Raw genomic sequence first — 53,830 nt, 5'->3', positions numbered from 1 at the left:
GCCCGAGAGCCTGAGGCCAAATGATGTATGGCTGACGTCATGATGTTAGCCATGTTTAAAAAAAATTTGCGACAGGCGCGTGGGGGCACGTCATCGATAACTTTTCAGTCGGCGGGGCCCGCGGTGCAGACGGCTGAAATGTTACTTTTGGTGGGCCACGTGGCACATTCTCGTCTGTTGGATTTCAACAGATACTTTTTTTGGATCGTTGGATTTCCATTGGTAAAAAAAATTTTCAAACCTTCCGCAATATTAGTCGTTGGATTTGAGATCAACGGTCCACATTATTCGCCTTTAAAAATTAAAAAGAAAAAATTTAGATATGTTACCGTTGTGCCATGTGGCACAATCTGGAGGGTTGGATTTCAAATTTTTTTTAATCCAACAACATAAATTAATTAAGTTAATAAAAAATTAATAAAAAATCCAAAAAAAATTTAAAAATTAAAAAAAAAAGGTTTTACTTTTCTATAAATATCTTCTACCTTACACCACAATTTCATATTTTCTCAAATACTTTCAACCACATTCCAATCTTCTCTTAAAGTTTCAATCTAATTGGTTTTCAACAAAATGACTAATAATGCATTTAATACCTTGAAAATTTAAATATATGAATATGTGGAGAAAATCGAAAATAAATCGATTTATGGTTATGAAAATTTAATTGAGGAATTTTAAAATGTTGTTACCGGAAATTATTATAATTTAGGTATTTGTATTATTGAGATTTTATATTATTTTTCAAGAATTTATATTAATTTATTTGAATTTAGTTTTAAATTAAACTAGTTACAAAGTTTGAAGTTTGGATATTTATTTCCTGAAATCCGTAGACCTTTCGAGGTCACAATTTATATATTTGAATAGAACTCGATCTCACGAACGCGTAGAAACAAACCGTTCGTGAAACGGAGTTATAACGAAGAAGTTATTAACGTTTAAAGTCAAAGAAATTTTTATAATTTTAACCTTCTTTAGAAGACTCAAGATTTTCTGGAGCCATGTGATATGCCACGTGTATGGCTGGGATGAGAATGAGAGAAGAGAAAGGAGAGAAAGGGGAATGGGACCGGCCAATGAGGAAGAGAGGAAATGAGGGGAAAGGAGGGAGAAGAAAAAGAGGGAACCGAACCCATTTTCTAACCCCACAACCCAACCCGGTGGGTTCTATGGCCTTCGACGCCATTTCCGGTGATTTTTCGGCGAATTGAAGCCACTCACCACCTAGAAAAACACTCCACAATCCTCCCCCTTCCAATTTCAACCAAAAATCAAAAGTATTGGCCTCGGTTTCGTGGGAAAAAGCAATGGTGGGTGCGGTGGTAACCCGGCGGTGATTCGCCGTTTTCTGCAACCCTCTCATCAATCATCACCATCAAAATACCTCTCTTGAGCTTAGGAACAATGCCCAATCATTGGTTGGAGTGTTGGAGTCGATTTGAGGACGAATCAAGGAACACCATTTTCTAGGGTTCAGACTGGTTTGTAGCGAATTGAGGCGTTTTCAGGCCAAATTGGCCTTGGTCATAAGTATGAAAGTTGCTCCACTCATTGAGATCTACATTTCTGTAAAATTTGGTAATTTTTTAAAATAGTTGAATTTTCCGGCAAGTCGAGGCGGCCGACCGCCATGCACGGCAGTGCGTTGCTAGTGGGCCGACGCTGCCTTTTTATGCGAATTTTTTTAATTCATAATTGGTAACCATTTGATGTGATTCGATTGTGCAAGCTAATGTTGGATATTTCTGATTCTAGAATATTTTCGAAAATGGCTATAGGAATGGATTTAAAAGGAATTATGAACTACATAAGGCTTGATCCCGCTAAAGGGTACGTAGGCAGTCTAACAAGAGTTAGATGCAGCCTTAATAATCAAGATTTAAATCTTTAGTTGGGAATTTGATTTAAGAGAAGAAATTGGTGATAAATTATAAAAGTTTAATCATAGTTTTGGTAAGTTTAATTTTGGTTATATTTTTGTGAGGGATTATGAAAATTAAATAAATAATCGTGATTATTGGTAGTAATGTAAACAAGAGTTTAATTTGGGCCTATCATCAGAATTATTTCTCGGAAATATATATTTCGGGGTCGGGGCGTTACAATGCAGGTACGAATTGGACGCTTATTGAAGATGTTACGTTGTGTTCTTGTTGGGTCGAAGTTACTCATGATCTGATTACGAGTAATGAGATGCAATTGCGAGAAATGTGGAGTCTTATTCATACCCTTTTTCTTGAGAAAATTGATGGGAAAAGAACGAAAGAATCGATGTCCAGTCATTGGAGAATACTCAGCCAATCGTTTAGTCTTTGGAGAAATGCCTTGGCACAAACTAGTAGCAATCTTCGAAGTGGGAAAAATTTAGCCGATCAGGTAACAATATATTATTTATTTGTTTGTACTATACCCAAATTTACATTAGACACTTCAAGCACAAGCTTGGTATAATGCCAAAACAAAAAACAAAAACAAATCATTCACCCCATGGGAATATTGGAATATTGTCAAAGATTGTCCTAAATTCAGAGTTGTGCTTGTCGGTCCAGAAGTTGAGAAGAAGTGCCGGAAACGCCCTCTGAACAAGGGTCGGGGTCGACCAGTTATCCAATTGGGCCTCAACGTAAGAAGGCTTCAAAGAGAAAATGGAGTGCTTCCAAGAATGATTATGCAAAATATATGGAAGAACTTGCTCGCCAAGGTGAATTGACTTTGGCACGGGAAATGGCTAAATTTAAGGCTAATAAGGCTAGAGATGAGGCAAAAGCTACAGCTGCTGAGAGATTATTTCAAGCTAATGAGAGAGAAGGAGAGCTACTTAGGCAAGAAATGGAAGAGCTTAAAGAAGAAAGAAGGGTTAACAAGATCGTGACATTATGAAGGAGCCTGTAGAGGCAATGTCTTCGAATTCTAAATATTTTTTGAATTCGGAGAAAGCGGATGTGGTGCGAAGGAGGCATGCAAGAGTAAGAGGAGATGGTCCTAGCACCACAAGGGGAGATGATCCTAGCACCACAAATTGGTTAGGTGATGATTTTCCTTTCACGAGGGACTAGGGAATTTGTTTTTAATCGGAGCCCATAATTTTCCAATCACTTTGGGTTGTAATTTCTTATTTATTGAATAGAGTACTTTATGTTGTTTCCAATTTATTGAATTTAGTACTTTATTTAAACTAAGAGTATATTTATTTAATTTGGTAATTTATTTAAACTAAGAGAATCTTTATTCAAAGGACATAAAAACACCAAATAAAATTATATAAACATACCAAATAAAATTACAAACACACCAAATATAAAAAAAACTCACTAAATGAACTTAAAAAACACACCAAATAAAATTAAATAAACTTAAGTTTCTTGAGCTTATTTCAATTCCCACTGGTCCTCTATCAAGTCAATTTGCCAGGCATCGTTGCCAGCTTCTATCAATGTTTGCGGAACAGCTGGGCCTGGAGATCTGAGCCACAACTTGGATGACTTGACGGGAATGTGAGGCTCTTTGGCTTCTTGCTTCGTCATCTCTCCTTCTACGCTCCTCATCCTCATTCTCTTCCATCTCATTTTTGCCCACCTGGAGATTGAACATTTCTTCCCCTTGCTTAAACAATTCTTTCTCTTGCTCATTGATTTCCCACAACATCCTTGAAGAAGACATTGTAAAAAGGAATCAGAAACTATGAATAATGATAGAGATTTTGATTTTGGTGTGTTATTTCTTTGGATGGATGATGGGTTATAAGGAGAAAAAAAAAGGATTAGGTTGTAGATAATGTCATGTGGCATGCCGTCATTCGTTAAAAATCTGATCGAAATCTATTCTCAAAGATTGTAAACAGATTGTGACACGTGGCACGACGTGATTGGTTAAAAATCATATCGGAAATCTATCCTTAACAATTCTGAAAAGGTAACGACACATGGCATGACGACATTGGATAAAAAACTTATCGAAATCTATCATAAAAAATTGTCTTTTCGGATAATGACACGTGGCTCAACGAGAACAATTAAAAATCTTATCCGAAATTACAAATAAAATTATTTTGTGTTATTTTATAAAATAAAAAAATACTAATATTTTATTGCCTATTGTCATGACTATTCAGATTAGGTCTGAGCAAAAAATATTGAGAACCGAACCGAACCCGGTCGGTTCGTTTTTTTTTTCAGTTCATTCGGTATGGGTACAAAATCGGTTTGGTTTTTTGTGTAGTCAGTTTGGTTTTGATTCTACGTTCGGTATCGAACCGTACCGATCAATTTTTCAATTAAAATTGTTTTTCCACGTGGCTTGTTTTTATTGGTTTCCCAAGGATTTGTTCACACGAGAACTCCTCCCTGCGGTAAGAAAACTCACTTTTCTCACATGGGGTATCTCCTGTTGGTGGTCTCTCTCTCAGTCTCTCTGTGCGTCCACCACTCCTCTTCCTCTACAATCTCTCTCACGGTCTCACCTCCACCACAACCATCGTGGCATCGTCTTCTCTCATGGTAAGTCAATCTCTTGAATTTGTTAGCATTTTATAAAATTAGGGTTTCGATTGTTAGATTCAAATTGGGATTGGAATTAGGGGTTTCTCTGAAATTGTATGATTATGCTGAGGCTTTTGAGTTTGTCGTTGGATTTTGTAGTTTTGATGTAGTTAATCTCTATTAGTTGCATTTTATAAAATTAGGGTTTTAATTTTTAGATTCAAATTGGGATTGGAATTGGGGGTTTCTCTGAAATTTTAAGGTTATTGGTGTTCTGGGCTTTAGCAGACATTAAACTATTTTGCTGTATTTATTATGTTTGGATTTTTCAACGGCTTTGTCGGTTGTCACTTTCCATTGTACTAGGAAAAGTGCGAGGCGGCTTTGTGTTTGACAATGTTGTATTCTAGGCTTTAATTAGATTGCAGCACTCATAGGACTATCATTTTAATACATGGGATGAGACCTAACCTTGTACTATTTGCATTAATTAAGTGTATAAAGGTTGAAACTTGAACGAGTGATACAGCTACATGTTCAACATTAGGAATGTTTAGGCTTTAGATGAATTCTTTTTGGCATTTTGAAGATTGTAATCATATTGGTGGAAAAAGGCAATAACTTGAAGATTGTAATCATATTCGTCTCTTGTATACGAGAAAGTTTACTGAATCTGGATTATCTATATGCTCTATAGTTTTAGTATGTAACTGGGAGATGGAGATTCTAGAGTAAACTCTTGTCTTTATACATATACATGTTGAGTTGTATGGAGTTGGCATGGTAGTTTGGATATTCTGTAGTGACAGAGATGTTAAACCTGTTGTGTTGTGAATTTGTTGAGTTCTACTTGTGGCTTGTCGATGTGCAGGTACTTTTTCAATATTCACCCTTCTTTGCTAGGTGCTATGATCACACTCTCTCTGCTGTCATTGTGATCTACTTTGCATAATTAGTTGTTCCAAGTTCCATTGTCTCAAAACTTTATGCAACCCATCAGCTATGTCTCTGTGTGCTCAAAAGCCAAAAACAACTGAACCATGGGTTATTGTTGATAGTCATTCATGCAGCTATGTCTCTGTGTGTGCAGCACATCAACTATGATACTGCTGATTAGACCAAAATTGTTGTTTGTCCGTTGGATTTTGTAGTTTTGATGTAGTTAATCTCTATTAGTTGCATTTTTCATGACTACACTTTTCACATATTCAATTGGTGATTATTCACATATTTAGTTTGTGTTTTTATGGTTTTGGTTGAGTAATTTGCTGCTGGGGCTTTGATCTTTGATGATTATTAATAGGAGTTTTGCTAGATTGACTTGTAATTGTAATTGTAATTAATATTTTGTATTGATTGGATGCAGGCTTTGAACCGTGTAGATTCTGTAGATGATGCAATTGATTTGGAATATGAATCGGGGGGAAGCAAATGTGAGACCGAAAGTGAAGGAGATCAAGAGGAGGTAAGTGTCTCCCAACTCCTACAAGGTAAACGTAGCAAGGTTTGGGAGCACTTTAGGCCTTATCAAGTTAAGACCCTAGTAAGCCTTAAGATTCGAGAAGGGAACGTTGCAAAAGATGAAAATGATGAACTAGTAATGGTTCCACATGTAAGACTTAGGGCTAAATGTGTCTATTGCCCGGAACATACAAATGATGGTGACTATGAGGCCGATTCAAGCACTAATGGTACATCCGGAATGAGAAAACATCTTAATCGACAATGTAAATATTATCAAGCCAACTTGAGGAAAAATAAAAAACTTCTTTATGAGGAGAAGAAATGAGGTAAAACTTTGGTTAATAGGGAGTTTAACCAATCCGATTGTTTGGAAGCATGTGTAGAGATGATTGTTCTTAATAAGGTACCATTTAGTACCATTGAGAAGATAGGGTTCAATAGATTTTGTAGTGTTGCATGTCCATTGTTTCGTGTGCCCTCTAGGAGAACTCTTGTTAGAACTTTCCTTAGAATGTATACCCAATCTAAAAATAGTTTGAAAAAGGAATTGCATGCACATCAAATTTCTCTTACCACCGACATTTGGACAAGCACTCAAAACATCAATTATATGGTCCTCACCGCACACTTTATTGATGATGAATGAAATATGCATAAGAGAATCATTAATTTTTGTCTTATTGCTAACCACTCGAGAGCCACAATAGCTAAGTTGATTGAAACTTGTTTGTTGGAATGGGGCATAGATAAAGTATTCACCATCACGGTGGACAATGCTTCTGCAAATAAAATTGCATGGGATCAACTTAGGTCAACGATGAATAGGTGAGAAAATTCACAAGCCGTTTTGCATGGGGAGTATTTACATGTGAGGTGTATTGCTCACATAACCAATTTAATTGTGGGTCAATGGATGAAGAGGCTAACCAAATGCTTCTTAGTCACAAGAAATTGTGTGAGATTTGTGATGAGTTCTCCACAAAGGTTAGAGTATTTTAAGCAAGCAGTGTTTATGGAGAAGTTAACATGCAAAGCAAGTATTTGCTTAGATTGCCCCACACGGTGGAATTCCACATTTCATATGTTGGAAGTAGCCATAAAGTTTAAGAAGGCCTTTGCTAGGATGGGGGAGGGAAGTGATACTCTTTTTAGTGTGTACTTCAAAGAATTTGAAGAAGAAAAGGATGAAGATGGAATAATTGCTATTAAAGGTCAAAGAAGGGTTGGACCACCAACCGGAGAATATTGGGAAAAGGCGGAGGTGTTTGTTCGGTTTTTATGGGTTTTCTATGAGGTAACATTGCGGGTGAGTCATTTTTTGATCCTCACGGCTCATACTGCTCTTCATGATGTCATCAAAATAGAGATGGCTATCAAGAATTTGGTTTCCCCACCCAATGTGCAAACTGGTTCACCAATGGAGGTACTTTTGAAGTAAATGGCAACCGACATGAGAGCAAAATATGACAAATATTTTGGTTCTTACCTTCAATTGAACAATTTGCTAGTGGTTGCTCTTATTTTAGATCCAAGGTTCAAGTTAAGGCATGTCACTCATCTCCTTAAAAAAACAATTATTGGAAGTTGATGTTCATTTGAAAACTAATGAGATAAGAGATGTGTTGGATGCCCTTTACAAGGAATATGCCCCAAGGGTTAGGGGGAAGCACATGAAGGTCCCCACACCTCATCGACAGTCTTCTTCTACTTCACATGTTGAATCCTTTGAAGATGATTGTGTAGATGATTGGATTGATTTTGTAGAAGAGATTGAGGAGCAAGTGGTGGGAGATGAGGTGGATTCATATTTGTTAGATCCTTTAGAGAAGGTGGACAAAGAAACCAAGAGTGCTTTTAAAATTATCTCATGGTGGAAGACTAATGGTTGCAAGTATCCTATATTGGCGGCCATTGCAAAAGACATATTTGCTATTCAAGCATCTACCGTGGCTTCGGAGAATGCTTTTAGTACCGGAGGGAGAGTAATTTCGGATTTTAGGAGTTCTTTAACTCCTAAATCAGTGGAGGCCTTAATTTGCATGCATAATTGGATGATGGGTGATGATATTATCACCTTAGAAGATGATGCACCTTCGTTGGAGCACTTAGAGTTCTACGAAAGTATTGAAGCGGATAATTTCTTATTTCTCTTCTTAGTTCTTGTTTGTTATAATTTTTTAGATTTTATTCTTTGTGTTTATAAGTTGTGTATATTTTTGTATTATGTAGAGTTGTTGACATCAAGCATTTCTTCTCTCTCTATTAATAATCCGGAACAACAAGCGTTGTTTTCACAAGCTCTTACCCGGCCTTCTCAAGCATCTCCTTCACAAGCTTCTAACCGACCTCCTCGAGCTTCAAGAGGTGCTTAATCAAAGGTTCCTTCAAATCCTCACAAACCTCTAACCACCAAGGGTGTCAAGCGTAAGGCCCCTAAAGGGTAATTTCTTTTATTTTATATGAATTGAACTTATTGGTTATTAAGACATTTAGTTTGATGTTTGCTATTACATTTGGATTGTATTAATGCCATAAGGCTTTGACTTAGAACTTTGATTTTTCATTTTGGTTTGTACTAATGCCATAAGGCATTTACTTGAACTTTGTTGTTGGATTGAATTTGTTTATGTTTGATGTTGTTGGATTAAATTTTTTGATGTTTAATGTTGTCGGATTGAATTGTTGAAGGGATTGACTTATTTCCCACACACTTTTTTTGGGGGAAGCAACTTGCTGATTTGGGCTTCTTTTTTTTTGGGCAAATCTGTTTGTGTTTTTATTGTTGTAAATTTGGGCCAAAAATAGTTTTGTGTGAACTTTGTTAATTTTGGGCCAAAAATTGATTTGGGCATTGTTCCTTAAATGCCCAGAACCGAACCGAACCTATACTTGGACCGAATCAAACCGAACCTATTAGGTTTGGTACTAAGTCGGTACACCCATTCGTACCGTACCGAAATTTTGCTACGAGTTTGGTTTCGGTACTACCCCGGCTCAGGCTTAATTCAGATTAGGAGTGGAGATGCAAAATGCAGTTACTGTTCATTAAAGGTAGTTACTGTTTATTGAAGGAGATTGAATATGAAGTTGCCCTATGAGGCATTTGTTACGCTAGAGTTGCTCTAACAAAAGACATCCTGAAACTAAAAAAGAAAGTGACGTCATCAGTTTGGGCTGGGCCCAACCCAGATACAGAAGTGGGCCCATGGCGAAGGAGGCGGCTGATTTCTGACAGAGCGGGAGTGAAGCGGGTACTTTCCTCTTGTAGTTCACTTCGAAATTGGGAGGGAAGAAGAAAGAGAGGGAGAGAGAGGGCATGAGAGAGAATGGGAATGGCGAACCTATCGAGCCTCGTTCACGAGCTCCGAGAGCGCATAGCGGCTCCCTCCACTCCTCCTAACAACCACTACGACGACGATTTGGTGATCCGATTCCGCGCCGTCCTCCCCGACCTCCTCCACTCCTCCGTCGTTCCATCTCCCTCAGGTACCCCCTTTTCCCCTTCTCTCTCTCTCTCTCTCTCTCTCTCTCTCTCTCTCTCTCTCTCTCTATAGTGAAGCACAATGCGACGGCGTTTTGAGTGTAATTTTTCACTGTCTGCAGCGGACGAGCGAGAAGTGATAGCTGTATTGAAGCTCATCGTTATCACTGCTAGGCATTTACCCGGAGTTTTCTACCATGGAAAGGCCACCGCAATTCTTCCTCTGCTCGGTCTCATCTTGCCTTTCTTCGCAGAGCCCTCGTTTCGGTAAGCGAGCGACTTCAATTTTCATTCACGAACTTTTAATTGCTTTTCAGCTTCTTTTGCTTCGTATCGGAAATTGAAAACAGCTTTGGGGATTGAAAAATGAGCTCATTCTGCGCGAACATTACGTGATTGTGGTTATTTCGATTGGTTTTCGTTGTGATTTTATGCTCAAAAGTAGTTTCTGTTGTTTTAGTTCTAGGCATGGAGTAATAGTTGAGACTGTTGGACCACTTTTAGCGCTACTTCGTACTGGAGCACAGGATGCTTACCGTCGGTTTTTCATTGATTCCATGCTTGTTGTTCGAGGTGAGAATGCAATGTTGTTCGAGGTGAGAATGCAATGTTGTTCAACAAGATGTTATGATCTCTTAGTTCGAGTACCTTTGTATGCATACAAGAAAGCTAATATGTCTTTGTCTTTATTCAGACATTTTGTGTGTGGCATCAGTGTGTGCGGACGTTTCAAATATTACAGAATCGACTAAATTGACTTTAAGGTGTTTTTGTGAGTCCTTCAATGGAGTTTTTGATGACCCTGATCATCTTGGAGATCTTCTGACAAGTAATAAACCGGATGATGGGATTGGTGTCTTGATTAACCTTACAGGCAGAACAAGGTGGCAACCTTTTGCAACCTGGATGATAAAGATTCTTGGTAGATGCTTAACTGAAGGAACTCTGTAGGTGGAAGGACTCATCAATGTGCCTTTTGTTCGGGATGCATGTTCCCTCTTATGTTATGGGGATGCTGATTTGCAGATGGTGAGCATCGATTGCTTTATGCTGGCATTGTTAGTGTAAAATTCAATTTTATGGTTTTAGTGCGATTTGAAAGAAATATTACAAAGCTGATTCAGTTTCAGATATGTAAGCATCCTTATTCTGTAGAATTTTAACTATGTGAATTTTATGCAAGGCATGTTTTGAATTTGCATGTGTTGTTGGATCAGGGATAAACTATGACATCCTTCCTTATCAGAATTTAATTCAGTCGATATCAACTATAATAAGGGAGGACAAAGAAGGGTTTCCTGTGTTCAGGTCTGTCTTTGAATGCTCAAAACTTTGATTGTTTGCTATTAGAATTTTATTGGAGTGCAAAGTGAAAATCACCCGGTTAAATGAACTTTCAAAGCAATGTTTCTCTTTTTGTTACAATTATGATACTATTTTTGGTCAAATTGATTAGTATTAATTTTTGATACCCTTAAATCATGTTGTAGACCGCTGTCATTAGTTCATGTTCTTTTGTGCATATACAAACATCACGTGTGGTTCTTAGGGTCTTATTAAGTTTACTGCTGAACTTTTTTTCCATTAAAATCCTCGATGCTTGAGAAGCACTTGTCTCCGAGTTGGGTTTATACACGATTTGATGTTTAGGGTCAGTCTGCACAGCGCTGGGTTTCAAGTTGATTATGCATGAAACAGAAGAGAAATGAATTTAGACATGTAAAGACAGGTAATGCATGATGTACTGGGGTAGATATCATATATAGATGGGTATTGCAAACCTGCAGGCGTTTATGTGGTTTGTAGCGCATGGTTCAAAGATTCATTAGTGCTTTTGGTCATCTTTATGTATTAGTGGGCTTTGTGGCATAATAAGTTTCTTTTTGGGGAATTTTTTTTTTGTTGTATACATGAGACTTGTGAGCAGTAGGTCTCGGGTTCGAGACTTGGGAGCAGCCTCTCCATAAATGGGGGTAAGGCTAGCCGACATTCACCTCTCCCAGACCCTGCGTAAAGCGGGAGCCTTGTGCACTGGGTACGACCTTTTTTTGTATACATGAGACTTATAAATGAAATCCTTACATCCAGTATTATATTCTAATTTTACCTTGGTATGCCAACACTTGGGCTTACATTTCAGAAACATCGTTTATGATTCGTCCTTGGGTGGTCTTTGAGCCATTCATGCCTTGTGTATGGGTAACAGATCTGGGGGATTGATGTCTTGAAAATAATTTTTATTTCAGGTTGCACTGTGTAATGCATACATACAGATTGCCAAAATGTGCCCTCCTAATATCTGGAGGCCAGAGTCTCTCCTTTATGTGCTTTCTTATCCCGAACCCTGCTTCTCGTTGATAGATTGCCTAAAAGTAGCTCTCTCTATAATTAGTCCCAATCTTGTTGGATGGAGAATTACAAATAGTAACTGTCATAGTTTATCATCACTAAGTGATAAATCAAATGAAAACTCGAGGGTTGGAGAAAAAAGGCCTTTACAGGATTTGGATACTTTCAAGAATAAAAGGCAAAAGGCAGATGAAGACAGTATGAGTTTGGATTCTAATTCTCGGGGGGAATGCAAGCATACTCATACAGTTGCGTGTGAAAGAGAAAATTATGCAGATTATATGCATAAGTCGCTACTTTCTTTTGTTGGATTTGTAAAACCTCCTGGTGTCCATCCTGATTCTTTAAGACCAGATGCTGCATTAAGAGCTCTTAGCTTGCTTTGCATTGCCTTCTGTAGATATCCAGAGACCAATCTGTCACTAAGCATCTTTCGTCAGATGTATGCATGGATGCCCTGGGTATGCCAGCAGGTATGTTGGTTTAGACTTGTAGACTTTTCATTAGTGTACTCATTTTCACCTACTACTAAATAAGAGTTATATTATGTAGGCAAAGCAAGGAATTTCAGATGCACTTGATATTTCCATCTACCTGGAAGGAATTCACAGCATGCTGCTTTTGCAGAGTAAGTAGATGGGTCCTCAAGAATGGTCTTGCTTTTGCCATATTGACGTGTCATCTCAGTTTTGGTTCTTAAATTCTTTCAAGATAATTGGCAATCTTTTATGATCTTTCTTCCTTTTCTTTCATTTTTTTTTCTTTGAAAGTACATTGGGTGTTGTCTTTTGGTAAATGCTGAGTATCCGAGTCTCAATCATCTCATTTTGTGCACCTTCTTGAATAATAATGGCACCCATTCTGAAATCAGGAAAGAGGTGTTATTTCACAGTTGATTTTAATCTCATTTCTTGATCAAAGTTTCCCCGGAAGATGAGTCTTAGTTGTCAGAGATGCATTAGTGACTGAGATCTTCCATATGGAACTCCAGTGTGCGTGTTTGTTATTGAAAATGCCAGTTTAAAGTATCACTACCTAGACTTGTTTTCATTTTATTTTTTAAAAACTAAAAAGTAGAAAAGACAAGGTTAAATTTGATAGTTCTCTTTCAGTGATGGTGGGAAATGGTTGCTATTGTTGCACTAGATTTTCTTGTGTCTGTCTTCTTACAGGTACCCCATTCTCTGGGGTTTAGTTGTTAAATACTGGAGTTCCATGCATAAGTTGTGATTCCATCGTAGTGAATGTTAATATTTTTATATTGGTTTTTTAGTCAAAATGGTCCTTGAGATTTGCATAACACATAACTTTGGTCCCTGAGATTTAAAATCAATAGAAGTGGTCCCTGAGATTGTCCACCATCCATTATTTTGGTCATTCCGTTAAAAAACTCCGTTAAGTTGAGGGTATAACACATAACTTTGGTCCCTGAGATTTGCATAACTGTGGTCTGGTATCGGTTGGCTGCCACATATATCAAGAAGGCTTGTTGAGTAAGAGAACACTAAACTTTTACTTATTTGTTCTTGCATTTTTCACATTATTAGTAATATATATAATCAAAGTTCTTAAATGTATGAATATATTGATAATGCGTGAGTATTGAAAATTGGATCTTATAATTAATGTTATTGGAGGCTTCATTGACGAAAAAAGAGAAAATTATGAAACTTATCTTCTTACTTGAAAAATTATATCACACAAATAGAAAGGAGTTATCATGGATGGCCATATGCACGGAAACTTGCAATTTTTACATTCTTACTTAAATGGAAATGGTATACTGTTTAACTACTTGAGGTTTGGGAGTGGAATGATTTGCAATGCATTTGTAGTTTTGGTTGCCCTATGCTTACATGATAAGTTCTAGAGTCCTGATGATGTGATTATGGAAGTAGTAAGGTTATACTAACTCTTCTGTTCCTTAAATTACATTTTTCTCACACTTGCAAGTTCTTGGGGGGAGAGAGAAGTGAGAAGGTTAAGAATATTATTCCCATTTCTATTGGTTTTTTGTCATGCCTGTATGGTTTGTGTAATGATGGAGATGGCATGAATAGAAGTCGGTGCAGATTAGTTTTAAATATGAAAAATGAGAAACATAGCCAAACAATGGATTATTTTCTGCAAGGATTCTGGTGTTCAAAGTGTGACAGAAGTGTTCAACTCAATACTGAGTCATTTTCAAAAGTGATGCATCCGCCTGATATGCACAACAGAGAAACTATTTTGGATTGTGATTTTGCCCATCTGCAGTTTCTATTTCTCAAACTTCTTTATGATGAATCATCGGAAGAGGTCCAAGTTGCTTGTGTGAAAAATATTCACCGAATATTTGTACACGGGAGCATAAGGAATCTGATTGTGTCTAGATTTGAATGGATTAAGTGTGTTGAATATTTTCTACTTAATGGTAAGAAGGCTGTAAGAGATGCATTCTGCACTCAGATTAGTTCATTCCTTGAGGATTCTTTTTTGAGTTGCTTATTTCCTGATGAGGATGTAACAAATAAAAGTAAAGAACAAGAACTTTTTAACATAATGAAGCATGCCTTTTCAGAAACTAACGACCCCAAAATCTTTGAGACTCTTTTGGAATCAACAGCAGAAATAATGGCTGCAGTTGACATTAACAGTCAATTATTTTTGTTTTCTCTTTTATTGTTGGTTGATCAGCTTGATAATCCACACGACAGTGAGACTGAAGGCATCAAAGTTGATACAGAAATCTTGCTACTTTCATCTTAAAGGAGGATTTGAACTATTACTTTTGAAAGTTGTTCATGTTCAAAATGAACTATTTGATTATTTATCTGTGAGGCTGTCTAGCCGTCCAATTATGGTCAAAGAGTTTACAGAATCCGTTCTTGGTATTGCAACAGAAGAACTTGTCAAGAAAATGATTCCTGTTGTTCTTCCGAAACTTGTAGTGTCTCAGCAGGATGATGATCAAGCACTTGAAACATTATATGAACTGGCCAAGTGTTTAAACACTGATTTGGTGGCTCTTATAGTTAATTGGCTTCCAAAAGTGCTAGCTTTTGCTCTCCATCGAGCAGATGCACGAGGGTTAGTTGTTGCTTTGCAGTTTTACCACACACAGACTGGTTCTGACAAACAAGAAATCTCTGCCGCTGCATTACCTGCCCTTTTGGACGAACTCATATGCTTTTTAGATGGAGGTGATTCAGATGAGATAAACAGAAGGTATGAAGTTGTAGTTTACCCCATTGTTTTTGCAAGTGCATCCTGTTGGTTATAATGTTCTTTTCACTCAGATATGCCTGAGGAATTCTTTTAATACTTTAAATTTTAATTGATTTTGGCTACTAACTAGCGAGATTGTGAATATCTGTAGCAGGGATATGTACTAGTACAATTCTTCTGTGCTGCAACAGATGCAAGAATTCTGCCAACGTGTTAACATTTCATATATGCTTACAGGTTAGCAAGAGTACCTGAGATGATAAAAGAGGTTGCTAGAGTTCTGACTGGTGGTGAAGATCTTCCAAGCTTTTTGGGGAATCATTTTGTTGGCCTTCTTAACAGTATTGACAGAAAGATGCTCCATGCAGAAGACATTTCACTGCATAAACAAGCCTTACAGCGTATTGAGATGCTGATTAAAAGGATGGGTTCTCACCTTACTACATATGTGCCTAAACTGATGGTTCTTCTCATGCATGCTATTGATAAAGAAGCCCTCCAGAGTGAGGGTCTTTCTGTGCTGAATTTTTTCATTGTGCAGCTGCACTAAATATGTAATCTCTCAAGTTTTTTCTGCCCTCGTTCCTTTTTTAGAGAGACATGACGAAAATCCTATACATCTAGATAAAGCGGTAAAATTTTTGGAAGAACTTGTGCTAAATAACAGGGTAGTTCTAAAGCAGCATATACGCGAGTTCCCTCCATTGCCCAGCATTTCAGCTCTAACAGAAGTGAACAAAGCTATACAAGAAGTGCAAGGGTCCATGACATTGAAGGATCGATTGAGTGATGTCGTTGATGGTTTGAATCATGAGTGCTTAAATGTGAGATATATGGTAGTTTGTGAGTTGAGCAAGTTGTTGAGCCTGAAACAGGAACAGGTTACATCTCTGATAACTGCTGAAGGTGGTACAGATATGGATATTTTGAGTTCTTTAATCACATCCTTACTAAGAGGATGAGCAGAAGAATTAAGGACTGCAGTTGGACAGCGGCTGAAGTTGGTGTGTGCTGATTGCCTTGGGGCCCTGGGTGCAGTTGACCCTGCTAAACTGAAAGGATTTTCATGCCAACGCTTTAAAATTGAATGCTTGGATGATGACCTTATCTATGAGTTAATTCACAAGCACCTTGCAAGGGCTTTTAGAGCTGCACCTGACACTGTAATGCAAGACTCAGCTGCATTGGCTATACAGGAACTGTTAAAGATTGCCGGTTGTGCGGCCTCATTAGATGAGAATGCTGCTTCATCCACGTCAGAGATTCCAAGGGGCAAAGAGCTTTGAATGTTGCTGCATCTGGGATTATGAGTACTGATGGTAGCAGTCAGATGAATAGAAGGGGTCAAAGATTATGGGATAGATTCTCCAATTACGTTAAAGAGATAATTGCCCCTTAACCTCTAGGTTTCAACTTCTCAATTTTGCTGATTCTTCATTTGTTGGCCCAATTTACAGGCCATCTATGTCATTCAGGAGATGGATATTCTCTTGGATAAGAAAGTTGACTTCACATGCCACTGGTTCTCGTAGCAGCATTTTCAATGCATGTCGAGGTATAGTGCATCATGATATGCAGACAGCAATATATCTGCTTCCATATCTGGTTCTTAATGCTGTTTGTCATGGCACAGAGGGGGCACGTCATGGCATAACAGAAGAAATCCAATGTGTTCTTGATGTTGCAGCATCTGATAACAGTGGGGATGCAGCTCATGGAGTGAAGGGTGGGAAAATTGAAGTTTGCATTCAAGCTGTGTTCACTCTCCTTGATAATCTTGGTCAATGGGTGGATGACACTAAACAAGAATTAGCTCTTTCCCAGGCTTCTCAATCATTGGCTTCTAAGCAACAAGCATCAAAGACAAAGGATCAAACTCGTAACTCTTCTGCAGATCAGGAGCATCTCCTTGTACAATGTAAATATGTTTCAGAACTGTTGTCAGCAATTTCTAAGGTAACCCTTGCCAGGGACTCCTTCAGGTGCCAGGTTTATGCAAGGTCCTTAATGTACTTTGAGTCATATGTGAGGGGAAAGTCAGGTTCTTTCAACCCTGCATCTGATAAAAGTGGCATCTTTGATGCTGAAGACATTTCATGGCACCTTTGATGATGAAGACGTTTCATACCTAATGGAAATATATAGCTGCCTAGATGAGCCTGATGGCCTTTCTGGCTTTGCGTGTTTACGTAAATGTATGGGATTACAATTGCAGGACCAGCTTTTAATAAACAAAAAAGCCGGAAACTGGGCAGAGGCTATAACTTCTTGTGAACAAGCTTTGCAGATGGAACCAACATCAGTTCAAAGGCATTCTGATGTCCTTAACTCTTTGTTAAACATGTGTCACCTTCAGGCCATGGTTACTCATATGGATGGCTTAATCTCAAGGGTTCCCCAGTACAAGAAAACATGGTGCATGCAAGGTGTGCAGGCAGCATGGAGGCTTGGCAGGTGGGATTTGATGGATGAGTATCTTAGTGGAGCTGATGAAGAAGGCCTGCTTTGTAGCAGTTCTGAAAGTAATGCTTCATTTGATATGGATGTTGCAAAGATTCTCCAGGCAATGATGAAGAAGGATCAGTTCTCAGTTGCTGAAAAAATTGCCCTCTCAAAGCAAGCGCTCATTGCTCCTCTCGCTGCTGCAGGCATGGATTCCTATGTACGGGCCTACCCATTTGTTGTAAAACTTCACCTTCTACGAGAGCTTGAGAACTTTCACTCTCTTCTTGTTGATGAGTCTTTCTTGGAGAAATCATTCCAACTGGGTGATCATGGGTTCTCCCAATTGATGGAGAACTGGGAAAACCGTCTCAGGTTTACACAGCCATCACTCTGGGCAAGAGAGCCACGTTTGGCCTTCTGCAGATTGGTTTTTGCTGCCAGTGCTCTGGGAGCTCAAGTTGGGAACTGCTGGCTTCAATATGCAAAGCTCTGCCGCATGGCTGGTCATTATGAGACAGCAAACCAGACGATTCTAGAAGCTCAAGCTACAGGTGGACCTAATGTTCACATGGAGAAGGTTAAACTTCTATGGAGCACCCGGCGATCTGATGGTGCCATTGCACAGTTGCAGCAGTCTCTCCTGAACATGCCTGTAGAGATTGTTGGTTCCTCTGCAATTTCATCAATTACTAGTCTTTCACTGGTTCCACTGAACCAGCCACTTTTAGTTTGTGATACTCAAGCTTTGAATGAGAATCGAGATATTGCAAAGACCCTACTATATACTAGGTGGATCCAACACACTAGGCAAAAGCAGAAAGAAGATGTATTATGTCTTTATACGAGGGTGAGGGAACTGCAGCCCAAGTGGGAGAAAGGATATTTCTATATTGCTAAGTATTGTGAGGAATTGCTTGCTGATGCCAGGAAACGTCAGGAAGAAAACATTGAACTCGGTGCAAGGAAAATGCCATCAAATAGTGCTATTGTTGGTTCTCCAAATTTAAGCACTGAGAAGCCTTGGTGGTCTTATTTACCTGATGTACTGTTATTTTATGCAAAGGGGCTTTATATGGGTCACAAAAATCTCTTTCAAGCACTTCCAAGATTGTTAACCCTATGGTTTGACTTTGGAAGTATGTATCTAACAAGTGGCACTGCATCCAGTAAAGAGTTTAAAAAAAAAAAATCATGAGACGGTAAGTATTGGATGTCGAAGATAAACTTTAATTTGTTTAGTTACATTTAAACTCTGGTTTCTCCATTCTATGTTCCTTTCTATTTTGTTTAGGTAATAAAGATCATGCGAGGATGTTTGAAGGATTTGCCAACATACCAGTGGTTAACAGTACTACCACAGTTGGTTTCCAGAATTTGCCACCAGAATGAGGAAGTTGTTCGATTGGTCAAAAACATAATCACAACTGTTCTCCGGCAATACCCACAACAAGCTCTTTGGATTATGGCAGCAGTTTCAAAGTCGACTGTTCCTTCAAGACGGGAGGCAGCTGCAGAAATCCTACAGGCTGCATGGAAAGGGTTCAGCCAAGGAAATACTGGCAGCAATCTATTTGTTCCGTTTGCAAATCTTATTGATCACTTAATTAAGTTGTGCTTCCATCCTGGTCAGTCAAAGGCAAAACCAATTAATATCTCAACTGAATTTAGTGCCTTACGGAGGATGATGCCACTGGGAATTATCATGCCAATTCAGCAGTCTCTAACTATTAGACTCACTTAGATAAGATATTTTTTCAGCAACTGATCTTCCTACAATATCAGGAATTGGTGACGAGGCTGAGATTCTTTCATCTCTACAACGGCCTAAGAAGGTAGGTTCTATATCTTATCATACTTGTAATTCAACTGATTAATCTGTGGTATGCCATATCAGGGAATATATTGAGAATGCGTCATACTACCAAATTTCTTATGCATGCTGGTTTGTCCTCCTAAATGCTTATGAATTGATTTTTAAAGTTATGAAATAGCAGAATAAACCCACCCACCCCCTTTTTCTAACTTAATAAAAGCTATAGTCACCAATCACCATCTGGAAATCATTTCTAAATTTACATGCTGAGTCCAATACTAACCGGATAGATTTCTAAATAACTTGTGGTAAAGAGCAAAAACTGTGGATTTGGAGAAGATTTTTGGAGAGTTATCTGAGTTTTCCCTTTGTCACTTGGGCATGTCCTGTGAACTGGTGATTTTCTGTGTCATTACATAATCTTTGTAATATTTAATCATCCTCCTTTGCATTTCAGATTATTTTATTAGGCAGTGATGGCATTGAACGCCCATTCCTCTGCAAACCCAAGGATGACCTTAGGAAAGATGCCCGCATGATGGAGTTCACTGCAATGATAAACTGTTTGCTGTCTAAATACCCAGAAAGCCGTCTGAGGAAACTCTGCATTCACACCTTTGCGGTAATTCCTTTGACAGAGGACTGTGGTATGATAGAATGGGTGCCTCACACTTGTGGACTTCGGCATATACTTCAAGACATATACATAAACTGTGGAAAATTTGATAGGCAAAAGTCAAATCCTCATATCAAATGGATTTATGACCAATGCCAAGGTAAAATACCAGAAGATGTGATTCTGAAGGACAAAATTCTTCCAATGTTCCCCCCAGTATTCCATAAATGGTTCTTGACCACTTTTTCTGAGCCAGCTGCTTGGTTTAGGGCTCGGATTGCTTATGCACACACCACTGCAGTTTGGTCCATGGTTGGCCATATTGTAGGGGCTGGGTGATCGACATGGTGAAAACGTTCTTTTTGATTCTACAACAGGAGACTGTTCATGTTGATTTCAGTTGCTTATTTGACAAAGGCTTGCAGTTGGAGAAGCCTGAGCTGGTGCCTTTCAGGCTGACTCAGGTGAGAGAAGCGTATGCATAAATGCTGTTTTCATTGTGGCAAGTTTCTAATACTTCTTTTTTTGGAGCAAAAAAGTAAGCATAACTATATTTCATTAGGCTGTTTATTTATTGGTTGATGAGTACCTTCTGCGAGAAGAAAATAAAGAAGATAACATCTGTATCCGAAAATAAAAGAAGTCATTGTATGCTGATTATCAAAATTATCTAACATGACTAGAATATTTTAGTTTGAGCACAATAAATACTTCATCTACTAACGATTGTAATATAATCATTTCCAATCTTAATTGTTTCTTATTAATATTCATGGCGACTGTTATGACACCTGCAGAATATGATTGATGGCTTGGGCATCACTGGATATGAGGGAATCTTTTTGAGGGTCTGTGAAATCACACTTTCAGTACTGAGGATGCATAGGGAGACTTTAATGAGCGTTCTTGAAACTTTCGTCCACGATCCTCTTGTGGAATGGACAAAATCTCACAAGTCCAGTGGAGTAGAAGTTCAGAATCGACATGCACAGGTTTCAATCTGTTGTTATCTTCTATTGAAGTTGTTGTGACAGGTTTACCTTAACCGTTGTATTTTTTTTTCTTTTAAATGTAAAGGTAGTAATGACATTGATTTATCATTTCGTAATTGATCTAAGTTGGGATTTTCGCAAGGCCTACCATGTCAAACTGTTGCAAGTTGACTAAAAAGCATTTCTTGAGTAAATTGTCCCTAGAAGACAGAATAACCCTGTATCATTATTGCATTGGCATTCTAGGTCCATTGTAGTGTTTCTTGGTCTTTCATAAACAATATCCACCTGATAGAATGGGAGCAAAGATTTTCTTTATGCAACGGCGTGTTGTGTGACCGCCGTATGCCACTGAAGCTCAAGGGAAAATTTTATAGGACGGCAATAAGGCCGGCGATGCTGTATGGCACAGAATGTTGGGCGGTGAAACATCAACACGTACACAAAATGGGTGTAGCGGAGATGAGGATGCTTCGTTGGATGTGTGGGCACACGAGAAAGGATAAGATTAGGAATGAGGATATCCGGGGTAAAGTAGGAGTAGCCGAAATTGAAGGAAAGATGAGAGAAAATCGGTTACGGTGGTTTGGACATGTGCAAAGAAGGCCTACTGACGCTCCGATTAGAAGATGCGACTATGGGACAGAGGTTCAGGGCCGAAGGGGTAGAGGAAGACCTAGGAAAACTTTGGAAGAGACTCTAAGAAAAGACTTAGAGTACTTGGATCTAACGAAGGACATGACACAGGATCGAGCACAATGGCGTTCTAAGATTCATATAGCCGATCCCACTCAGTGACTTGGATTTTCCAAGTCTCCAACCGAGAAGTTTTCCTCACTCGGGAAATTAAGGGAACACTACCCCAACCTACATGCTCCACTCAGAAAGCTTCAACATACAAGCTTCAACAAAAGAAAATTCAAAGAACTTAGCGAAGAAGGCTTTGGTGTATTTAACACAATACGTTGAAATGAAGAAAAGCTTATTTATTGATATCCCCGATAAGCTACAAATATGTACATATACATGAGTCAAAATAAACACACAAGAGGGAGCCTTCACAAAGGTTGCTTAGGAGAAGTCTCAGCAGTCGGTAGAGCCCCAGAAAGAGAAGGCACCGGAGGGGGATCATTTGGAGCCTCAGTACTGGACAGAACCCTAGAAGGAGGAGGCATCAGAGGTTGATCATTTGGAGCTTCATTACGCGGTACAGCCCCAGAAGACGAAGGCAATAAATGCCTTTGGAACAAACCCACAAATCTCTGATGATCAAGTAAAACCTGACCATCAGTTTCCTTCATCTGGTCAAGCTTCCTCTTCATGTTTGTAGCATAGTCATGTGCGAGCCGGTGCAACTGTTTATTCTCATGCTTGAGCCCTCTAATCTCCTGTTTGAGACTCATCACTTCAGCCGCCAATGATTCAACTTGGCGGGTTCGAGCAAATAGGCGTTGGGCCATATTAGACACAGAACCTGCACACTGAACACTGAGAGCCAGCGAATCCTTAACAGCTAACTCATCAGACCGTTTGGAAAGTAGTTTGTTATCTTTGGGAGTGAGAAGGTTCCTGGCCACCACCGCAGCGGTCATATCATTCTTCATCACGGAATCCCCAACGGTAAGAGGACCAGTAGGGGAGACGAAGGATGGGCGCCATATGTTGTCTGGAGAAGGCGGGGCTGCCTCTTCAACAAGGTTCAAGTCAAAACGACGGTCGGAGGGGCCAGACATTTTCAAAGGTGTTGAAGAGAGAAGAGGTCGGACAAATCAAGATCTTAGAAGTGCAAGAATGAAGCTTCTACTGGTGGAGATTCAAGTGTGCTTTGGAACTTAATGCCAGCCCCTATAAAAATCTGCACTCGACGGAGCTTCAGAAATCGAAGAGGCGCCTGCTCAGAAATCGAAGAGGCGTTTGCTTTCTCAAAAGCTGGGCTGCTTAGAGATCACGAGGGTTGATCTCAGAAATCGAAGAGGCGTTTGCTTTCTCAAAAGTTGGGCTGCTCAAAGACCACGAAGGCCGATCTCAGAAATCGAAGAGGCGCTCGCTTTCTCAAAAGCTGGGCTCCCCAGAGACCACGAGGGCCGATCTCAGAAATCGAAGAGGCACCTACTTTTCCAGCCTTGTCAGCACCTGTCACACGCACACTCAGCTTTGCGGAAATTATGGGCATTCTGTCAAAGACTTCTGGGGAGGTAGAAAACACATGAATCTTACTGTTCAATCACCCACTTCCCACACGCAACAATAGCTCATGGGTACCACAGATAACTTTGCCAAAGTTCTCTGCCAAAGTTGAGCACGTGAAGCTTGCAGCTCCCACTACATCGCTCTGACCAAGAAGGGTAAAAGAATAGCAAAGAAACAGCACTAACAAAGTTTAGACCCATAAATTTTGAAGGTCTAGCTACCATATTATTACCCACAAGGGTAAAGGAACAGTACCACTGCTGGATAATTGGAAAGTCCCTGTGTGTCAACCTCTGTGCTTCGTGGCAAGGTAGACTAGCAAACATGCCCAACCTTTACTCACATTCGAGAAAACACTTCCAATAAGATTGCTTGCTCCAAAATCGAAGAGGCACCGTCCTCCGAATCTCGAGAGCCAGACTCCCAACATGACTACTTTCTTAAAAATCGAAGAGAGGGTAAAGGAACAGTACCATTGCTGGATAATTGGAAAGTCCCTGTGTGTCAACCTCTGTGCTTCGTGGCAAGGTAGACTAGCAAACATGGCCAACCTTTACTCACATTCGAGAAAACACTCCCAACAAGATTGCTTGCTCCAAAATCGAAGAGGCACCGCCCTCCGAATCTCGAGAGCCAGACTCCCAACATGATTACTTTCTCAAAAATCGAAGAGACACTGCTCCCCGAATCTCGAGAGCCAGACCCCCAGCATGATTGCTTTCTCAAAAATCGATGAGGCATCGTTCTCCGAATCAATCGAAGAGGCGCTCGCTTTCTCAAAAGCTGGGCTGCTCAGAGACCACGAGGGCCGATCTCAGAAACCGAATAGGCACCTACTTTTCTAGCCTTGTCAGCACCTGTCACACGCACACTCAGCTTTGCAGAAATTATGGGCATTCTGTCGAAGACTTCTGGTGAAGTAGAAAGCACATGAATCTTACTGTTCAATCACCCACTTCCCACACGCAACAATAGCTCATGGGTACCACAGATAACTTTGCCAAAGTTCTTTGCCAAAGTTGAGCACGTGAAGCTTGCAGCTCCCACTACATCGCTCTGACCAAGAAAGGTAAAAGAATAGCAAAGAAACAGCACTAACAAAGTTTAGACACATAAATTTTGAAGGTCTAGCTACCATATTATTACCTACAAGGGTAAAGGAACAGTACCACTGCTGGATAATTGGAAAGTCCCTGTGTGTCAACCTCTGTGCTTCGTGGCAAGGTAGACTAGCAAACATGCCCAACCTTTACTCACATTCGAGAAAACACTCCCAACAAGATTGCTTGCTCCAAAATCGAAAAGGCACCGTCCTCCGAATCTCGAGAGCCAGACTCCCAACATGACTACTTTCTCAAAATCGAAGAGAGGGTAAAGGAACAGTACCATTGCTGGAGAATTGGAAAGTCCCTATGTGTCAACCTTTGTGCTTCGTGGCAAGGTAGACTAGCAAACATGCCCAACCTTTACTCACATTCGAGACAACACTCCCAACAAGATTGCTTGCTCCAAAATCGAAGAGGCACTGCCCTCCGAATCTCGAGAGCCAGACTCCCAACATGATTACTTCCTCAAAAATCGAAGAGACACTGCTCTCCGAATCTCGAGAGTCAGACCCCCAGCATGATTGCTTTCTCAAAAATCGAAGAGGCATCGTTCTCCGAATCTCGAGAGCCAGATACCACAGACCACTTTTTCAAAGTGCTCTGACAGAGTTAAAACATGTGAAACTGGCAGCTCCCACTACCGTGCTATGACCAAGCAGGGTAAAGGAATAGCATTACTACTTGTTGTTAGGGAGACTCCTATATATGTCGACCTCCATCCCCAACGGACAGGCAGACCTGCAAAAATGCTCAACCCTTCATCATATCTGAGAGGGCACTCCCAACGAAGCCTTTCGAAATATTCAGCTTTCTTTCCCCCCGATAATACCTCTGCAAACAAGCTATACTAGAGCAAGAATATCTCATATCATCAGGGTTAAAAGCAAGAGTATCCCATATCATGCTTTTTCCCTGTCTTTTCTTTTGGCCTTGTTTTTACCTGCAAGACAAGGAGAAAGAGAGCAATCAGTCAACACTTGGAATCAAGCTTCCAGCCAGGAACTGACTGCCTGGAACCCCTTACCTGATTACTTACCTGGCATTGCTCTCGAGTACTCATCTTCAACATCTTATGTTTCCAGGGAAGATTCCGCATCTGCTTGAGGAACAGATAAGGCAAGTGCGAAGGATACAAGGAAGCATGTGGAGACAAGCGTAACAGCACACGTGCCGATACATCCATTACTCTGTCAAAAGCAAAAGTATCCCATATCAGCAGGGTGGAACGTACTCTAGATTTGATGGACTTGTTTTGACCCTCAAATTCTTCAGTCGGCCTTATACTCTGGAGGAAACCAGAAAACCCTCCAGCTCAGTTCAAGAATAAGCTTGTGGAAAGTTACTTCTTCAAAAGCAAAAGTATCTCATATCATCTCTTCTCATTTTTCTTCTCTTTATCCTTCATGCTGCTGCAAGATGGGGAGAAGGTGAACAATCAGTCGGAGCTCTGATTGCTTACCTTGTCTGTCACCTCTTTCAGCAAACCCCCTAGCTCGGCGACTTGGGGGACTCCTACTACATGGTTTGTATCGCGCTTGACCAAGCCTGAAACTACAAGTAAGGTTCAAGTGAAATTGATACATTACCTTGTGCATCTCCACCAGTTAAAGATACCACCCCTGGATGGAGGAAGAGTACTTCCAGAGAAGATGCCACATCTACCTATGAGACAGATAAGGCAAGTCAAGACGACACCACACTTCGATACTTAGAAGTTTCGTGATTACGAGATCATTCTCCCACAATATTTCCTAATGTCATTTGTACTAAATCATTCACTTGTACTCACTAAAGGAGAGCTTGAACCTATGTACTTGTGTAAACCCTTCACAATTAATGAGAACTCTTCTATTTCGTGGACGTAGCCAATCTGGGTGAACCACGTACATCTTGTGTTTGCTTTCTTATCTCTATCCATTTATATACTTATCCACACTAATGACCGGAGCAATCTAGCGAAGATCACAAAAAGCGACCGTTTTCGCTACCTAGGATCTATCTTGCAAGAGAACGGAGAATTAGATGGAGATTTCAACCATAGAATACGAGCTGGATGGAAAGAGTGCATCCGGCGTGTTGTGTGACCGTCGTAGGCCACTGAAGCTCAAGGGAAAATTTTATAGGACGGCAATAAGGCCAGCGATGTTGTATGACACAGAATGTTGGGTGGTGAAGCATCAACACGTACACAAAATGGGTGTAGCGGAGATGAGGATGCTTCGTGGGATGTGTGGGCACACGAGAAAGGATAAGATTGGGAATGAGGATATCCGAGGTAAAGTAGGAGTAGCCGAAATTGTAGGAAAGATGAGAGAAAATCGGCTCCGGTGACTTGGACATGTGCAAAGAAGGCCGACTGACGCTCCGGTTCGAAGATGTGACTACGGGACAGAGGTTCAGGGCCGAAGGGGTAGAGGAAGACCTAGGAAAACTTTGGAAGAGACTCTAAGAAAAGACTTAGAGTACTTGGATCTAACGGAGGACATGACACAAAACCGAGCGCAATGGCGTTCTAGGATTCATATATTCAGCCGACCCCACTTAGTGGGAAAAGGCTTTGTTGTTGTTGTTGTTGTTGTTGTTGAACGGCCATTGGTATTGAACTATAATCTGAAATTCCTTAAATTTCATGCATCTTAAAATAATATCCAACTGATGAATGTGGAAATATATTAATGAGTTGGGAGGGAGCAAGGAATTTTTTATGGTAGTGATGCTGTTCCATTGTACGTTTAAACTGAATTGATAAGTTTTGATGTCTGTTTTTCTAAAGTTCCCTGTATATGGATATAAGATCAGAAGTTGCATTTGTGATCCATGTTTGTGAAGCAATCACTAATGGTGTTCTATATCAACATTTCAGCGACCAATCAGTAACATTGAGGCAAGGTTGCAAGGAGTAGTTGTTGGTGTCGGAGCGGCACCATCTTTGCCACTGGCCGTAGAAGGTCAGGCTTGTAGATTAATAGCTGAAGCAGTCACCCACAAAAATCTTGGAAATATGTATATCTGGTGGATGCCTTGGTTTTGCAGTGTAATTGATCGCGGGTTCTGTTTTAGAGTTTTGATTTCTATTCTGCTATGATGTTGCTATGTGATGAGAAATGCTGTTGTCATGTTATCTTGCTGCCAGATACTGGAGGAATCTGAACAACCCAGCTGAACTTGACAACCCCGGAGTTAGCCAACAGCAAAAGATTACACACAGAGTATTGTGTGGGTGGCATTGTGGCTTTATGATTCAGTAGATCCATCAAAAGAGGCCTCATTTGTACAAAATTTCCACTCTTAACAGATAGATGCTCTGTGTATCATCCCCTAGCTGTGACGGCTGACGGCTTGCTTGCTCAATAGCTAGTTTGTGTGGTGTAGGAGGGGTTAGGATTCTACGAGCATTCAGAATTCTCTGCATATATGTGATGTTGTTTTGGCGACGTTGACGATAGTTTGTATACTTCATGCTTGTAACATGTTCAATTATAAATGTACCTTCACTTGACAACTAATACATGTATCCCTATCAAGCTCTTCTGATGGTATATCTGGATGAAGCTGGAAAAGCCAGTTTGCTTTCCAATTTTTGTAGATGCAAACATGTAATTGACAGTAATTTCTAGAGTAAATATTTCTGTATCAAAAGCTTGATTAGGATTTTCAACTTGAGAAAAGCGTTTAGGGACCACTTAGAAGCGCTTTTTTAGGAATTACTTGGATTTGTTTCTAATGAAAGTACTTTTAGCACCAGCACTTACAAGTAAAAAGTGTTTTCCACAAAAGCAATCCCAAACGAAACGAGCCTTGGTGAAGTCGTAACGCGAAAAGCGCATTCTGGGCAATGTGAAAAAATGCCATGTTTATCACCCAGGTCTTTCTCAATCAACCACTCGAGCATAGCCAGTCCTTCACAGCTCTCCCCTTGGCAATGAAACAACCAACATTCTTCCTGTCGATTCTCATCGGACTTCCCATCCGATGCATCATCACCTTAACCAGACCTTTAACCGGCGACTCCCCTCTAACACTGCTATGCTTCCCCAACCCGCAAACGATGACAACCTCCGCCGGGATCACACATTCCCCACAGTTAAACCTGTGTCTCATTGCCTCAAACCACTCTAACATTATCAAGTAAGCCGAACCCAAATGCAAACCATGCAAATCCAACTTAGCCTCCAAAGACTCCCACACCATCACCTCCTCCAAAACCGTTGATCCAACCAACTCTTTAACCACCAAGCCCTCATCACCATTCAAAACCCCATTGAGTTGTTCAATCGAACACGGAACATCCTTCGGATCTTGCAGCATTGCCATGATCGTAGGGCATGAATTCAAAACCGAATTGTAAGTCCTAATAGAGAAAGGAAGCCTCAAAATTTTCATTTTTCGGAGCCACAGGACCATTGCAGCCAGCTCACTATAAGCTCCATATGACGAAAGAACCATATTTGAACAGATTGTATCAACAGCAAGCCCTTGGCCCTCCATTTTCTCCACAACTTTCAGCATTTCTTCAAAAAGTCCTAATCTTCCATACCCATAAACTACGGACCTGAACTCGAAAACCGATGGTTTGAGTCCTTTAACAATCATTTCCTCAATCAAAATGTCTGCTTCCTGTGGTCGATCCATCGCGCATAAACCACCAACCATTGATTCAAAAGCCCGGCGCTTAACATAAACAGAGGAAGAATTATGAAGAAGCTGATGGAGGTAACTGTAGGTACTATCAAATCCATGCTTTGAACTTAGCTTAGAGTGTGATTCAAGCAACTGGCAATGAAAAAGAGCAAGCTCCCGTTCTCTGGATCCTAATTTGGATATGGTTTCGGAGATTAGTGCTTCGGATTGGCTGTATAGGCCTTGGTTGTCGAGCAGGGCAACAAGGGATGCTACCAACTTGGGATTCCATTCAAACCAAGACTCTTCTGTGATTTTTGAGTACAGCTGCATAAACCCAATTCAAAAACTTAGCTGAAATTGTTGAGCTGAAAAGTAATTGCTTGTTTGGATGCTGAGAAAATAAAACCACCCAAATGGATAATTGAATTTTGTTGGGAACCCAATTAAGACATGGCAAAAGATTTAGTTTAGAGAGAGAGAGAGAGAGAGAGAGAGAGAGAGAGAGAGAGAGAGAGAGAGGTGTAGCTTACAGGGAAGGCAAGGGAGGAGAGATGGGGGGGAGTGGAGTCGGGAGAGAGAAGATAGGAGAGAGTGCTGAGAGCAATGGACTTTGGGGAACTTGATAGGAATTTGGAAATCAATTTGTTTGTGAACTTGGGGTCTCTGGCATTGGCTGCGAGCTTGGTCAGAAAGCGTTGGCCTTGTTTGGTAAGTACGCATTGGACAGATGATGCTAATGGCGGCGTCGGCCGTGGTTGGTGGTGTTTCCACGGCGATGCTACTGAAAACGACAGTTGTCCGCTGCCAATGCCTCCCAATGTTGCCATTAGGCTGGGGCTCAGCATGCCACAGTGGCTACCCAGTGCCTGCTGTGCTGTGTTAATGGCGAATGGCGTAGAGTTGTTGTCGGGGAGGGGTGTGGGGGTGTGGGGGTGTGGAGGCGTGCAGACGATTTTCTTGTAAAAAAAATTGTTTTGTTAAAAATTGTAATTTTAAAGTCAAGGGCAAATGGGAAGCACACATAAACGATTAGAATTTTTTTTAGGGAACTTTAACGAAAAGCATCTGGTACTGTTCACTTTAACGAAAAACCACATTTTTACACTAAAAAGTCAATCCTGGTACTATTCATTTTACCCTTTATTTTATCCTTATCATTAAAACTCAAAGTTTTCAAATCCTTTTCATTAGTTTTCCTTTTTTTTTATTGGGAGTTTGTACAAATGACACAAATTTGACAAGCAAAATAGTGATGCCCTTGGCACACAATTACTTAAAAGTCAAATTAACATTTTGACTAACATACGTTTGATATTGTAATTTATAATTAGATTACAAGTTTGTGTATGACATTTTAATATTTGAAAATGAAGTATGAGATTGTAATTGAATCCAAACTTGATATCATAAAATGCAATTGCATCCTTTTGTGTGATATAACATGTAATTGCACAATCACCCTACTTACAGCCTTGAGGGGGCTGCTCAAGAGCGGTTCGCTATAACAAAATTTAAGTGCAACCGAGCGTATATATATGTTCCCATTGTTTAAAAAATTTGCTTTCTTAATTGTACGCGCCAAATGCTTTCATGCAATTAAGTTATAACTTTCGAGTGACGCTGTCCTTCAATGACTCTCATTCGGAGGATGATTCTCGGCAATGCAAACGGCGTCGTATTCCGACTCATCACTGTGCCTAAAGGTCTCCGTCTTCGTCCACTCGCCAACCCTATATCCAATCCTGCGTCCGTATCCTCTCGTTTTGCCTCAACATCGAAACCCAGAAGTTCCACTCAGACCCGAGACGGCGAAAATTTCTTCGCATTGAACAAAAGGATCTCCCATTTGATCCGAACCGGTCACATAGCCCAAGCCAGGGAAGTGTTTGATCAAATGCCTCAACGAAATGTGGTGACTTGGAATTCAATGATTACTGGGTACGTAAAACGCAGAGAGATGGCGAAGGCGCGCAAGCTGTTCGACGAAATGCCTGAGAGAGACGTTGTAACCTGGAATTTGATTATATCGGGGTATATATCTTGTCGCGGGAGTAGGTACATTGAGGAGGGGAGGATTTTGTTTGATGAAATGCCAGAAAGGGATTGCGTTTCTTGGAACACAATTATTAGTGGGTATGCTAAGAACGGGAGAATGGCTGAGGCGTTAGACCTTTTTAATAGAATGCCGGAGCGGAGTGTTGTTTCTTGGAATGCAATGATTACTGGGTTTTTACAGAATGGTGAAGTTGTGCGTGCAATTGAGTTCTTCGAGAGAATGCCAGAACGAGACGGGGCTTCGCTCAGTGCGCTTGTTTCGGGGCTTATTCAGAATGGCGAACTGGATGAAGCTGCGAGGATAATCATCGAGTGTGGGAATAAGGATGATGGAAGAGAAGATTTGGTGCATGCTTATAATACGTTGATTGCAGGTTATGGTCAGAGAGGACGGGTTGATGAGGCGCGGAAGCTTTTTGATCAAATCCCTTTTTCACACAAGAAGGGAAAGGAGGGCAATGGGAGATTTGAGAGAAATGTTGTGTCATGGAATTCGATGATTATGTGCTATGTGAAAACTGGAAATGTTGTTTCTGCCAGGGAGCTTTTTGACCAAATGGTAGAACGAGACACCTTTTCGTGGAATACCATGATCAGTGGCTATGTTCATGTGTCAGATATGAAAGAGGCCTCTAGCCTCTTTAGTAAAATGCCAAATCCTGATGCACTCTCATGGAATTCGTTGATCTTAGGCTATGCCCAAGTTGGTTCTTTAGAACTGGCTCGTGGTTATTTTGAGAAGATGCCCCAAAAGAACCTGGTCACTTGGAACTCCATGATAGCAGGGTATGAGAAAAATGAGGACTTTGTAGGAGCAGTCAATCTCTTTTCTTGGATGCAACTCAAAGGAGAGAAACCTGATAGACACACTTTGTCTTCAGTTCTCAGTGTGAGTACTGGGTTGGTGGATCTAAATCTTGGCATGCAGATTCATCAGCTGGTGGCAAAGACGGTTATTGCAGATATGCCAATAAACAACTCCCTCATAACAATGTATTCGCGATGTGGTGCGATAAAAGAGGCACAGACAATTTTTGATGAAATGAAACTGCAGAAAGATGTGATCTCTTGGAATGCAATGATTGGAGGCTATGCATCTCATGGTTTTGCTGCAGAGGCTTTGGAACTTTTTAGTTTGATGAAGAGGTTAAAGGTACAGCCTACTTATATAACATTTATCGCAGTGTTGAATGCATGTGCTCATGCAGGATTAGTTGAAGAAGGCCGGAGTCAATTTCAATCCATGATTAATGAATTTGGCATTGAGCCAAGTGTTGAACACTATGCCTCCCTTGTGGACAACATCGGTCGGAATGGGCAGCTTGCGGAGGCCATGGATTTGATCAATAGCATGCCATTTGAACCAGACAAGGCTGTATGGGGAGCATTATTAGGTGCTTGTAGAGTGCATAACAATGTAGAGTTGGCCTGTGTTGCAGCTGAAGCATTAATGAGACTTGAACCTGAAAGCTCAGCTCCATATGTACTGTTATACAATATGTATGCTGATGTTGGACAATGGGATGATGCAGCAGACGTGAGATCAATGATGGAAAAGAATAATGTAAGAAAGCATGCAGCCTATAGTCGAGTTGAGTCTTCCAATTTGTAGGATTTTCCTGAGCTGATTGCATGAAGTCAGTTATTCAGAAACTCGGACTGGAAAGACAGCTGTGGGCTAACTGGGTATGAATTGGGTTAAGCAGACGCAATGAGCTTCGATGAATAGTATGAACACTTTTTCAGGTGTCAATCTGATGGATATGAAGCATACATGTTGCTACTGTAATGTTTAACAAGACCTTGCCGTTTCTTCGTATTTGGCGTACAAGTCAGTAACTGACGAGTTTTGAGATCGGTGACGGAAACAGGTGAGAAGCGGGTACATTGTTAATTTAACCTCTGCCAAGTCCTTACCGCTGAAGTACGGTAAATATGTTGTCTATCTACTCTAGAACCGTGGATGTTGGCAAACTGTATTTTCCTTTTACCCTCCTCTGGATAGGATCTGCGGTCTCGTGGGAGAGCCAAACTTAAAGGTGTTGTTGATATACAGAAATGCATCCAGAGAGTTCAAGAATGCTTTTTGTACTCATCAAGAGATGGAAAAGTCTAATGGGTCTTGGGTTTTGTTACCTTCGATACTGCTCAGAGTAATCTGGCCATACATTTGAGTTATAGGAGCAATTTTATGAAGTTTTCACTGGCCAGTCAGCTGTGTATTTGCTATTGTACTTTAAAATGGCATCAGAAAACGAGATTGATAATTACGGGGGCTTACTCATTTCTGTACATCTCAAGACGAGAGAAATTAACTTCAAGAACTGAAGTTAAAAAAAGCCTAAACCCCAAACCCTCTTAAATAGGGCCTAACATGTAAGGCCTAGGCTCTGTTGATAGGCCCTTACATATAAGGCCCTATTTAAGAGGGTTTACGGTTTATGCTTTCTTTTATGTTACGTGTTCTTGCACAAGCCGAAAATTGGTAAACTAAAACAGAGGATGAGGATGAGATCCTTTCAGCTAGAGACTTGATTGGAGGCTCTACAGATTGTAATGATCTGTTAATCCTTTTGTAGCATTTTTGTGACTTGAAGATTTTCAAAATGTAATGGCTCGTTGAGTCTTTCCAGATGCCAATGAGCAAACTTATATGGTAAGCCCATCCAGTTCTTAATGCATGGTGGTGATGTTGTTGGTGCTTTTGTTTCAAATTTCTTTGCAGTGCCAAGTGCTGATGAATATACTCAACTTTTTGATATATGCAAGTACAAATGGGATGGATCATCCACTTGATTGGTGACGTACAAGTGGGAATTAGAGGATTGGCCTTCTCAGAACAGAGCCAACTTCTTGTCCCATACAATTCTGAGTTCATATATCTTTCTAATCCCTCGATATCGCTTAGTGATTCAGGTGGTTCTTGGACTTTGCAGGATGTTCTATAAAGTTGAATACTGTGGTATGCTAGTCAGGATGATGATGAATATATTTCCGAAGATGATATTTTTTATGATGATGATGATGATGACGACGACGACAACGACGACAATGATGACGATGACGAAGATGATGATTTAGATGACCATGTAGGGAGAATCGTTTGAATGTCATGTTCATGATAACCACGCTACAAGTTTTCTTGAAGGTTATCTTATATTTCATGTTTTCTTATTCATTTGTGGTTTTCTAATATTTTCGATTTACGCATGAATTTGAAGATTATGTATTTGTTTTCTGTATTAATCTAGCGTTCTTAAGCTCGCTTTTTGCGTCTCACTTTAAAGAGTTTAAGAGTGGATATCATTTTCTTTTTCCAACTTGAGTGAACAACACTAAGGTCTAGTATGGAGTCCAGGATTCCATTGGGATGAATAATTTGCGTTGTAGGAAGAAATGAAAAAATTGTGAAGGTGGAAAATGGATTATTCATTAAGGAAACTTATCGATTCCAATTCTCTTCACAATGGTAAGATTAGAAGACATATGTTCTATTCATATCTATCCTGTTTTAACCCCCGCATAATGAAAAATCATTCACTTGTACCTCAACAATATCTTAAATTTTATGAGGTGTCCAATTTATTTCAATCCCAAGCATCAAACGAGCTCTAAAATTTTTAGCGGATGAATTATATCAATAAGTTCTTTGGAAAAAGAAAGAGCAAAGAAAGACATTTCCTTTAGATCTCGGTCATGTGTTTGACATCCCCTTGTCAAATATCTTTTGTATCAATAAAGAAAAAAAAATGAGTAAGACGCTTGTAGCTCAACTGTTTAAATGAGTTCGGCGCATAAGATCAAATATTTGAAACATCATATGTGCTAAATAAGGCAAAATGAGCCGGTTGGGCCTCCAATCCTAAAACAGAACCTGACCCAAACTGACCATCAGGCCCAGCCCAGGAGGAGCTAATGATGCTAAATCCTCACGTCCACGTAACTCCCGCGATATTTTTTTTTTTCAACGACGACTTTTATCAACCCTCCGACTCGACTCACTGAGTCGTCATCGATCTTCATCGTCTTCGTCTGAGGTTCTGGAATCAGCTGCTTTCTGCAGATTCCCATGGAAGCCTTAATCAGCTCGGCTTCTCCTACAATCACGTCGTCCGCTTCTTCCTTCTCCGTTTTCTCCCCCCGAAAGTCCCTCCCTTCACGACCCTTTCAGCTCCCACTCGCCTCCAAAGGTAAAATCTTCCTTCCATTTCCCTCTTATACTTCGTTTGGTTGCCAATTAATCAATGAAATTTAGAAATTTTATGAGAGTGGTTTGAGATTCCGAGTTTCCTTGGATTTTCCGGCTACCAGACACGGGAATTTGTCGTTTTATCTAATCGGAGTGGAGATTTTCGGTTTCAGGAAACGAGAACGAGTCCAATCCGAAATCGGATTCCAAAGAAATCAATCGCCTTCCGATTCTCAGCAATCGCCATCTCTCCCTCTCACCACTCTCCAAGGTACTCTATCTCCCAATTGCACAAGCTCTTATTTTTGAAACATTTATTTTGTTTGGATAAATTGGTGGAGGAAATCAGGGAAGGATCAGAAACCAAAATATTCATGCGAAATCTATGTGTTTTGTCATAAAATTATGCATTTAATAATTAACTAACTTGTCTAAGTGATTGAGGTGATGATTGTTTTGTTATGTATAAGCATTGATTGTTTATTTTGTGTTGAATGAAAATTGATTTGCCGAAAACATGATGTTAGGATGCGGCAATGGGACTGGTGATGGGTGCGGCAACAGGAAGAGGGTGGACTACAGGTTCTGGAATGGAAGGCCCTCCTGCCCCTGCTGGGGTTCAGACAGAGTCGAGCACGGAGAATGTCTCCACTTTTCCCTGGTCTCTCTTCACAAAATCGCCTCGCCGGAGGATGCTTGTGGCTTTTACTTGTAACATTTGTGGGCAGAGGACAACGCGGGCAATTAACCCCCATGCTTACACTGACGGCACCGTCTTTGTGCAGGTAGTAAATTAGGCTTTAATCATGGTGCTACATATTGACGGACTATTTTCTAAGTCCTAATTTTTGTGTATTCTATATGATTTCAAATGGGGAAAGGTTAGGTAGGTAAAGGTGAAAAATTTGATTTGGTTAAGAACATTAAACAATGCAATTGGGGGAGGTGAGTATCAAATTTGGGGTAAAACTACATGATACGTTACAGAGCATCTTTTGGTGGTGACTTTGGACAAGTAATTCAAGAGTTTTCGATAATAAATTATATTGTGGTTGAATTGAGCATTTAATCGAGTATTATGAGTGTACTGGGCTAAAGGAAAAGATATGGTTGATAAGAACCTAACTGTTATGTTTTGTTTTCTCCTGGTTCTGCAGTGTTGCGGATGCAATGCATTTCATAAGCTCGTGGATAATTTGAACCTGTTTCATGAGATGAAGTGCTATGTGAGTCCAGGTTTTAATTACAAAGGTAACGGATGGGAATCTGTTAACTTCAAGTATCTGGAGATGGATGATGATGATGCTAATGATGACATATTTCCCATCCAATGAGTGGATCGACTGCTTCAGGAGTATGTATATACTGTGATATTATGTTGGAACCATTGCTTAGTCTTCACATGTATATGTCACTGTCTAGGTTTATCCTTGAGGTCACATTTCTAAAATTCAGCATTGTATTCTCTAGATTATTTACGGCTTAGTAAGAGATGTTTGAACGGCAGAAACGCTTATTAAGATGACTCTTATTTGGAGCTTATGTATAGTATTGTCGAACAATGTGCAAATCTGAATGCAATGCCTGAATTTTTAATGACTTCTTAAACTGTGGAATGATTTATCCTTTTTAGTATACTGTTGTGTGATTGTCTGCTGCAAATTGTTGCGCTATATATTTAAAGAGTAAACTGTCGATTTGCCCCCTGAACTATCACCCAACTTTCGATTTGCCCCCTGAACTTTTTAATTGGAAAATTAAGGACTTAAACTAATTTTTTTGGCCGATTTGCCCCCTGCTGTTAATTTTTCATTCATTCCATCCAAATTTCTGTTAAATGGAAGCATATGCACAACATGTGTAGGTAGTTCGGTCGCTTCATTCTTTAAAATAATTGAAAACCTTAGATTTCTAAAATATAAACCTATGCAAATATGTGTGATTCTATAGCTTTTTTGTCTGAATGTCTAGTGAAATGACGCTTGTGTCCACAAATGAGAGTTACGTGGTTTGCACACGATAAGAGTTAACGTTAATTTGGATGAAATCTATGAAAAACTAATGGTAGGGGGGAAATCGGCCAAAAAAATTAGTTTAAGTCCTTAATTTTCCAATCAAAAAGTTCAGGGGGCAAATCGAAAGTTGGGTGATAATTCAGGGGGCAAATCGGCAGTTTACTCTATATTTAAACGTGAGCAATCCCTTGTGGGTGCTGTCTTTAAACTTAGGTGTTTAGTGTTCAGTTATTTTCTATTTTTATTGCATTGTTTCCTTGCCTTCTATCTGAATGATTTCATTCCGATATCTACTTCTTCGAATGGACAAACTTTTTCTTGGTTGAGATCTTCCATCCTCTTTAACTGAGCAGGCTTTTCTCCTCCTCTCTTTACTTTGCTCTTTTTCCATCACCATCTTGACCAACTTTGCAAGATGATGTCACTCAATTGTTGCCCGGTCAATCCTTCGCGCAACCTCAACACCCAAACCCACTTCATTTTCCTGCATCTGGGAGTTGAATCACCGCTCTCCAGGCCTCCGCACAAAGGCCACCCAGTAATCTGTATCACTGAATCCCTTCCCGCACAGAGTTCCATCCACGGTTGATAGAAATTCGTTCTATAGAGGCGAATCTATTATATACTGTCAAAAGAGTTTTGCCAGCTAGAATTTTTCTTTGTTCGTATACTTGCTTTCGGAAATCAGATTAGGGCGAGTTTTCTGGTGGCGGATAACAATAGTTTTACCTGTAAGCCTGTTTAATCTTGCACAGAGATCATTTCCTGAATTTACATTCTTGGAAGATTAATCTGATCAAAACTTTTGTCGTATGATATAATATAGACATGCAGAAAATGGACAACTGAAATTTTTGTATATAATAATCTTGTAACGTTATAAATACCGATACACAAAAGAAAGAAATATAGAAGAACGCTGATTTTACAGGGTACAAACTGATTTTTACTGACTTTACCTATTTATATGTTTGCATCATCTCATTTACCGTGTAACCTGGCTGATTTTAACTACGGCCGATCATGGCGGACGCTGCGGGTTCCGGCCACCCATTAGCTTTTGAGATTCTGGCAGGCAAAAGCTTTATCCTGTATGAATTAAAGGGCTCCATAAGATGAAAGCTGTAAGTCAGAATTCTGTATAATTTGAATTCTGACTAGGGAGATTCCACGCAGATGTTGGTGCTGGTTTTGTGAGGAGAAGCCCTTATCATTAGGCTCTGAACGAAGGCAATAATCTGCACAAATAAATAAATTAATTAAATAAAAATATGAAATGAAAAATTCTACTTTTCAAGAAAATGCATGGGAATTATTCTTACCGTTGCAAGGCCAATGCACAGAATACTGAAGCCAGGGAAATAAAATGGTGCTTCTTCAGACAGGAATAAAGCTGGATATATATGTATATTTAATAGGACAAATTGGTCAAATTTTGGATTACAGGATTTATCTGCCCAAAAATCACAAATAAAAAATAAAAAATGATAAATTCCACAAATACCTGTTAGAGGACTGAAAATTAATGGAGAAACAATGTTGGCAAAGGAGCTTATGCCTGAAATGCACCCTTGAGCCTTTCCCTGAACATGAATTTTGCTTTTTAAATAAGTCGATTATAACATGTATGAACATGAGCGCCTCTGAAATATTTGATAAAAAAGAAAAAAAAATTGCGATGTTTTGAAGAAGCATTTCCAAGTGCTTTTTCAGAAAGCATTTAGGTTTTTAATAAAAATTCCAACGTAATGAGCTTACGAGGAAAGTGCTTCTTACATGCCCTAAGTCTACTAAAGTCCTTGGTAAAATTACCTGATCATTGGGTCCAACTTGTTTTGATGCGATGCTGCGTATCTGTGAGTCAGAAAATTTTCACCGTCAGTCCGTCGTAGTTCTTCAACTAAGATAGAGAAAAATAGTTTTTACCAAGATTAAAGCAAAAACATACACTTGGCTGCACTAAAAATCCAAAAACAGTAAACAGAGTCGCAGCATAAGGAACCTGCAACATTTGAACGTCTCTTTCAACGACTTTATAAAACAAAAGAAACGTAACTATGTGAAGAAACATGTACTGAAGGAAGTTTGCAAGTTCAGCAATGGATGATATACCCAAACTGCCCATGATATGCTGTTAAGAAACATCTGCACAAGGCCAGATCTAAGAGTCAGAAATGTTTTTGAATCAATGATTCGATATACAGTGAGAGCTATGCTATTATAGGTTTTGAATCAATATATAGTGAGAGCTATGCTATAGGCCATCTGTAGTTCACGTGCGCATGTGTGATTTCTGACTATAGGTCACTGTGGAATCGACATTTGGTCATAAATCACATGTGCACATTGGTAATTTCTAACCATAGATCACTATTGGACCACATCCGACCTATGCTCATAAGTCGCATGCTCATGCATGAGACTGACCATAGTAAAATCATGAGTTAACACTTGGCAGCGACACATTCAATTAGAGGATCGTAAGGAAGAGTTGAAGCAAAGGCACATACATTCATACTGCCCATTATGAGCCCAATTGCAAGCAACTTTTCCTCTCCTATAGCAGTTGCCAACATAGGCATGAAAAGTAGCTGCAGAAGTCACAAACAGCAAATTAAGGAATCTATTTATAAGAGGTATATAAATATATATGTACATATATGTGTGTGTGTGTGTGTGTCTATATATATATACACTGTAGCAGCAGAAGGTTTGGGTATTGCTAGCCTGTGATATGGTCCCTGATATCCCAACAATCAGCATTAGATCAGCAAACTGATTCTTGTTGAAGTGGAAACGAGCCTTTAAGAAATACTGCACGGTAAAAACTGAGGTAAAAATTTGGGTTTCGAGCAACTAAAAAGACCATGGAAGTTGGAAATTAGGGTAAATAAAAATCGTACCATTAATGAAGCTTGCATGCCACCCTCTGCCAGGCTATGAAAGAAGGAAACAACTGCTGCTTGTGACAGAATCTTACTGCAACATACAGGGTTTTACAAGTTATCTTAGTAAGATAAGGGATTTTACCACATGTGATGATATTTGACACAAATTTAACAAAACTCTTACCTACTCCTTAGTAGGGAAATCAAATCTCCTGGAGATGGAATTTTCTTAAATACTTGTATTGTTTTCGGCGAGTAGACATCACCTTCATCAACAACTTCTGGTACTCCTCCTTTCAAGATAGGCTGCCTCAAAGTACTATCATCGCCCGGCAAGCTCTCCTTGAGAAAAATTCTCATGTAGATAGTTGAAAGCATTGATGCAAAGGCAGCAACCTAAGCCATATATAAACAAGAATTAGAATTATTTGAATTATGACAAAGATTAATAGGTATAGTAGGACTTATTGGTCCAGGTTGGGAATGAACACCTGAAATGTTGAAGCAGTGGAGAGGAAACGAGCTGCTAAGGTTCCACATACAAATGCTGCTGAGGTAAATCCAGCAAGAATTCCAAATGCAGATATTCGTTCTCTCTCTGAAACATTGTCGGCCTGGAATTAAGACAGCAATTTTATACGTCATTTTAGCAATGAGAGATCAAATTAATGCCCCTCCTCAAAGTATGCCATGACTCATAACTAATTAAAAACAAATATGCAATAACTTGTTTAATCATACATCATATATAGTTAACTTGTTTAATCACGTAGTAGTTTGTTTTAGGCAACTAACTGGCTCTGGAAAAACTTAACATGTCAAATAATAAGAAAACAATGTATATCGCGCTAACACTCTCCCATTTAAGTACAATTTGATCCTGCACGTAAAACTAGAACTATTGATACCATACTAAACAAGCGCTAGATTCTCAAATATGAAGTTGCGTAATTAATTAAGACCAACATAACACTCAAGTTATCAATGACTTGAATAGTACAATACAAGTGGTTTTAGGGACTGCATATTTATACATACCACATAAGCAAGGGTGAGGCAGTTGATGCTGCCTTCACCTACCAAGGCAGTTACTGTCCTCAGCACATAGTAGGCATAAAAGAAGCTTGTCTTCCTGCTATACGCCAATATCGCTACCAAAAAAGAAGACAAAGAAAGGGCATATAATCAGTGCTATCATCTCATCTACATTAATGCTTGGAGACAAGAAATTAAAAAGTCACAGAGCATCGCTGCCCACCAAAAAGTGGACAAGAAGAACACAATTCGAAACAGTGGTAAAAATTGAGTGATTGAAGCTTGACCAGTATACCTATACCCCACTAGCAAGAAAAAAGTCTAGCCAAAACAAATGTCTACGAGATTCTTATCTAATATATTGAAATGATGTTATTTATGCACTTTTTTTTTTCATACGTTTTTTTTATTAATTTCTGTCATTTGATTTTTTTTAATTCATTTAATTCGATGACAAAAAATCGAAAAGAATTTGTGTAAAGTAAAAAGAAGTGTGAATATCATCATTCTTCTTGAAATGTCAAAAACTATTTTAATACAGTTTTAAAAATCACATCCTATTATCAGTTCATTAAAGTAGTAACTTGTGTAGCATGTTTGTATTCATTTGTTAATATCAACCATTAAAACATAAATTTTGCGCTCAACAATATATTCAAATTAATATAGTGAAAAGGCGGAACATTCTTAGGTCCAATAATATTGATACCACAGTTAAAGTATGAAAGTAAAATGGAGACGTGGCGGGCGCATGCAGAGCAGGCTTGCACTAAAGAAACATAGCTATCATCAAGCAAAAGAAAAAGGAGGAAAATCAGAGAAACTACACACATGCAATTACTAATTAGTAATTAGTGGAATACCAACCTAGTGGGACAATGGAGAGTGTCATTGGGATCGTGAGAAGAGACTTCCTCCCATACACATCCGACAGATTCCCAATTAGTGGAGTCATCACCACCGTTCCCAAACCTATCATCTGCATCCAACACACGCGTATGCCCACTAGTTTATCACCACCTCTCCTCACATATATAATACTAATTCGACTATGTATAATTAATCTTAGAGACTATAAATATGCACGATACACGTTTGTGTTGTGATACTGTGTATTTGACCTATTAATTAAGTTCATTTTTGTCTAAATGTTGCACTGAATCTTGTAATCGACAATCCGATTAACAATAAACTTGTTTGTAAAAAACGAGTAAGGTCTGTTACAGTGAGTTAAAAATTTTGAGTTAGATTTCTATAAATTAAATTTTGAGTTGGATTTCTATAAATTAAAATCAAACTCACATGCTAGGTTGAAAAATTTGAATATCATAAGAGTGAGTTACGTTGTCTATTTTTATAACCTAGTAATTTAATTTCTACGTAATATAACTCTCACAACTATAAAAAATACACACAACATGACAAAAACATTGTGGCAAAAATTAAGCTCATACAACTTGATTTCTTTATATGAGAATCAAAATCATATAAACTAGTGTGTACTGCTAAACGACTTAAAGAGGACGTGACTCCCACGCGTGATCTATGGTGTTACCATTGCTTTACTCCTCAGTTCAAGATGGAGGCCCACCTTTGCTTGACCATACATGTAAGGTGGGTAAATTATCCATTCAGATCCGTGCGCAATTACAATTTTATACTTAAAACTTCTATTTTAGTTGTAATTTTATACAATATCTTTAACTCCTACTCTTTTGTTGCTGTGGTGGTAGTCAATAATATGCCATATATAGAAAATAATATTTTTTTTTAGAAATGTTATCTAAGATTTTTATTTAAAAAAAAATGTTTTGATATTAGAGCAATTCCACTCCTAAAAAAATAGATGTCCCAAAATCCATTTAATCCACACAAATGAAAAGTAATTGGCCATATGAATCTCCATCCTTAAAAAAAAGCTCGGCTAAAGTCTAGTCAATTGGTATTAAAATATTATTAATTTTTTAAAAAATAATAAAAAAATAATTTTATTTTCAATTTCGGATAAAATTATTAACCAATCTTATCACTCCATGTGTTATTATCCGAAAGTACAATTTTTGTGGAAGATGGTTAGGTATTTATATAAAAAAAATTAGTTTAATTTTTTTCTTGTATTTTTAAACAATTTTTTTAATTTTTTTATTAAGTTAATTAATCTGGACCGTTGGATTTCAAAAAGATTGAAATCCAACTACCCAAATGTGGACACGTGGCCCATGGTAAGATTGTGACATTTTTTTAATGCAGGAATGTGCGCCGACGAGCGCGTGTATCCCACGCCCCAATCGGAAAAAAAAAACCAAAAAAAAATTCACATGGCTGACGTTAGCTTGACATCATGTAGGCCGGTTCCTTGCTTACTCCATTATGTGCTGAGCTCAAAGCTGGCCTCCACTTTGGGTCATCCTATTGGATGCGGTAGAGTGGGGTTTTAGAGGGCTAGGCTAGAAAAATAGACTTTGGCCTAGCTTATTTGTTAGGGGTGGAAGTGCTCTTAGCTGACAAGAGAAAGGGGTAAGCTGAGCGGGCGAGAGGAGTGACAGTGGTGCGATGAAAAAATTAAATAAATTTAAATAATTTTTATAGTGTTTTGGCCATATGGCACGAGTTGGCAGTCACGTCATACAAATGTGAAATGCACGGTTACCACATCTTCACTTAACAAAATTTATAAAGGTTGCATGAAATTAAAATGAAATAATAAGAGTATCTCCAAATAAGATATCAAAATATCCAAATCAGCAATAATGGTAATAAAAGACAGCATCAAAGTTTTCCAACCGAGAAGCAAAATCTGATATGGCATAACCTGAAAAGACATATGTCCCCCTTGCTGCCAAATTTGACAGTAGCTTCAAATATTTTTAAATTAATTATTAAATGTTTTTTTATTAATTTTTTTATATTGTTTTCTTCTCTTCTCCATTTTTCTCTTCCTCTGTGTTTTCTCTCTATGCAGATCCACCCCTCCCACATCCACCTCTATCTCAATTCTCCTCATCTCAATCCCTCTTTTCGTTGCCCACCTCTTAACCTAGCATGTCCAACCCCTATTAGAACCAACTGGTTCACCTACAATATCTTTACTCTAATCTCCCCTCTACTTGCTAAGTTCCCCGCCACTTATTTCCCTACCAAATGAAGATGCTGCGTTCCACCCCTATCGTCGCCCGTTGTTCTCTCCGAGTCTCTTTCCACACGTGTTCAGGTGGCTGCTGTGGTGGTGCTAATCTCAGTGGTGATATTTTGGTGTAGGTGTTTTTGGGTTAGTGCTGATTTGGGGGTTCTTGTACTTTTATTAAATTATTTGTATTTGTATTCCATTGTTAAATAATATGAATTTTTATTATCAATTATCTATATATGTAAAATTTTGAAATATATTATGAAAAGAAAATAGTATAATAAAATAATAATTTAATTTGACATATCGGATGGAGAGCAAAACTTTGAAAAATGTCAAAATGCCACATAGGCTATCAAATTCAAAATTTGATTGAAATGTTTACAAATATTATATGAAATTACAATTGTACTCAAATCTAAAAGAATAAATTATATAAATACACATAACGTCCTAAGTAATACTCTTGAAAATAAAAATTCCAGCATCATTAGGATTGCGACAGAGATTTGTTTGGTTCTAGGTCATTAAGTGCGGAATACGCTTCTTTTGTTTTTTTATCTAATTAAATTGCACGTAATACTCAAAAGTAATTAATGCGCTCAAATGGTGAAATGTACGAACGATAATATACTGAAACGTATGGACATGGATAGCCAGTTTGGTGGGTATGAAGTTTAGTTGGGAAGATCTAGCTACTCATATCTAGTTAGACGGACGCACAAAAATCTAGCTCAAATGGTTAGACGCACGCATTTAATTTACATAATTATCTGTTGACATAAAAATCTCGCTAGGCATAAAAACAACAAAATTAGTTTATTGAAATAGTAAAAATACAGGTAAAAGTAATAAGGGTAACTTTATATACTCTTTTCCTAAACAAGGTAAAGTTGAAAACTCCTAGCTAGTTAGAATCCATTGAACCCTACCGAAAAGTTGATGTTCTCTTTGGATGTGCTTTTTTTCTTTCTTTTTCTTCTTCTTAATGTACTTAGTAATTACCTTAATATATAAATTCTTATATGTGCTCGCTGGAACTGATTCCACTTTTTTCTTTAATGAATAATTATTATAAAATGAATTTGCAACATACCTATAAAATTAACTAAGAAATTTTATGATATCATCGGCGGATTAAACTAAATTCATGAGAGAGATCATGAATACAACTAAAAAACTTTATATGGCTCCTCTTTGATGTCATCTGTGGAATTAATCAAATGAAAGAGGGAATTAAGGGACATGGAAGTATAAATTAAGATACATGCATGATTCATGTGTGTGAAGAAGCTAACATATATTATACATGAAAAGGAAACCATAAGGCAACGACAAATTAATTAACATATAATATATATATATATATATATATATATATATATATTCATATAACATATATATGCATGTACATACCGCTTGTTGAAAACCAGAGAGGTAAATGGCAAGGGAGCACTCATCTCGACCAGGGCAAAGAGCCAGCATAGTGATATCAATTATGGCTGGAATCACCATGAAGCTTGCAAACCCATGCAAAAACACTGTCATAAACAGATGCCTCAGTCCTCCAATGCCCTCCATCTCCATGCCTCTCTCTCTCTCTCTCTCTCTCTCTCTCTCTCTCTCTCTCTCTCGAAACTACTACTTCTACAAATACAGTAAACTTAAGCTTAAAAACGAAAAAGTAGTGTGTCTCTCTGTTAGTTTCTTAACGGTGATGGAGTTTGAAGAGCGTTTCGCTGTGCCTTGCTTGTAAGCATACGCTTGTATGTTTGCCCTTTTGCTTTGGCCCTTTTTACCGTGAGTGGGCACTGGGGAGACAGAGAAAGAGATAGAGAAAATGGGAGGTCGGCATATGTATATTCTGAGTGGGAGGGGGAGTTGTGCGAAGGAGAGTGGGGTTGTAGGGATCTTAATTTTAACCGACCAATGAGTCAACGACAAAGAAAAGCGAAACTAATGAATAGATTTTATTCGTTTCGTTGCTTCTAATTAATGTCAGGGCCAGGAAGAAAGAAAAATATAGGAGATTCCGGGTTCAATGTTCGGAGTTAGTAAGTTTGTTTAATTGTAGTAACGGATAGGGTAAAATTCCTCATAGTCTTTTTGAATCTGAAAGAATTGGATAACCGTGGTTTGTCACCAGTTGTAATCCTTTATCAAAAATAAAAAATAAAAAAACTCAATTTATCTGACATATGATGAGGAGTATCCAACAAACAAAACCAATTCATATATAATTCAATGGGAAATTGGCAATATAACAGCGGAATTTTGTTTTGATGTTGTGTAATAATTACTATATAAATTTAAAAAAATTAAAATTAACCACAACTTCAAATTGTGTTACAATTTGGCACCTACGTTCACCTTCATTCAACCTTACATTAATTACTCTCCAATTAATTTTAATGGTATGTGACGATAACAGCATTCTTTTATAATATCATTCTCATAGAGTAAATATATGATGATTTGACAAAGAAAAAAACATGGAGAGAAAGTGCAAAAGTATTTAGGGCGAAAAAAGTCGCATAAGCGCAATTTTGGCGAAAACAGGGTGTATAGAGTTTGATAAATACTCGTTGCCATTAATAAATAGACATGTCATAAGAGAAAGAGAAATGCTAAGAGGATTTTTTAAAGTGAGATTTTTTATGAACTTTCTGTCATCTTACAGTTTAACGTTAATTTTCGTGTCAACATTATAAAATATTGTGCAAAAAACATGAGGTGGCAGAGAATCCATAGAAAGTTCCACTTTTGAGACAATCACCTTAGCATTTCTTTAAAAAAAAAAAACGACTCTCTGCCACCTTCAGAGAGTGTCTCCTTACCATTTATCCTTGTTATAATATTAATACATATACTCATGGTATAATAATTATCATTAGTCACTCAATACTACGGTCTGGTGGTATTCCTCTTCACTTGTAAGTGAGAGGTCTTAGGTTTGAATCTTGTAGATGGCGAATTCGATATCAAATTAGGTTGTTCACTGTATAATTTAGCTTAACTTCCCCTCCGCTTAATGTAAAATATATCTTTGTACTCAAAATAATTATAATTAATTTGTAACACCACATGACGGTGTTATTAGGTTACATTGAAAAGTTACTTGGTCAACTCAACTCATCTAAGAGCATCTTTAACCAGAGATGTAAAATGCTTAAGATTTTACATTTTTTTACCAAAAAATTCTCTAATGAACGAGATGTAAAATATTCTTGACATAAAATCTAAGATTTTTTTTTAAATTAAAAAAATATTAAATAGAGTGACCTCGGTCACAATCATTCCTTATCCAATCAAAGAAATAAGCTTTTTTTTTTTTGGAAAGAAAGAAATAAGCTTTATAGATAGCATTTGTTAACGTTCTATCTGAAACATGAAGGTTGTTAAATTGAAGGCCAGTACTAGTAATAGCATTTGCCACGAAGTGTGCTTCTTTATAAACTTGAGCCCAGAAGACGGAATCAAAAGAGGCCGCTAAGCCTTTGATATCTTTCAATTATAAACTTTAAATGTCAAGGAACACTGCAAGACCCTAAGATTGAGTAAATCACAAGCTTAGAGACTCCCTCCACACAGATTTTCTTGAACCTCTACTTCTTATCCATAGTGCATCCCTTATACATCTCTTCTCTTGGGATAAAACCCACATTTACATTTAAAAAAAAAAAAATTTGAATATAGTTTCCACATTTCAACTTCGCAATTTTGATTTGAGCAAGGTTGAAATTGATCAATTGATAGGACACATAAATTGGACCCAAAAAGATAGGGGATAGGACCCATAATAATATAATTTATGACTGATGACTATCAAACGAAGTGACTAATCTTGTCATGAATTAACTATGAATTATAGTTTATGATTGATGACTATCAAACAAACAAACTAATCTTGTCCTGAATTAATTATGAATTATAGTTTATGATTGATGACTATCAAACAAACAAACTAATCTTTGTCCTGAATTAATTATGACTTGTGGTCTTGCATGAATTGCTGCTTGTTTTATTTTTTAATTTTTTTTAATTTTTTATATTTTAATTTTTGAACAAATAATATTATCTACAATAGGGGAGAGAGTGAGTTTAACCTCACAATAGGCTAACAGTAATATGATTCAAATTCGCTTATGGTAAAAATTAAATCTAAAACCTCTAACTTATAAGTGAAGAATAACAACACCCGACCGTAATACTGAATGACATTATTAGTTTATGTATCAATTATATACGAGACCAAGGCTTCCATAATACAACTGGTCCACATATAGGATATTTACAAGCGTCGGTTGGCTTGGCCAAAAAAAATTCACTGTTAAAGGTACATACTGCAACGTCAGCTAAAAGATCCCAGCGGACTTGTTTATCCTTTTGGGTGTTTGGGTCCTAGGGATGTAGATCTGGCTATGAGATTTGATTGATTCATCTCAAAGTATAATTTCCGGTATGCTTCTCCCAAAAGGGGATGTAGCTCAAATGGTAGAGCGCCCGCTTTGCATGCGGGAGGTACAGGGTTCGATCCCCTGCATCTCCATAGGTGTAAATTTTTTAATTCAGATTAATATGAAAGTTGTTTTGCAACCTTTTTGTAAGTGTGTTTGTTTTTAAATATAAAAATTGAAGTGTACAATGATTTTTTCAAAGTGTTAATAGCATCTCTCTTCGGCAAATTTGGGCCAATATAGTTTATGATCTTAATAACTAATTATGGGTTGTTTAAATTTGGGTCAAAATATCAATTTTCAATAGCTACTATGTCTGAAAACTCAAATATGGGGTTGTGTATGCTTCTTGGCCTACAAATAAAAGGTGTGTATGTGTATGCGAATTTCGTTTAGGGTTTGGAAGAGTCCGCTAAAAGGTCTCTGATGCCTAAGTTAGAAAAGAAGTAGATAGAAAAAGAAAACTTGAGAGAGTTTTAAGTAGTAAGTAACGTTTACTCCTAGGAGGGGAGGCTGCAGAGCATACTAGACAATCCTTGATCATGCAAGTCATTCGCTGCAGTCCTGCCAGCTAGTAGTCTTGAAGGCCTTTGTTAGTAAGAGAGCAAAAGCGCCGAACATCTCAGGAGAGACTCAGGAAAGTCGGTGCCCTGCCGCCACTAGGCAGGGTATGGCCCGATAACAAAACGGGCGGCCTGGAGAGCCCATGGTCCGTTATGGCATAAAATCTCATTATCTTATGGCAGACTAAGTCTTATTCACTTAGCGTAATATTTTGGTCTACTCATGATGTCAAAAGTAAAATCGTCATATTGAACATATTGTCCACATGTCATTCTCCTATTGAATGTGGTTAATTTATAGCTCCACGGTACCCAACTCCAAGCCAAGAGAGGCACAATCGTTAGTTCTCCACAAGAGCTCCTCTTTTTACATTATGTCAAACAAGGCTCTCATTGATGATACAGCTACAAACTAAATGGACAGAATTACATAAATTACTTACAATTTCTAAGCACGGTTTATTTATTAATTCTGCATCCCACATGCCCACATGTAATAACTGTTGGAAAATAATTCACGCCAGTGTTCGACGGACGTAGTATTCCTTAACTTCTAAATAAAAAAGTGTACGAACTTCAACTAACTAGACGAAACCAAAAAATAATTCCTCACTGCAAAATTAAAGAATAACTCTCTTTAAGATCAAATAATTCCATCAAATGGAGTATGGTTATTTGTGGTATGTAAAACTGTAGGTAACCAATTATGTCTGTTAATTAAGCTTACGTGTCCTCCTTCAAGGCTTCAACCCCAAGACTTTTGCCTACTAGCTAGGGACTGCTCACTAACATATATAGATTCTTCATTCTCGAATGCCACCTATTTACAAACCTTTTAAATTAGGACCAAACTCCATCTGATTATTAATTTACTAATCTCAAATAATGTTCTCTTCTCTCTCTCTCTCTCTCTCTCTCTCTCTCTCTCTCTCTCTCTCTCTCTCTCTCTCTCTCTCTCTCTCTATATATATATATATATATATATACCTGATCATCAACATAACAAATAGTGATTTAGAGAGATCATATTTGAACGGGTATGTGTCAATTTTTTTTTCTTTTCTAAAAAGTGGGGGAGGGACAACTGGTGGCAAGTCATGATTATCTATATATTTCGGAGGCCAGAAAGACTCATAAAGGAATTTCAGTCTCCTCTGACCACAAGTCTGACTTCCACACTAGCAATGAGTTTCGAACCTGAGACTTCCAACGCTATTTAGTTTATTTAGGGCTTTGCATGTGAAAACCGTCGTTGTGTGGCATTCACACGTATAATTAAGTAATGAATGGTCATATAAAATTATCAAATCTTAATGATTGAATACGTGACCGACTAGTCATTCAAAAATATGCCATAAACAACTTAAAATGTGAACCTTGTTTCATTCATATTTTAGAAGTTATATACCATTGTGTTGGATAATAGATTTTCACATTGAAAATATAATAAATAATATATAGTTTATTTAGGGTAGATTTAATCTTAGGCTTTTTAGCTAAAATGGTTCCTGAGATTTGCATAACTCCTCACTTTGATCCTTGAGATTTGAAATCAATAGAAGTGGTACCTGAAATTGTCATCATCAATCATTTTGGTCATTCCATGAAAAATCTCCATTAAATAAGAATAAAATGACAAAAATACTCTCAATTTTTTGTCAAATTATTTTGGCCTTTTGTTTGTTAAATTGAGGGTATTTTTATCGTTTTGATCCTTATTTAACATCCCATCTGTTTAGGACATCTCTAGTAATCACACTTTTAATATCCCTTCCAATTGTATTTCGAATTAGTAGTATGCTCTGAACATGTCCATACATTATCTCTTTTTAAATGTTGGCAGTTGAATATTTTGCTTCTATCAGTGATCAGTACCTTATTATTATTATTTCATTAAGGTGTGTATTTTGATTTTACCTTGTGTGGGTATGACGCGAAATTTATATGCATGTTTTACATGTTCTCGGCATATGCATTAATTAAATGGCTTGCATCACCCTTGGGTGTTTGCCAGCACGTGGCCATCCCGTTGTCCTTTGGGCACGGGGATTGAGGCGTGTCAGATTAGTATAAGAGCATACATAAGATTTCATTTTATTCCACTTAGTAATCAAAATTCTTCTTGTACAATCATGAAATCTTTTATCTTTCTAAACCTTGTTTTGCCTTTTATCAGAATCAAGGATACTTGTGGTGGGAATGTGCCTCGTTGACCTCATACTGGTTTGATGGGTGGAATTTAGCAATTGACCTTCACTATGCGACATGCTTTCCCTAGGAATAGCAAGCAGAGTCGTACTTACATGGAAATTGCTCGGAGTCATGGTGTTACTTATTTGAACGTTGTTGGTGCTTGTGAGGAAGTCGATGATTGGCTTGAGAAGATGGAGGACACTCTGGATAGTATGTCTTGCCCAGCAGCTGAGTGGGTGAAGACCGCAGGTTACTTTTTCCACGGTAATGTGAGATTTTGGTGGAAATCAATGAAAGATTCTCAGCCACCTAACTTAATGATGACTTGGGTTGCTTTCAGGAAACTTTTTAGGAAACACTTTAGGAGCCTGTAATACAAGTTGAGAAAGAGATAGGAATTCTTAGAATTTTGCCAGGGTAACTTGTCGATTACTGAGCTGGATAATACTTTTCGACGATTGGCGAGACACTACCTCCCACTCTATCGGAACCCACACGAGATGATGACTCAACTCGAAATTGCTCTAAATGATGATATCCGCAAACTTATGGCACCACAAACTTATGCATCATACGAAGATATGATCCGGGTATCTTTGAGGATTAAACAGTCATGTTGGAACTGAGTTGCCCAGAATCCACCTCAAAATCAGTTTCAACAGGGTCGAGGTTTCCGATCTCAGATCATGAGAGAGCCTTCATCTTTTTCTTTTTCTTTCGGCCCTAGACACTCATTTTCATTCAAACGCCGTGATCAGGGTTCAGAATCTTCCAATGAGGGATCTGATCTAGACACTCATTTTCATTCAAACACCGTGATCAGGGTTCGGGATCTTCCAATGAGGGATATGACAATGAGATGTTGAGATAGTCTTTTAGTCACTTTACTCCAGCAATCTCGAATTGTATGCGTTGTGGTAAATGACATCGGGGAGAATGTGTTGCAGATATGGACTTGTGTTTCAGATGTAGTGGCATTGGATATTATACCCGTAATTGCCTTACTGGGTGGCCAACAGAGAATTCTGCTTCTGGTTTAGGTTATGGTGGAAGTAGTAGTTTGGGTACTCAGATTCCTGTTCAGAGACAACTGCAGTATTCTAGGGCAGCTTCTTGCAGTCGTGCTCAGGGTAACCACAGATGCCGTGGTAATCAGGGTGCTTGGACTTATGGAGGTCGTAATAGTGGTTCAGGATGACAGGCTCACAGACATATCAATGCCATGACGTAGCGGGAAACAGAGCAGGATGCCAGAGTAATCACTTGTATATTACTTGCTTTTGATCGTTGGGTTCGTGTGTTGATTGATCCGGGTGCTACATATTCATTTTTTATCTCCACAATTTGCAAGGGTTGTGAACCTGTAACCTTCACCGCTTGGTTATGATATGTTTATACAATTACCCCATGGGGATTTGTTTTGGTGCACAATGGGAATTTAGGGATTGCCCAATTACTGTCGAGGGAGAACTTTTAAAGGCCAATTTGGTTCCTTTTAAGCTAGTTGAGTTTAATATCATTTTGGGAATGGATTGGCTATCCAAGCACGATGCACATGTTAGTTGTAGACAGAAGCTTGTGACATTTGATTGGCTTGGACAACTAGCAATCACGTTTCAAGGTGAGCGAAAGATTCTTCAAAATATCATTATTTTTTCCATCAGGACGAAGAAGTTGTTACAAAAGGGTTGTGTTAGATACTTAGCTCATGTGGTCACGCAAGGTGAACCTTTCTTGTGTGCTGTGGATGTGCTGGTGGTGAATGAATTCACCAATGTCTTTCCTGAAGATTTAGAGTTACCGCCTGTAAGGAAAGTTGAATTCACCATCGATTTACTTCCAAGTACTAATCCCATTTCTTTAACACCATACCGAATGACACTAGCTGAATTGAGGGAGTTAAATATTCAACTTCAGGAGCTTGTGGATAAAGGTTATATCCAACCTAGTACATCTTCTTGGGGTGCTCTTGTACTGTTTGTAAGGAAGAATGATTGGTCGATGAGACTTTGCATCGACTATAGACAACTAAATCAGGTAATAGTGAAGAACCGTTATCCCTTACCTCGTATTGACGAGTTGTTTGATCAATTGACAGGTGTCATGTATTCTCAAAGATCGATCTTTGTTCGAGTTATCATCACTTGCTAATCAGGAATGAAAATGTACTGAATATCGCTTTTTACACTCGGTATGGACATTATGAGTTTCGTGTCATGCCTTTTGGATTAACAAATGCACCTGCAGCTTTTATGGACTTGATAAATATAGTTTTTAAACTGTACCTTGATCAGTTTGTGATTGTATTTATTGATGACATATTGATTTATTCCAAGAGTAATGTCGAGCATATGAAACATTTGAAGTTAGTGTTTGAGAAGTTGAGGAAACACCGGTTGTATGCAAAGTTTAGTAAGTGTCAATTTTGCTTAGACCAGATCAGTTTTCTCGGGCATGTGGTTTCTGCTGAGGGAATTTGCGTGGACCCTTAAAAGATTTCTGCAGTTACAGTATGGGAGCAACCTAAGAATGTTACATAAG

General features: G+C 38.6%; 5 protein-coding genes, 1 non-coding gene and 1 pseudogene across 8 annotated transcripts; 5 read left to right on the top strand and 2 right to left on the bottom strand.

The window, feature by feature from the left end:
* The first annotated feature begins 4,398 nt into the window (after nucleotides 1-4,398).
* LOC126587010 (uncharacterized) lies at nucleotides 4,399-6,778 on the top strand. The gene is made up of 2 exons (XM_050251980.1): nucleotides 4,399-4,499; nucleotides 5,848-6,778. The coding sequence occupies exons 1-2, from the start codon at nucleotides 4,497-4,499 to the stop codon at nucleotides 6,268-6,270; spliced, it is 426 nt and encodes a 141-aa protein (XP_050107937.1). The 5' UTR covers nucleotides 4,399-4,496; the 3' UTR covers nucleotides 6,271-6,778.
* Nucleotides 6,779-9,093: 2,315 nt separating this feature from the next.
* Nucleotides 9,094-27,802, top strand: LOC126584331 (serine/threonine-protein kinase ATR-like; annotated as a pseudogene).
* LOC126585374 (pentatricopeptide repeat-containing protein At2g17033) lies at nucleotides 27,755-29,714 on the bottom strand. The gene is made up of 2 exons (XM_050249781.1): nucleotides 29,298-29,714; nucleotides 27,755-29,091 (listed from the first exon to the last, which is right to left on the bottom strand). Exons 1-2 carry the CDS (start codon nucleotides 29,610-29,612, stop codon nucleotides 28,021-28,023), a joined length of 1,386 nt encoding a protein of 461 aa, XP_050105738.1. The 5' UTR covers nucleotides 29,613-29,714; the 3' UTR covers nucleotides 27,755-28,020.
* A 512-nt stretch (nucleotides 29,715-30,226) lies between these two features.
* On the top strand, nucleotides 30,227-34,101 carry LOC126585372 (pentatricopeptide repeat-containing protein At1g62260, mitochondrial). The gene is made up of 2 exons (XM_050249780.1): nucleotides 30,227-33,478; nucleotides 33,759-34,101. The coding sequence occupies exon 1, from the start codon at nucleotides 30,398-30,400 to the stop codon at nucleotides 32,432-32,434; it is 2,037 nt and encodes a 678-aa protein (XP_050105737.1). The 5' UTR covers nucleotides 30,227-30,397; the 3' UTR covers nucleotides 32,435-33,478; nucleotides 33,759-34,101.
* A 670-nt stretch (nucleotides 34,102-34,771) lies between these two features.
* On the top strand, nucleotides 34,772-36,610 carry LOC126585376 (uncharacterized). The gene is made up of 4 exons (XM_050249786.1): nucleotides 34,772-35,012; nucleotides 35,185-35,282; nucleotides 35,539-35,796; nucleotides 36,169-36,610. Exons 1-4 carry the CDS (start codon nucleotides 34,892-34,894, stop codon nucleotides 36,343-36,345), a joined length of 654 nt encoding a protein of 217 aa, XP_050105743.1. The 5' UTR covers nucleotides 34,772-34,891; the 3' UTR covers nucleotides 36,346-36,610.
* A 1,254-nt stretch (nucleotides 36,611-37,864) lies between these two features.
* Nucleotides 37,865-45,979, bottom strand: LOC126585375 (uncharacterized). Of its 3 annotated transcripts, none has more exons than XM_050249782.1 (14): nucleotides 45,493-45,976; nucleotides 41,817-41,928; nucleotides 40,953-41,065; nucleotides 40,406-40,528; nucleotides 40,099-40,310; nucleotides 39,930-40,005; nucleotides 39,721-39,840; nucleotides 39,537-39,617; nucleotides 39,139-39,171; nucleotides 38,975-39,028; nucleotides 38,839-38,880; nucleotides 38,531-38,609; nucleotides 38,349-38,419; nucleotides 37,865-38,264 (listed from the first exon to the last, which is right to left on the bottom strand). In XM_050249782.1, the coding sequence occupies exons 1-14, from the start codon at nucleotides 45,661-45,663 to the stop codon at nucleotides 38,184-38,186; spliced, it is 1,368 nt and encodes a 455-aa protein (XP_050105739.1). In that variant the 5' UTR covers nucleotides 45,664-45,976; the 3' UTR covers nucleotides 37,865-38,183. The 3 variants fall into 3 exon arrangements, with proteins under 3 accessions (XP_050105739.1, XP_050105740.1, XP_050105741.1); XM_050249783.1 differs by having other exon boundaries at nucleotides 39,754-39,840; XM_050249784.1 differs by lacking the exons at nucleotides 37,865-38,264; nucleotides 38,349-38,419; nucleotides 38,531-38,609; nucleotides 38,839-38,880; nucleotides 38,975-39,028 and adding an exon at nucleotides 38,908-38,926 and having other exon boundaries at nucleotides 39,083-39,171; nucleotides 45,493-45,979.
* Nucleotides 45,980-48,552: 2,573 nt separating this feature from the next.
* Nucleotides 48,553-48,625, top strand: TRNAA-UGC (transfer RNA alanine (anticodon UGC)). Its single transcript has one exon. It is a non-coding gene; the product is annotated as a tRNA-Ala (tRNA).
* The last annotated feature ends 5,205 nt before the right edge of the window (nucleotides 48,626-53,830 follow it).

This window comes from Malus sylvestris, chromosome 10 (genome assembly GCF_916048215.2).
Source record: "Malus sylvestris chromosome 10, drMalSylv7.2, whole genome shotgun sequence".
Taxonomy (NCBI): Eukaryota; Viridiplantae; Streptophyta; class Magnoliopsida; order Rosales; family Rosaceae; genus Malus; species Malus sylvestris.
The sequence above is the reverse complement of the archived record's forward strand: the minus strand, read 5'-3'. Positions and strand labels throughout refer to the sequence as shown.

What these genes read in the sequence shown, in the direction of transcription:
- LOC126585372 (XM_050249780.1), top strand. Translation starts at nt 30,398, where the DNA reads ATGACTCTCATTCGGAGGATGATTCTCGGCAATGCAAACGGCGTCGTA.
- LOC126585375 (XM_050249782.1), bottom strand. Translation starts at nt 45,663, where the DNA reads ATGGAGATGGAGGGCATTGGAGGACTGAGGCATCTGTTTATGACAGTG. An exon ending in GCATATCATGGGCAGTTTGG is followed by an intron (nt 39,029 to 39,138) that starts GTATATCATCCA and finishes CAAATGTTGCAG; the next exon opens with GTTCCTTATGCTGCGACTCT. An exon ending in AATTTTCAGTCCTCTAACAG is followed by an intron (nt 38,420 to 38,530) that starts GTATTTGTGGAA and finishes ATATATATCCAG; the next exon opens with CTTTATTCCTGTCTGAAGAA.
- LOC126585374 (XM_050249781.1), bottom strand. Translation starts at nt 29,612, where the DNA reads ATGCTGAGCCCCAGCCTAATGGCAACATTGGGAGGCATTGGCAGCGGA. An exon ending in TCTCCTCCCTTGCCTTCCCT is followed by an intron (nt 29,092 to 29,297) that starts GTAAGCTACACC and finishes GGGTTTATGCAG; the next exon opens with CTGTACTCAAAAATCACAGA.
- LOC126585376 (XM_050249786.1), top strand. Translation starts at nt 34,892, where the DNA reads ATGGAAGCCTTAATCAGCTCGGCTTCTCCTACAATCACGTCGTCCGCT. An exon ending in GCTCCCACTCGCCTCCAAAG is followed by an intron (nt 35,013 to 35,184) that starts GTAAAATCTTCC and finishes TTTCGGTTTCAG; the next exon opens with GAAACGAGAACGAGTCCAAT. An exon ending in CCCTCTCACCACTCTCCAAG is followed by an intron (nt 35,283 to 35,538) that starts GTACTCTATCTC and finishes ACATGATGTTAG; the next exon opens with GATGCGGCAATGGGACTGGT.